General features: G+C 41.3%; 4 protein-coding genes across 6 annotated transcripts in view; 1 reads left to right on the plus strand and 3 right to left on the minus strand.

Moving 5' to 3' along the window:
• Window positions 1-7,590: 7,590 nt before the first annotated feature.
• On the plus strand, window positions 7,591-42,186 carry LOC134455264 (zinc finger protein 665-like). The gene is made up of 9 exons (XM_063206287.1): window positions 7,591-7,818; window positions 11,931-12,003; window positions 12,908-13,054; window positions 13,381-13,534; window positions 14,390-14,487; window positions 16,947-17,283; window positions 27,624-28,795; window positions 31,949-32,176; window positions 41,055-42,186. Exons 2-9 carry the CDS (start codon window positions 11,944-11,946, stop codon window positions 41,397-41,399), a joined length of 2,541 nt encoding a protein of 846 aa, XP_063062357.1. The 5' UTR covers window positions 7,591-7,818; window positions 11,931-11,943; the 3' UTR covers window positions 41,400-42,186.
• A 5,023-nt stretch (window positions 42,187-47,209) lies between these two features.
• On the minus strand, window positions 47,210-60,641 carry LOC134455284 (zinc finger protein OZF-like). Its single transcript, XM_063206307.1, has 5 exons — window positions 60,573-60,641; window positions 56,073-56,180; window positions 55,589-55,822; window positions 51,248-51,361; window positions 47,210-49,363 (listed from the first exon to the last, which is right to left on the minus strand). The coding sequence occupies exons 3-5, from the start codon at window positions 55,644-55,646 to the stop codon at window positions 48,003-48,005; spliced, it is 1,533 nt and encodes a 510-aa protein (XP_063062377.1). The 5' UTR covers window positions 55,647-55,822; window positions 56,073-56,180; window positions 60,573-60,641; the 3' UTR covers window positions 47,210-48,002.
• Window positions 60,642-62,762: 2,121 nt separating this feature from the next.
• On the minus strand, window positions 62,763-67,682 carry LOC134455347 (zinc finger protein 658B-like). Its single transcript, XM_063206371.1, has one exon. It carries the CDS (start codon window positions 65,475-65,477, stop codon window positions 64,287-64,289), a length of 1,191 nt encoding a protein of 396 aa, XP_063062441.1. The 5' UTR covers window positions 65,478-67,682; the 3' UTR covers window positions 62,763-64,286.
• Window positions 67,683-67,821: 139 nt separating this feature from the next.
• Window positions 67,822-70,048, minus strand: part of LOC134455293 (zinc finger protein 23-like) — an 11,858-nt gene continuing 9,631 nt past the window's right edge. For 2 of the 3 annotated variants that reach the window (XM_063206322.1, XM_063206328.1), the window contains exon 6: window positions 67,824-70,048. This exon is cut by the window's right edge and continues 12 nt beyond it. In XM_063206322.1, the coding sequence (XP_063062392.1) occupies window positions 69,240-70,048 (809 nt within the window). In that variant the 3' untranslated portion in view covers window positions 67,824-69,239. The other variant, XM_063206315.1, reaches the window with a different exon arrangement.

Consider the following 70,048-nt stretch of genomic DNA (forward strand, 5'->3'; position numbering starts at 1 on the left):
CCCTGCTCTAGAAAGGGCAGTTGCAAAGCAGGTCACCAACTTCCTAAACCAGAACGAATTACTGGACCCAAAACAATCTGGTTTCAGAAGTGGACATTCAACTGAAACTGCGTTACTCTCAGTGACTGAAGCTCTAAGGACTGCAAGCACGGAAGGACTATCCTCTGTCCTCATCCTACTAGACCACAAGATCCTCCTGAGGATGCTCACGGCCATGGGAATCACTGGCGTTGTCCACTCATGGTTCAACTCCTACCTCTCTGGACGCACCTTCAGTCTGTCATGGCAAGGGGAACTGTCTACGACTCACACCCTCTCCACAGGCGTACCCCAAGGATCAGTGCTGGGACCCCTTCTGTTTGCAATATACACCTCCTCCCTGGGACGTGTCATTCAAACATATGGGTTCTCCTACCACTGCTATGCTGATGACACCCAGATGTACCTGTCGTTCCGTCCAGAGGGCACCACGGTTTCAGAACGCATCTCTGCCTGCCTCACCGATTTGTCAACATGGATGAAGGACCACCACCTACAGCTGAACCTGGCCAAGACAGAGCTCCTGGTGATCCCAGCTAAAGAGTCGCTTAGTCACAACATCAACCTCAAGATAGGCTCCACCATCGTGACCCCAAACAAAGTCGCCAAAAACCTTGGCGTCATGATTGATGATGAGCTGTCATGCTCCAACTACATCAACTCAGTAACCCGGACCTGTCGATTCCAGATGTCCAACGTACGGAATATCAGACCTGTGCTGACACAATATTCTACACAACGACTGGTCCAGGCCACGGTCCTGTCCCGCATTGACTACTGCAACTCACTCATGACAGGTCTACCTGCTTGTGCGCTAAAACCTCTGCAGATGATCCAGAATGCGGCGGCACGGTTGATATTCAATCAACCCAAAAGGACCCATGTTACTCCTCTATTTATTGAGTTGCACTGGTTACCGATCGCCGCCCGGATCAAGCACAAGGCATTGACCCTTGCCTACAAAACCATCACAGGAACGGCCCCAGCTTATCTGAAGGACCTACTAACGCCTTATGTTACTGGAAGAGAACTGCGCTCATCCAGCACAAGCCGTCTGGCTCTGCCATCCAGTCGCTCTAGGTACTCCCAGTCGAGATTGTTCTCCGTTGTGGTACCCAAGTGGTGGAACGGTCTCCCAGAGGCAGCAAGACTAAGCACATCTCTTGCAGCTTTCAAGAAACAACTAAAGACCTTCCTCTTTCGAGAGATTCTACTAAACTAATGCTTGAGCTGGCCTTGCCCCAGGGCAGACTCTTGACATGATGTTTAGTTTAGTTTAGTTTGTGTGTGTGTGTTTGTATGTGTGTGTGTACTCGTTATTTACTCTTTATATATAAAAAAAACCTAACCCCTCTTTGCAACTGCACTCATTGTTCTGTATATCTCCTGTGCACTTTGTATTGGCTTGTGATGTTGGCTTGATCCTCTTTTGAAAATCGCTTTGGTTATAAAGCGTCTGCCAAATACAATGTAATGTAATGTAATGTAATGTAATGGATGTGCTGCAGCCATAAATTAGAGCAGTTGCCATAGATTACAACAGTTTTCTGCTCGCATTCATGTTATGCTGACCAAGTCTGAGACACAAAGGCCAACATTTTGCCAAACCTGGCTTTATACCTCATAGTGGGTTGCTTGGTTTTGCTGTTTGTTGCTGCCCAACACTTACCCATCAAGATAAGAGTGGGTGATATGCCAATTTCAGATATTAACTCTTTAACCCTCAAGCGACCGGCCTGTTTTTGCGACTAATCTGACCGAGCGGGGTCATTTATGACCCCAAGGAGTTTACATAGAAATACCACTATATAAATTAGTTTTTGGGGTTCATTCAAATTTATTTACATCTTGCACATACTTGTCCCTCATCTAAAGCAAAAAAAATTGAATTTGAACATTTTATTGTTTTGCTAAAAATTAGTCAAACTTACATACGTATATGCTAAATATGATGTATGCCCTCATTTGCATATGTAAACATCAAAATACAAAAACATCCAATACATTTTTTTCTTCTCTCATCATCAGTAATCAACTGAGAAAGTTTCATGGTGATATCTATCATTTACATTTTTTAGCCTATTCAGTAGTCTTACCATAATAATACAGTATATTTATGCTAATTATGGAAATTGCTCAAAGTGAAACTTTGGGAAACCAAGCTAAATTCTATCCATTAGGCCCATAGATGATATTTCTTCAATAAAAATGTAGGGTACTCAACATTTCTGGGTTCATGAAATCACAAGCTCAGAGAATATGGTAATTTACATAGACAAAACCATGTCTCAAACATATAACCTTATGCACACTCAAAATTTCTCTGAAACTTTTTCTGGACATTGTAGCTGTGAAAAGGTGTCTTCCATATGTATTAGAGCAAAGAAATGTTTCAACTGATGCTTCAGCCTTTGTATAGCCATATAATAAGGAAAATTCTAAAAACGCCATTGATTTCTACACTGATGACTTGTTTCCTCCCTCTTTGTTCATCAGGATGACTTCCATTTCATATTCACATCATTTGTCTAGGACCACCGTGCCATGATATCAACAAATATGGACCAATAACAGAAGAAATGCTACCTGGGTGCCCTCACAATATGCTTCGTTGGCTATCACAGGGGTGCCCTATTTATTTATATAATATATTATATTTTAATACTATAAATGTTTATATTATGAATATTTTAGGTCTGCTGACCATGGCCTGCCCCAAGACACAAAATACAAAAAAACAGAGTTTGAAAATTTCAACAACAATGGACATTATAATGTTGAGTATCTCATGGATCCTCTCGGGGTCATAAATGACCCCAGAGGTGTTTTGATTATAAATCCCATATAGATGGTCCAAATTTCACAAAAAATTCATTCACAACATGCACAACATATGTATTGACAAACTCCTAGAAGGACAAGCTTTTCTGATGAAAATTGCAGAAATGGTGTATGAAAATATGTGCCCGGGGTCATAAATGACCCCAGTCGGTCGCTTTAGGGTTAATGTTGGTTTCGCTGCAACCATAGCCCACAAGCTTTTGACCGCTTCATAACTGCACTATGATTGAGCATAGAGAATTCTGGGTGGTAGGCCTACCACATCAAAGTTGACAAAGTTTCCTTGTACCAAAGTACCAAAAACATATAGACAATTACATAACTAGCTGTTTTTCGAGCAGAAATGTGTAACATTTAGGCAAATTTCGGTGGTGTCAGCTCAAACATATACTGTACACAGAAAGGATTACTAACTAATAACTCAACACAGAATTGCAACAACATATCTTTCATAACATTTCATACATTGCTATTTACTCTTCCCATGTTATTGTAACACAAAATACAAAGCTGATAACTTGTTTGTCCACAAATAAGGAAATGTTCAGTACAGAATTTCAATGGTGGTCATATTAACATGGAAAGAGATACAATTCAAAACGCAACTCCACAAAATAACTGATGTATGCAGTATGGTCTCCTGACACGTCTCCACTGGCCACTAACACTCTACGAGGTCCCACTCAGCTGGAGAAACTGGTCAACGCCTATGCCAGGAAGTGACTTGGTCTTCCCAGATGCCTCAGTAGCGTTGGGCTTTATGGCAGAGGGATGCTGGAACTTCCCATCACTAGCCTGGCGGAGGAGTACAAGGCTCAATCTCAATTCACCAATTACCCCTTCCCCTCCTTTTTGCGTGTTCATGTGTAGGGGTAGGGGTATCCCAATAGTCGTTAAGGCAGGGGGGTGACAAGGTCAGACTGGAGATGACGCTCCATGACTCCTGTGACCCACTTGTGTCTCAAGCAGCACCCATCTTGGCCACTGGGAGGAAGAGGACCCCGCTGGCTGCAACAGAGCAGGCAAAGGCCGCACTCCGACACCGGGACATTGTGGGACATGTTCAGGAAGGGAGGAGTGGTCTTGGCCTTGGAACTTGCAGACCAACTTGGAGCAAGGCCAATCCAGCTCAGAGGCACAAGCTGGTGGTTCAAGAGGTACGATGGGAAGAGGAAGCAGCAAGGCGAACACAAGCCGTGGCAGTGGATAGCGTGGGAAGGAGTTGAGAAAAGAAAGCTCTCCTGGAAAGACCTATGGGAGATGGAGGCATTCAGGGCAAGCTTTACCATCAGAGCTGCATATGACATCTTAGCTTCACCTGCAAACCCATAGAGGTAGAAAATAACACTAGAGGTGACCCGCGCCCCTTTTTACGGCAATCTGTAGCGGAGAAATGGAAATTAACGGAGGAGGCGGCTCACCTCTGTCAAAAATGGCTTAATCATGTGAAAATGTCCATCAACACACTATACAAGGACAATAGTTGAAGTGTGTTGCTAACTATGTTCATAAAATATATTATTTGATTTTTAAATGTATTTTATCGACTCATATGATTTAAGTAGATATTTAGCCTGACATTTCAAATCTGGTCTTTGATTAAAGTGTTACTTCATATTTACACAGTTTTAGTTAATTTCTTGACAAGGGTGGGCGTGTTCTCCATTGACTTGCATTGCCTGAAGTTACCTACACTACCTACGGAAGTTGGGAAGCTCCAGCTGCCATTTCCCAGTGCTGTTGCAAATTGCTGTGTCCTCTCTAGTGTTATTTTCTACCTCTATGGATGGATCTACAACTTTGCCAATGGGGCACCTAAGTCACGCCCTCTACTTCCTGGTTCATGGGGCAGGGGGAGTCAGAAAAAAATAATGGGCTTGAAATGAGTGGTATTGCTGCAAGATCAGTGTATCTCCGCTTCTTCCGCTCAAAGGCTTCCTCTACGGCACCCTCCCAGGGTAGCCACGCTGCGCCCTCCTAGTGACGCAACACCTTCGGCGGAAGAAGCGGAGATACACTGATCTTGCAGCAGACGCCCAACAACAAGGATGGAACATGAAGGTACCGGTGGAAGTAGGCTGCAGGGGATTCATAGCCACCTCAACATCTAGGCTACTCAGGGAGATGGGGGTGCGAGGGAAGGCGTACAGGCAGGCCATCAAAGACCTCGTCAGGGCCGCTGAAAAGGGGAGCCAGTGGCTGTGGGCCAGAGGGAAGGACCTGGCCAGGAGCTCCAAGCAGTGTTCGAATTACGGGGGAGCCAAAGGGAGCTGAGCTCCCTTTCCCTCAGGCTCCCATGAAAGAGGAAAAACTTGATTTTCTGTCTATGTCTTCAATGTGTCATTTATACTACCTTAATAAGGAAAACAGCCCTAAATATCCATATTAAATATAAATATCTCCATATATAAATAAAAATGTTTCATTTTCCGATCACCATGCATTCAACCGTAGGCCGCCTATTGAACGTGTTTGAGGTAACACCAAATGTGTTTTGGACCGGACATGCATGGTGCGCCATCGACCTCTTTTCGTGGATGTGTGTTGCACTGCCAACAGTGTTTTTATGGTTGTTGTCCCCCCTGTTGTTTACCCATGCCCCTCCAAGAGATGTGCACCAGCAAGGGACCCCTGACATCTTGGCGTGTGTGTGTGTGTGTGTGTGTGTGTGTGTGTGTGTGTGCGCGGGCCATTATCTATCTCCCTCTACGAGCTAGCTCCTACCCTCTGTGTCAGGGATGTTGAGCGATGGCAAGCAAATCGATGACGTAATGAATTGCGTATCGTATCCAGACTACACATGCTGAAGGGTATACTTTCTTTCTTTCTTTTTTTTTTTTTTTTTTTTTTTTTTTTTTTAACAGGGGCTCCCTTAGGGTCAAATTTGTAATTCGAACCCTGGCTCCAAGTGAATGATGGGTGATGGGAGTGAACCTGGGACCCATCAGCGAAACACCCAAGATGGAGGGCGCCCACTTGATAACCCAAGGGATTCCATCACTCACTTGATCGCCACAGTAAGCCCGTACGACTTCGTTGCGAGCATCGATGTTGCAAAAGGCACGTGAGCGAGAACGTGTTGTCACGATGTGGGTGTTATTAAATACAGCGCATTTGCAGTCGGCCACAAATATGAACGAGACGATGAGCTCGCACCGGTTTGCTCTACTAACACACCACGTGTGAGGAGTGGGGGGACAGGCAGTGAGGAGGAGCTGAAGTGGGGACCTGCGCAAACTTGTGTAGAGGTGTGAGACAAGACCCATATACACACGTGAGTGAGTTGTTGACCAACCAGTTCATGGGCGCGTGACCTCGGAGGCAGTCCGTCGACGAGCGTTGAAGGGGATAAGCAACTGCAGAGGTTGCAAGATCTGACTGCAGCCGCATTCATCCCGCGATAGTTTTACACCATGTGACATGTCACCTCGTCAACGCAACGTCGACGAAATTTCGAAGTTTGACAGGAAATCTAACCGTCATGCAGCATTTTCCATCCAGGGTGCATTGCTGTCTAAATGTGCATGCATGCGTTGACACATCTCGAATGTACCTAATGTCTCGTCTGTGCCTTAGGTATCTATTGGGATAACAACATCTTGTCCTACTCAACAGATCAGATCGGAACAGACTACAAGAATGATGATTAGCATACATGAGGCTCCGATAGGTACAGCAGGACGCAAACTTCAGAACTGTGTGTATGTGGCTGATACACTGTTTAATTTCTTCATTCATCTTTAGAACAGCCAACAACTCCTGACCAACCTGACCAGTTACCCCTACACTCTGTTGCTCTTTTTTTTTTTTTTGGGGGGGGGGTTGGGTCTTTGTGGTAGCTATTTGAGGTGGCTAGTTGTGGTACGCTACCAATATGTGAATAAAGTTGCACGATCTCATAATGCACAGTTAATTGTGGGATTGCTGCTCTGAAAGGGTTAATTAGCAATTTGGTACATTTTGTAACATCATTCACAGTAATATTAGGTGTCTGTTGTTTTTTGTCACAATTTGCATCATAGGACAATAAAGGCTCAATATCTGGAAATGCTCAAGGGATATCACCGGGCACCCTCTGAAATCTTGAAGACCTACCAACAATCTCTAAGATAAAGCAAAAAAATAAACGTTATCAAAAAATTCTGGGTCCAACCCCACGGCTCCCGGACTAAAAATACAATGTTGAAAAATGCATCGCATTGTGGTGAAGAACAGTTCCCCAAAAGTTGTTGTGGCTATAGGCTGACAGTGGGGAAACTTCATTGTTTTCTCCATGGCGGCGGGGCGACAGCAAAACGTGAGGCCTCAAGCACAAGCCGAGGACGGGAGTCCACATATTGGCAATGCAACCACCGTTTTCAAGGCAGAAGCAAAAATCCTTATGCTGACTAAATCACTCATCAATTCAGAAACACATATGTCGGTGGTGGCTCAGGTGGTTCAGCAACCAGAAGGTTGCAGATTCGAGCCCCTGCTCTGCGTGACCCTCAGTGAGTACATTCCAATGTGGACTCCCTTCCTCCACTTGCTTGTGGCCTCACATTTGAGTAGCATCCAACTGCAGTGTGAAGGGGAGGGGCAGGTCTGGGTGACATCTCCCTCCTCCCCCCTGAGCACATCTGAGTAGCATCCAACTGCAGTGGTCATATCCCCTCCCAATAAAGCTGTGTGTGGGATGATCACCGAACCGCAAGAGGGCAGCAGTGTTGCATGGTTTTAGCTCGCATGCGCTTCCTCGCTCCTGCACTCCACTCGGATATTGGCTTGCACGTAAACATTTCTCACAATTTTTATTTGTGCAACGTTGGTCTCTGGCAGTATTTTTACTCCACAGCTATCGAACATTTCGTGAAAACAGCAGGTCGACACGACGGATACCATTAGGAGAAGGGCCTGAAGGTTACGGGTGGATAGAAGAAAGGAATACTGAAGGCGAAGGTACGATAACTGTTCATGGTGAGTTAGTTTATCACCAACCTTGTATGGCATGATATTACCAGTTGCCAGCGTTTCTTGAGACCACACGACATGGCTCCATGGTGATCCATATCCTTGGTCTGTTCAACATTTACAAATTTGCTTTAGATGGTGTCAAGCATGTGTGGTAACTCACTCACTTTTGTGGTGGGCATGTGAATGTTCAAACATTAATGGCTGTATTTAGATTTTTTTTCTACGTGAACAAGAGATTTAAGCAGTTATACATGTTAAAAGGTCACTAATCTCAAAGTTAAATGTCTTTAACCCTCTACTACAACGTTGCCCTCGGGCAACACAATGTTTTTTAAAGCCTCATACCCAGTGTGTGTCCCTTTAAATGATCAAAACTAATCAGAATGTTAGAAAAGACATGATAGAACAATTTAGAGTGGTTTGGGTGACACCACAGATTCTGTAAGAGATCTACGGGCTGTGGTGACACTATTTTGTAGTATTTCAAGGCGGGACTTCCTCTCTTGACAGACAGTCACTGGGCCACTTGGGGTGCCAAGGACACAAGGTGTGCATCCCAATATGTGACCTTGCCTCCTCCACTTGCCTCCTCCACTTGCTTCTCGTCATGATGACATCACTGACAACATCATTATATTTCAATGTCTTGCAAAAGCTCAATTGTAAAGTCTTTTTCTCATTTGCAATTGAGATGGTGAATGAAAAACAGTCCCTCAAAAGTTGTTGTGGCTAGGCTGACAGCTTGGAAACTTTATCGTTTTCTCCACGGAGGAGGGGCCAGGAGGCGGGACGAGGAGACAAGCACAAGTGGAGGAGGTAGGGGTGGGCGATATGGCAAAAATGTTGTATCACGATTCTTTAACATGAAATCACGATATTGATTTTTTTTATCACGATCTTCCATCCAAAAAATAAAAACAACAAAAAACAACTTTCATATACTTGCAATTTGTAATTTTCAGTCAATAAAATGTTAACACACTGATGATACTCTCATAAAGTGTACAAGTGGAATACAATAATGTAAAGAATAAAGTGAAGACAACAACACAAGTGAGAAAACGTCACTCTGATACTGATAATAAACATCTTCACTGCAAGACGATCTATACGATTTCTCCACTTTGGCAGATTCGAGACGATATTTTACTCAATATCGCGATTCACGATATAATATCGTCATATCGCCCACCCCTAGGAGGAGGCAAGGACACATATTGGGATGCACTCAAGATCTTTAGCATTATTAGAGTGCGTTTTAATATGCGACCTTGGGTGCATCCCAATATGCGACCTTGCTTCCTCCACTTGTGCTTGTGGCCTCGCCCCGCCTCCTGGCCCCTCCTCCGTGGAGAAAACAATAAAGTTTCCCAGCTGTCAGCCTAGTCACAACAACTTTTGAGGGACTGTTTTTCATTCACCATTCCAATTGCAAATGAGAAAAAGACTCTACAATTGAGCTTTTGCAAGATATTGAAAGATAATGCTGTTGTCAGTGATGCCATCATGACGAGAAGCAAGTGGAGGAGGCAAGTGGAGGAGGCAAGGTCGCCTATTGCAACGCACTCTTAGTGTAACAAAACATGATAAAATCATGAAATAAAAAATACCTTGATGTGCACAAGGCTGTATAGAAGATTCTTATCAGGTTTTATAAAGGGTTTCACTTTGTGATTGTTTGGAAATACACTTTTTCTTTGCGTTGCCTTAAGGCAACGTTGTGCGATAAAGGGGTACTTTTTTGGGGTGACTTTGTTATTATTGTTTTATTTGTGTGTGGTTGTGTTACCACATCATCACATGCATTTTATGGAGTAAAGACATAAACTAATGTATTGAAGTACTTTTTAAATTTGGAAATATATTATACATGTATATTATCTTCTAATTTATACACATTTTGACAAACAAAATGGACGTAAGAATGCTTTATGGATGAGCGCATCAGGATCTGCATGTTAGAGAAATTCCATCTGAAGTTAGGTAGGTCAAAAGTAGGCTAATGAGGACAGCAATGTTTGTAATTAACATCTAAATGTAGAAGAGAGGAACCCATAGCGGAGGAAGGAAAATAGGGTATGAACTACTGATCATTATTCCTCTAAATTTACGGGGGAGAATTGGCCTATCCAGCTTCAAACTCAGACCTCCTTTAGACCCCTATAATAGTGGTACTGGGTACCTAAAGAATCAGACTAATTGATGAAGTGATGGTCTATCTGGTCTATCTATTATAGTCTCTCTCTACAGGATGTTACTCAACTCTGCCTTCCTGCTTGGGAAGCAGATGTTTTGTGCTTTACACACTCACGGGGTTCCCCATGCAACTCTCACCATACTTAATGTATTCTAGGCTTTACACATAACTGCGGTTCTGAGTCCTAGAGATAAGGCCTATCCTTGTAGTTACTTGCATGGAATTATGGCTCACATGCAGTGGGGGTGTCTCCTATGGCGTATCTAAAAGCGACCCCCCCCTTCTGACACCAGCAAAAGGGATAACATTGCTTGTCCAGCTTCAAACACAAGTCCTTGGGGTGCCAAATGTGCTATATGACCACCACACCAAACAGCCAAACTCATTAACATGACATGTAGGGCACACACACAAACATAGTGATGATCATTCCATCACTGTGCCCCTGTGCTTTACATGAGGTCGTGTTTTGTTAAATTTTAAACTGAATAAAAAATAAGAATATTGGGCCTACAGGATAAATAATCCAGTGTCACAATGTCATAGTTTCATTTAAGTGTTATTCTATATAGTAGTAGGATATGTTTTTAAAAATGTAATACTATATTGCTTTGCAGAAATTGTGTATGGCTCTGACCATGGAAAATGTCTATATGATTTTGTACCATTATCGCACAACGTTGTCCTCAGGCAACAGAATAATATCTGGAAAGGGGGGGTCCAAACAAATAAAAATGTATATTTTATCAATGAAATGTCTCAAAATTAACTAAAACATCAACTGGAATCTTTTTTTTATCATGCATAGTCATATAGTGTGTAGTAGAGGGTTCTTTAATACTCTCCTATGAAAAGATATACTCACAAATCTGCAAAAATCTAAGGGGTGTACTCACTTACGTGACATACTGTAAGTGAAAGCCCAACTGGGAAACTCCAACTCCATTTTCATTGTGACACAGCACTCCACAGCACACAAGTGTTCACTGCACAGGGCCCACAACAAACTTGCATTTATGCCTCACCAGTGCAAAGGGGCAGCCCCCAACGGTGCCTGAAAGGGAGCAGTGCACCGGGACGGTACAATGCTCAGGATACCTCCGTTTCAACTGTATGTAAAACGTGTGGCCAGTCACATGAGAATCCCAGCAGAATAGAAAAGGAATGTCTGTCTAGCCAAAACACAAATCTGATCTTTCTTTGGTGCTACAGCGACTTGATCTAGGTTAAGACTCACCTATCTCTCCCTGGAGGACAAGCAATGTCTGGACTCTCTGCCTCCCTACAAATACCCCATGGACACCTGGGGTTGTTTTCTTTTGCTGGGGGAGGCCGTACCTAGAGACGGTTGAGGTGATCACAGAGGGGATAAGCTAGCCATTGCTTGAATCTTGAATCTTGAGGATGGGGGAGAGCACTGGGTAATTACTCCCCCCTACCCACCAACCTGGCGGGTCGTGAGTCGAACTCGCAACCTTTGGGCTTACAAGTGTGACACCCCAACCGGTTACCTGTGTGTGTGTGTGTGTGTGTGTGTGTGTGTGTGTGTGTGTGTGTGTGTGTGTGTGTGTGTGTGTGTGTGTGTGTGTGTGTGTGTGTGGTTGTGTGCGTGTGCGTGTGTGTGTGCGTGTGCGTGTGCGTGTGTGTGTGCGTGTGCGTGTGCGTGTGCGTGTGCGTGTGCGTGTGCGTGTGCGTGTGCGTGTGCGTGTGCGTGTGCGTGTGCGTGCGTGCGTGCGTGCGTGCGTGCGTGTGTGTGTGTGTACCCATGACTCGTTTGGAATGTGGGCCACTGGCTTGCAACTTTTGAACCAATTTAGCCCATCACTGTATGTAATATTGTAATAGAATTAATTGTAATGTAATATAATATAATGATGTCCACATGACGTCCCCCCCCCAGGTCAGATGAGGTCATGGGCTCCAACAAGAAAACCTGCGTCAACTGCTCTCAGGTCATGCCCTGCGCCAAAAAGGTCTGTTTATTTATTTATTTCTTATTAGTTTTTTATTCATGTATTTGTTCATTCATTTTATTACGGATCCCCATTAGTTTTGCCAAAAGGGTCTACTTATGTATTTGTTTATATTATCAAAAGATCCTCATTAGCTTGTGCCCTGGGGCAAAATGGTCTGTTTATTACCTCAGCCAAGGAGGTTATGTTCGGTCGCATTGGTTTGTCTGTCTGTTTGTCTGTCTGTCTGTCTGTCTGTCTGTCTGTCTGTCTGTCTGTATGATCACTCAAAAACGTATGAACGGATTTGGGTGAAACTTTGTGGAGTTATTGGAAATGTTATTAAATTCTGGGTGTGATGCAAAGGCAACATTAAACCAAATAACCACTCATTACAACCAAGGTATGCATAAGATAATCTTTAATTACACAGCACATCAAATCTTGACGCAAATGGCCTACAGGAGCAGAAAACCACATTTGGTGCCACTCCTGTCAGCTAAGAACAGGAAAATGAGGCAACAATTTGCACAGGCTCAACACAAACGACACAAGTATATTAGAAAAATGTTACCTGGTCTGATTAGTCTTGATATCTACAGCAACACTCAGGTGGAATGGTCAGATTTTTTGTCAACAACATGAAGACATGGATTGACCTTGCCTTACATTGTTTCAGGCGGGAGATGTAATGGCATAAGGATATTTTCTTAGCTCAATTTGGGCCAATTAGTAACAATTTATCTTTGTTGGAATGCCACAGCCTACCCGAGTATTGTTGCAGGCAGTTAAGGCAGTTCTGAAGGCAAAAGGGGGTCCACCCCAGCACTAGAGAGGTTTTCATAATAAAGTGTCTGGTGACTGAACTGTATGTATTATATTGATTTACAGTACATAATTGCTTCATTATTATATTATATTCTAGGTGTGCATGTCTTGTGGAACACTGCAGCCCCACAAGGCACGTCTGAAGCAGAAGATAGCCAAGTTAGACGGCAGCAATGGGGAGTGGGCCGCCAAGCTGAAGAGGCAATGCAGGGAATCCACCATACTGGACGATGTCAAAGTGATGGTAATGATAATAATAATGATAATAATAATAAAAATAATAATAGTAATAACTGTTTTTGTGTAGCACCGTGTGGTATGTCAATATTATGTATGTGCAATTCCCTGTTATTTATGGCCCCTCTTGTGTTTTGTTCATGCCTAATCACTGGCCGTTGTGCCCTGCTTGCAGCTTGAGAAGTTGCCAGCCCTGGGCTACAAGGCCCAAAATAATCAGAGTTTGTTTCCATGATGTTGTGGTTGTTGTGCACTGCTTGATTTGAATTGCTTTATTTATTACCATACAGTATGTAATATATTATCAATTCACATTTTAACACTACATTGCAGCTTGAGAAGTTGTCAGCTCTGGGTTACAAGGCCCTGCTCCTGCTCCACAAGCCAAAGAAGAAGACGGTTGCCATGACTCCCCGCTGCACGCTAGACCAGGACGCCTCCCTTAAAGTCAACAGTTTGAAAACGGTCTTTGAAGACATCTGCATGGGTGAGAAAAGTTTTTTTTTTTTTAAGTTTAAAGATGTTTTTTTTTTCTTCTGCTTTTTTGGCCTTTAATTTCGGACAGGACTGTGAAGATGCGACAAGAAACGAGTGTGGAGAAAGAGAGGGTATATGACCCAGCCGGATTCAGACCTGGTTGCCCCTGCAAGCCCATGTGGGGTTTTTTGTTTTGTTTGTGTGTTTGTTTGTTTGTTTGTTTTAAGGGATTTTGTGTCTTCATTGTTCATAGGACAGTAGAGTATGGCAGTAAGGAAGTGGGAAAGGGAGAGAAGGGGTTGGGCTGGCAATGGACCCAGGCTGGATTCGAACCTGGGTCGCCATGGCCATGCAAGCCCATATGTGGGTGGCTTTAATGTGCTCCACCGCTGTGCCTCCCCTCGATAATGTTGAGTGTCTTGAGCACAGTCCTTAGCATTGGGAGGGCAGAGTTTGAATCCTCTCTGTATTGAACCCTTTTTGACGATACCACAGAAACTGGAAGCTATGAGAATGAGCAATAGCTGGTGGTCAGGGGTGGTTCAGCAGTAGGAGGATGTGGAGGGGGGGGACTGGTTAATTACTAAAGTAGTGTAGTGCCTTACATTTTAAATATAGTACGTATGTAATATTGTAGCATAAGGGATTATTTTGAAAAGACGGCACCATGTAATCAGTAATGCATTACAGTTTTTGAGTAACTTGCTGCACTACAGCATCCCCAAATGCAATGTAATTACATGCCCTATAATGTAATGTAATGTAATGTAATGACATGTAATGACATGTAATGTAATGTAATCCTGTTTACATGTAATGTAATGTAATGTAATCTTGTTTACATGTAATGCTATATATTCAACAGGTTGGGGAGTGCCACAGCAGGGAGAGTACTGTGCTCCAGAGCGTCTCCTAGTGGACAGGCTGGGAGAGGACGAGGAGATGGTCACCCACACTCCTGAGGTTTTTATTTGTCTTTTTGCATCTTTATTAATCCATTTTAGCCTGATGCAGCGCATATGTTGTTTGACCTTTGCCGCTTATACGCTGCATTCAGGCTCTTAAAATTTGAGGGTTTTTTAAATTAAAAATGTGGGTATGTAAGAGCTGTATGTATGAACACATTCTAATACAAGATGAGGGTCCTAGTTTTTAAATGCAACTTATTTCAGATGTTTTGCTTATCCTTGAATGGTGATTAATTATGTAAACAACAATAATGGTTTGTATATGTAATTGTGTTCTTTAAGATCTGCCAGCCTGTCTGTTAACCTGATTTACATCATCTGGCTGCGTTCGGCTACGTCACGCGGGGGCGTTCCCATGCCTCACTACCCCAATGTAGATAGTCTGTTTAAAAAAAATCAGCAAAGATTCCAATTCTTTCTATGGTCGTCTGTGTTATGTCATAACTACTGTGTAATCAGTGATTCGGACATCTTCGGTACATTTTACACAAACACCAACACAATAAGCATGAAAATACACCCTATCATGACAGCAGATAGAAAATGTAACACTGCACCTCCCTGGTATACTTTACGCAAAATAATTTGCGGTTGAAAATTACCTCCACGATTGTAAGAGACACAATGTTTTAACATAAATCCTGCCTAATAGTACACCACAATACATAAGAACACCAAATAAGAAAGTGTACTCACGTTTCTGCACGCACACAATACATAAAATAACTAAACAACATGTGTGGATTATCTAAACCAGGGATTCTTAATCTTTTTGACGTTGTGGCCCGGGGCCCATCTAATATTGCCCATGCCCACACACATTATATGGTATAACATAAATTAAAAATAATATAGGCTAATAATAACATATTACATAATTACATATTATTATTTTTAATTTATTATTTTGTTTGTGTGTGTGTGTGTATGTCTGACTATCCTGTTTAAAAAATAGCTTATAGTAAAAAAAATAGGACTAGGCCTATTAATGCATTTTGTAGCCTAATGGAAAACCTGTAGGCCCTATTAAATGAGCTCACTCTTCTATATTCAATGATAAATAATCCTTCACAGTGCATCCAGAGCCAGAGCCATTCATACATTTGACATTTGTAACAGCTCTGTTTGCGATTTGTGATTAATCTGCTGAGGGTTGATTCAAGACGCTTTTACTTAGTGATGTGCAGATGCGACGCGAGAACAGAAACTTCTGGCAACCTGTCAAGAAACGGAAAGCTTTGTTGCACAATATCACGCAAATTTCATTAAATAAATGCATTTTGGGGGACACAAGGATAACTGTTTTGCTTTGTCAGTAACATAATCCGTTTAAGTAACGTTTCAATCGCTTATGTTATTTTGTAAGTAAATGTGAGGAGAGAAGGCTTCGGCAAATTACACTTCGCACCGGTTGGTAATTTCTCATTCTCCATTCGTGTACTGCGTGTATTGCCATCTTTGACGTCTTTTACTAGCCTATTAAACCAGCGGTGCGTGGTCATTTAAGCAGAACTGCGCTAGAGTAAAAAGGCGCACACTGTCTAGCATCTTTAATTGAAAATGCATGCAGTTGCACGGCCCATTGTGGCCCTGCGGTGCGAGGATGAAACTTTTCCGCGGTCCTTAAAGGAGAAGTCCAGTTTTTTGAACATTAAGGCCATTTTCTGAGTGGTCTGCAATGTTTTAGAGTCCCCCTCACCGTTTATTTCATGTTTGCTGCAGTCTCTGTTATTTGGCTGATTTGGATTTGATCTCAACCAGCCTTAGAATGGCCGTCTATGAGCACCTGCAACTCTGTTCTTAAAATCACCTTAAACATTTGTTTTCGAAAGTCTACAGCTCACAAAGTGGTTAGGGGTGTTCACTAGCAGTCCCTAACAAGTTTCAAGGCGAAATATGGCTTCTGTCATTTTTTATTTGCCATTTTGTGAAAGAAAGTGAAAGTGAAAGTGAAACTTAATTTACAAATTGCTACATAAAACACACATAAAACACGACAGATGCCATATTTCGCTACAAAAATTGCTAAGGAACACCAGTGAATACTGCTGAACACTTGCTGAGTTGCATATTCTTCAAAACAAATGTTAAAGGTGATTTTAAGAACAGAGTTGCAGGTGCCCATAGACGGCCATTCTAAAGCTGGTTGAGATCAAATCCAAAATCAGCCAAATAACAGAGACTGCAGCAAACATGAAATAAACGGTGAGGGGGGCTCTAAAACATTGCAGACCACTCAGAAAATGGCCTTAATGTTCAAAAAACTGGACTTGTCCTTTAAGTTTTTGAGCACGGCCCAGCTTTGGGCCGCGGCCCATAGTTTGAGAATCACTGCGCTATAGTATATTGTTAATTTTGCAAAAGAAAGTTCTCAGGGAAAAAAAACCAAAAACAAGCAAACAAAATGACAACAAAAAACGATACAAAAATAACAACTACTTTTGGGCATTTCAGGATTGCGGCATGTTCCTGCATTGTACCTCGGAAGACGACCCAGCCAATGATGATGGTCCAATGGGTGACGACCCAGCAGATGATGATGATGATCCAATGGGTGACGACCCAGTAGATGATGATCCAATGAGAGACGAGCCAGCAAATGACACACTGACATCAGCACAGAGGCCCGTGCTGTCAGTGAAGCTTCGAGACTGCGGTGACATGGTGGGGCCTGATGGAGTTTTGAAGATGGAGTCCAAAGAGGTGGAGAATGAGGAGGAGGATGAAGTGGACCTTTATTATGAGGGGGATGACAATGATAATAATGACGACAGTGATTACGTGCCAGAAGGTAAATGCACATGCAGGGTGAACGGTGAAACATTGTTATACGTCTGTTAATAATATTTGATGACAGCTGTAAGGTGATTCTTACTCATTATTACTATTATTATAATTTGTAAATGTTTTGTTTATAATTACTTCAAATGGACTGGGAATCAACTCCTGTGGGATGAGTTTCATGTGTGTTTGCCTGCCAGACACCTCTATATCCAGTAGAGGTGCTCCGATCGCTCGGCTGCCGATCATGATCGGCCGATAATGGCCTAAAATAGCCTGATCGGTGATCGGAAAAACATGCCGATCAAAAAAACGATCAAGAGATATTAAATTCCTCACGCAACCATTTTGGCTTTCCACCTGGCGCTGCATAGGCGCTGGCTCTGCACAGCTGCAGCTGCACTAAAAGATGGCATCTTTGCTTGTCTATAAATTTTCGGCATTCCCCCGTTCATTTTCACCATTCATAATCATATCTGCATCAACAATGATCTGATTGCGATTCATGCGCCGTTTACCTGACGCTTGTAATTTGCGAATGACTTGTCAGTCTCGCAATGTTCGATTTTGAGTTACAGCTTGTATGGAAGTTGCCTGTCAGCACGCAACAACTAAACGTTTCCAAAACAAACATATCAACGGTATTGTTTTTAAAGTTGTAGGCTAATTGACAGCCAGTTCATTAGTTTGTAGTCACTGCAACACCAAACAGCATCAGAGGGAGAGAGGGAGAGTGGACGGTGAAACTCAATGAGTCTGTGTGCAGGGAATTCTACAACCTATGACAGTGTTACAGAGAAAGAGGGGCTTTCCTCGCAGACACGCTGTGTTGTGCGTGTTGCATGTTCTTTCAAGTGAAGGTTTTTTTTCTTGTTTTGTGTATGTAAAATCTCCTAAATCAAGTGTTTCAATTTCAATGTAATTTGCGATTGACTACTCCTCGCCAGTTAGCCATTTTACGTTATAACCTGTGTAGTTGCCTCGGTCAACACGCGATAACTTCACGTTGTCAGCACAAACATGTCAACGTTATTGTTTTCAAAGTTGTAATTGACAGTCAGTCGATTAGTTTGATAGTCACTGAAACAGTTACGGCGACAGATGAGGTTACCTGTAGAGCTTGAGAGAGAGACGCTCAGACTCAGAACGGTAGCGGAGCACTGCAGCTGTGGACGGTGACGGAGAGGGGAGGGGCTCTCCTCACGACAGGGTTTTTTTCTCGTATGTAGAAGACTGTAATGTTTCAGTTTCAATTCAATCTTAAATAGTTTAGTAATTATATGCAATAACTTATAAATTGATTAATACTGTAGACTTAGGCTATATTACCAAAACTAGTCTGAAAGATGATCATAATAATAATAATAATAATAATAATAATAGCCCAATAATAGGCCTACATTGTGAAAGCGACATGTGCAAATTAAGATTGATTGGTTTATGGGCAGGGTAACACTTCCAAATAAGGGGCCATAATTAACAGCAAAGTAGCTTTAACCTAATACTTTAGTAAGGGTTAATAATCATTACTTAACGCCACATTAGTCACATATTAAGTAAGGGTTAACGTTCGGCGAGAAGGTCGCTACCGTGGAATAGCAGCACGACAGAGAGAATCTTTAGACCCCGACGCGGAGTGGAGGGGTCTTGTTCTCTCTGAAGTGCTGCTATTCCACAAAGCGACCGACTCGCCGAAAGTTAACCCGCTTATTATATGGATATACTTAAATGATTCACACATGGCGGGGACATTTTTTTAGGCCTAATGTTAAGATTGTTGCTGCGCAAAACAAAACAGTGCCGTTGTGGAACACCGCTAGGCAACAGCTAGGTAGCCAGGACAACAGGTGTAGTCTATCACAGCAGCTGATTAGAGTCTTGTTGAAAAGGCGCTATAGCAGTGAAAAGTCTTGTTGCCATTGACAGCGGTCTGTTATAGACCAACCCGTCCGTTATCGAAAAATAACAGACGTGCGAACGTTGGGGAGCCCCGTTGAAATGAATGGAGCATTCGACAGACGTCACAACCATATAATAATTGTTATTAATGCATATGTCAAACATTAGCAAGCAGTTACTTAACTATTTGATAACTATTACCTTGTGTTACAAGTTCATAGCATAAAAATTATTTAACTAATAGATAAGTAAGGATACAGTAATAGTTAAGTAGCTAGTAGGTCATACTTAACTAAGGACCAAAGTTAACACTTACTTAATACAAAAGTAAGGCATAACTAATGAATAAATAATACAGAAATATTGTCTGTAGATTGGGTACCCATCATGCACTGCACTTCTTGGAGCTAATATTTTCAGACATTAACTTAATTATCATAAAGGAATGGTTTAGTTTTGCTTCAATACTATTACTCTTCATAATGTTCTGCATTTATTGTAGGGTTTTTACCATTAAAACTAATAAGTGGTATATGAACAAATTACATCTCATCACCCCACCATCATTGAGAAGTGTACGTCCAATCCTTGCAATATAATGGCTCCTGTTGCCATTATTACAGTGATTTGAACAAGTGAACGCTAGACGTCACAGTAGACTAATTACTTAACTATTAGGTATGCGCAGCCAACTCTATTATAAGGGTCCCAAACACCAATATCTATGGATTAATTAACCATTAGTTATCTGCAGCCAACTCTAATATAAGGGTCCCAAACACCAATATCTATCCATTAATTAACCATTAGTTATCCTTAGCCAACTCTATTATAAGGGTCCCAACTCCCAATATTTATGTATTATTTATCCATTAGTTATGCCATACTTTTGTATTAAGTAAGTATTAATTTTGATCCTCAGTTAAGTATGACCTGATAGCTACTTAACTATTAACTGTGCCCTTACTTATCTATTAGTTAAATAATATGCTATTGTTATCTAATAGTTAAGTAACTGCTTACTAATGCTCAACATATGCATTAATAACAATTAATATGTGTCTAATATGACGTTATAATGATTATTAACCCTTACTTAAGTATTAGGTTATAGCTACTTTACTGTTAATTATGACCCCTTATTTGGAAGTGTTACCATGGGCAGAAATGGTATTCAATAAGGATAATTAATAGGCTATTAAAAAAATAGGAAATAATTTCTGTGATCGGCAATGATCGGTGATCGGCAGATAAAGATTTTTGGTGATCGGTATCGGTGATCGGGCCAAAAAATGGTGATCGGAGCATCTCTAATATCCAGGTTTCATCTTATTTGGTGTGCATTCCAGTATGCGGGCTCCCGTCCTCCACTAAAAATACATGTTTAAAAAAGAAGAGGAGTGTTGTCAGGAGTGGAAAAACAACATGTATCAGGGCGTGTTGAGAAATATTTTCAACATCTCGTACTTGATTATGGTTTGTGGTCGCCATTGGATATTTGATTCACATCTTGCTCATGTAGACTGCTAGTTCTCCCGCTTTAGCATGTTCATAGCAACATCATATTTATTTTGCCGTTTGACCCCGAATCATCAAATGTTTCATTCCTATAATGTGTTTTTCACATTTGCCGTAGAATGCGGAGGTTCGCTACTTGTGTGTTTTCACTCTGGCCTTTTTTTTAGACGGGTCCACAAAACGGCATTTAATGTTCCGAAACTCTGAATCGCTATGGAAGAATGAATGCAAACAACAAAAACTGCAAGCTTCTGGGTGACTTGCGAACTCTATTTCAGTTAAGAACTACTGAATCAGAGAAAACACATCAGGGCTGCATTTCTTTAAAAATTGCTAAATACATTTGCTACTTTGTTGGTTGCAATGCAATTTCCCATTCGAGGAGCGCACCTCAGAGTTAACACTGAGGTCTCTGTGTTGCATCCTGTTCAACAGTTGCGTTTGATGCTAGTCACATCATACTTTCATTCATAGCAATTTTCAAGTCAAGGTCAAATATATGTGAAATTGATGTTCATAGTCCCATATGAAATGGTTATGCTTGAAGGTGTGTGAATGCCTGTAGAATGCCAGCAGAATTGCCAGTAGACTATTTTCGGAGGCTATAGTGAATAACTTTGGACATAGCAGCTGTTGTACTCTAGTTCTACCTCTTGGACATAAATTGAAGCTCAGGAAGTTAGGCAGTTTTTTTTATTTACATTTGAGGGAGCAATGCATATCATAACAGTTGAAAATGATCAAATATGAAGACAATTTGTTAGGCAGACAAGCATTTTACAGGCTTTTTTTGGATATGTTGAAGATGATATTTGACAGAAGAAAAGCCCCAAGCCCTGAAACATTTTCAGGTTGAATCCCTTATGTGGCAAGATGACCCATGTAAATGTGCAGGGTTCTAGGACCATATTTGCAGTTGCAGTACCTTAATATTTACAGCTACATAATTTTGCCTGCAGGTTTTCCTTAAAAGTTACCCTGACACCAAACATGGCCGAGTTGGGAGTTGTCCCTATCAACTCGTTATGGCCCAGGGTATAGGCTAACAGGAAATCATAGTGAAAAAAAACATAGCAAAAAAACATCCTGAGGGGTGTAGCTGGCTCCTGGCCTATATGTTCCCACCATTGGCCCCAGTCAGAGCCCATTGGTCCAACTGCCCAATGGTCCCACAGCTAATTCCTGCTGCTCCATGTCCTCATATTTTGAAGAAATTATTCAAATATAGGCCCTTCCTATGTTCCAAATCTCCTTTGACAAACAGCTTCTGTAGACCTGTGAGTAAGTATCAAATGTGTTTCCAAGGCCAAATGTATCAGCTAAACTGCTGAAATGTAGTAATTTCCAAGAGTTTCTAAAACCGCCTGTCATAAAAAAATATGTTCAAACCCCTGTAAGTCCTTGGCAGTATATCACAACATCTTCCTGTGGATTCTACAGAGTCTCTACTTTCAAATGGTGCCAGCCACTTCATGATAGGTCAAAGTATGCAGGCATAGGAACCATTTAAGTAGACAATGTGCAAAACCTCAAAAAAAAAAAAAATAGCCCCTAAGGTTAACTCATTGGCTGCCTTTGGCGGCGAATGACGTCATTTCGAATAGTGACGCCCCCTGCCTTTGACGGCGTTCGCCGGTAATTGCGTGTTTTTACAGCCACGCCTTGAGGATGGTCTGACCTATGTTGTGTATAAATTTGAAGCCTCTAGGCATTTTCTAACTGTTCCTGTAGGTGGCAGAAGTGTCCTTAGGAACAGTCAAGGCAGGGCTTTTGCTCAGAGCAAGAGGAAATGTCAAGACAAAAACACCCCTTTTTACTATTATAATCTCAAAAGTAGCATAGCAAAATCATTTTTGAAAGTAAAGTTCCTGTGACAGAAATCTACTTTCTTGCCCTCTGATTTTAACACAGGTAGGCTACTGATTTTAGTGTCAGAGCCTGACAAAAAAACTTCCTCTCATGACCAAAATACAACCCCCTGTTGCTATCTAGCTAGAAGGCATTGTAGCTAGCTTGCCCAAAATACACCATGTTCAACTTGAGGTGATCTGTGTGGCAACCGTTTCATTTTGGATAATGTGATCAGCCTACATAACATCAGGATGATGCGTACAAAAGATCATCTAACAGGAAAATGCACGGGACTAGTGGTGAGGTGTCACCTCAGTTGGGAATGCTTGGCTATAAAGTTTGCTACGCTAGCTAGCTAGCACGAAATCGCTAACAACTTACAACTAAGCCTAAATAAAGGAGCCTTGGTAAGTCAACTATTTTTACTCATTCTACAGTTATTTTTTATGGATCTGTATAGTATGATCAGCTTACTGTATCATCAGAAAAGACAAGGGGGTTGCAGATTCTTGGAACAGTGTAGCCTTTGTGTCAGATGCATACAGCTCACATGAGAAAGCATTGCACATGGCCTCAGACCAGCTAGCATTCACCACTCCTATCGGCCTGTGAAAGGTTGGATATGTGATCAGTTCTGTATCAAAAGAAAATTCATTGATATATGACAAGATCACTATAGCAGAAACATGATGACCGTAATCATCAATCTGCAAATTGTCCGCTCTGCCAAAGAAACTGCAGTAAGCTAAGCTAAGCTGAGCTGCCTGCCTACCTGCCTCCCTCCCCCACAAACACACACACAACACGGTACTATTACTTACTGGAGGAAATAAACTAGCTGTGATTCGTTCTCCAACGAGGGGAGAGCACAGCCCGTATAGAGGGAGAGCACAATCAGAGGGAGGACGATGAGACGGTATTTCTGTGAGTTCCCGGAGTTACGGTAGGGACACATACACGCGAATTTGCGAACTTTGCCATTCATTCCTATGAGAGAGGCGAAGGCAAGCGATGGCGAGGCGAAGGCAAGCGATGGCAAGCGAACAGGAGCGAAGCGAAGCGAAATTATTAAAGAAAGTTTAATGTTATGCAAATGAGGAGCGAATTCGCCTGCCACGGCCCAATCAAATCAACAACATAACTGTTCCATTCCATTTGATTCGCCGCGACGACCTGATGACGGTTGGATTTCGCCTCTCTTCGCTTCGCCTTGCTTCGCCTCCTATGTGTCCCTACCGTTAGGGGCACCTGCTGTCATGATCCATGCAGCTAAAGCAAAACACCCTTGTTTTCGAGTCCACCCCGTTATATTTCAGTACATATTAGGTTGAAAAGATCATACAAACAATCTTTTGTTCAGGCTACAGATGACTGAAGACGCTGTAATAGCATCTGATAGGTTTAGAGTTGTTAGGACGATGCCATTATGGGCAAAAACGTTTGCAGTTATAGTTCTACTTCAAATGGCGTTTTCTCAGCTTTTTGGCTAGAAAGCAGCATTTTGGCGAATTCCACTTAATTTCAACAAATGATTATGAAAGAACGGAAAGGGGTAGAGAGACACCGTTTTTTTCTGATGACAGATGAGCGTCTAATCTGTGTTTTGATAGATATGGTGTTGACATAGACACAGAACTCAATTTTCTGTGAGCCTCCAAAAAACACCCAAAATGCTGAAACATCTCTGGCACTCTGGGTTACTCTTTTATGAAAATGGCTGGCAGCCAATGAGTTAAGGGGTTAGTGAAAACACAATTGACAAATGTAATATTAATGGAAAAATAACATATTAGCATGTTAGCATTGTTAGCCTATCTGCTAACCTAAGTGTCCTTGGGCTTGTTTTTGATGGAGCAGTGCTGCTTTTGCTCTGCAGCATGCATGCACACTTTGCCATTTCAATGTATGTTTGAAATGGCAAAGTGTGCATGCATGCTGCAGAGCAAAAGCAGCACTGCTCCATCAAAAACAAGCCCCTTAGTTAAAGTTCAATGACCTCTAGGGGTCAACAGAGGCCAGATAGAGCTTGGCATATCGCAGATTTGAATTCCGCACACCCAAATTGACAAAGTAAGACTATATGCCGACTTTGTCTCTCAAATACCTTGAACTGCTTAAATAAGCCCCCTTTCTTGTATTAGTCTAATTGCTTTTATTCTGCATTCTTTTGCACTTGTCATGTAACAAGTTCCATTGTAATGACGGTAGAAAAATCGTAAGGTCTGTTGGAAATGAAGATTCCCCAAAATGTGTGGCTGTGCAACATTCGCTTCGGTGTAGCGTTAACCGTTAACCACATTGAAATGAACAAGGGGGTGCACAGGGGAAAAAGTTTGCGTTCATCTGACAGGCAGCTGTTCACCGTTCAGAATTTACCTCAGTCGGGAGCTACTGGCCAATTTGGCTAGTGGGTCATTTTTTCTACTAGCCAAAATGAAATTTCACCCGCATTTTGCGGGTCTGCATAGAAGGCTCAATCTTTGGAGGGGATGATAATAACATTGCTTTTATTCTGCATCTTTGTGCCATTTCTAGGGCTGGGCAATGTTAACGCGTTAACGGTGCGTTAACTATTGAGGTCAATATCGCCCGACAGTTTTGTTAACGCTATAACGCTGCAGGGGGTTTTTTTGTGCCTTTTATGACCGTCGTTCGTGGCTTTTATTTTGAAAGCGTCAGTGTGCTTCTGTTGCTGCTTCCAGTGACTGCTGAGAGAAGAATAATGTCTAGAAAAGTAGGCAAAACAAAACAGGCATAGCCTACAGAAGGACGTCAACTTGAATGGACATTTTCGGTACACAGTCCTCCTTGCGCAACTCTCGAGCAGCATGTGGCTCGCCTTTGTAGCTCGTAAGGTTAGTCTATTGTACGGTCAGCATAAAAAGGTAGTCTACTGGCCGTCTATCAGCTGTCAATAACGCCACGCGGACTTACTAAAGCCCTGATCAAAAAGCGGACCGCGAGATATTACATTCCTTATGCAACGTTTTGGTTTCTACATGGCGCTGCGCGTGCATGGTAGGCTGCATCAACATGGTAGGCTATGATTTCGCGACATCGGCAACCTGCATTTAAGCATTTAAGATAGTTAGTCATGTCAACGTTATTGTTTTGAAAGATGTAATTGCTGTCAAAGCCAACAGACAGTCAATTAGTTTCTAGTCGCTGAAACACCTTAAATAATAGCGACAGATAAGAGAGAAGGTGGAAGTCTCTGACAGTGAGAGAAGGCAGGACATATCTCACAGACGCAAGCCTGCCTGTTGCCTGTTTTTTTAAGTGACGATTTTTTTCTTTTCTTGTAGGCCCATGTACACCATCCTAATTTGAGTTTCTAATATACAGTATATCACGAAAGTGAATACACCCCTCACAGTTTTGCAGATTTTTGAGTATATCTTTTCATAGGAAAGTATTACAGAAATGTAACTTTGACACAATGATTAGTGACCTTTTAACAACATATTTAACCGCTTAAATTTCTTGTTCACTCAGAAAAGAACAAAATACAGCCATTAATGTTTGAACATGTACTCACAAAAGTGAGTACACCCCAGATTAAAATCCGGTAGAGAAGGGGCTATGTTGGCTCGAATCGTCTCGAAATGAAACGAAATGAAAAGGGATGACAAGGGAGGTCATCAGTGTGCGTTTCAACCTTTCTTTGCATTGAACTTTTACATTTTGAGTCTGCATCTGGCTTAAATAGATTGGTGTGAGATTTGAATGCAATCCTATGGAGAATATCATGATCTGCTTCAGTAGTCACAGTGCATGTTGACATGCATGTTTCTTTTAGGTGTATTTCAGATTGCCAATGTTGACAGCATTCATGCATCCCCAAACCATGTCAGTCCCACTACCATGCTTGGCTTATGAGAGGATACACCTTTTTTGTAAAACTCACTTGTTTACCACCACACATGCTTGACACCATCTAAAGCAAATTTGTTTATCTTGGTCTCTTCAGATCACACAACATGGTTCCAGTGATCCATATCCTTGGTCTGTTCATCTCTCTTGAGACCAAGATAAACAAATTTGCTTTAGATGGTGTCAAGCATGTGTGGTGGTAAACAAGTGAGTTTTACAAAAAAGGTGTATCCTCTCATAAGCCAAGCATGGTAGTGGGACTGACATGGTTTGGGGATGCATGAATGCTGTCAACATTGGCAATCTGAAATACACCTAAAAGAAACATGCATGTCAACATGCACTGTGACTACTGAAGCAGATCATGATATTCTCCATAGGATTGCATTCAAATCTCACACCAATTTATTTAAGCCAGATGCAGACTCAAAATGTAAAAGTTCAATGCAAAGAAAGGTTGAAACGCACACTGATGACCTCCCTTGTCATCCCTTTTCATTTCGTTTCATTTCGAGACGATTCGAGCCAACATAGCCCCTTCTCTACCGGATTTTAATCTGGGGTGTACTCACTTTTGTGAGTACATGTTCAAACATTAATGGCTGTATTTTGTTTTTTTCTGAGTGAACAAGAAATTTAAGCGGTTAAATATGTTGTTAAAAGGTCACTAATCATTGTGTCAAAGTTACATTTCTGTAATGCTTTCCTATGAAAAGATATACTCAAAAATCTGCAAAACTGTGAGGGGTGTATTCACTTTCGTGATATACTGTATCAGTTTCAGTAGCCTACAATCTTAAATACCCCTAGTGTAATATTGTATGCAATCACTTGTTTCATTAGTAGGCCTAGGCCTACATTGGATAGACATATAGCCTACTGTATAATTTAGACTGATAGGTTGGCAAATAGCCTACATTTCCATTGTGGAATATTATATTAGGCCTACATAGGTTATCTACACAGTACATTATGCAAATTATTATTTTTATTTTTATTTTATTAATTTATAAAATATTTTTATTTAATTTATTATTTTATGTATTATTTATTATTATTATTTTTGGGTTTAACACGCTATGCGATTAATCACGATTAATCACAGAAAGTCATTGAGTTAATGCGATTAAAGATTTTCATGTTTGCCCACCCCTAGTAATTTCCTTTACAGCAGGGTTTACAGTAACAGTCTTTTTGTCTCTATTTTAGATGAAAGATTTGACCTCTGGTCTGAAGACAAGCTAGTGTTACCTGTGGCTGAAGAAAGGCAGCAGTCTGTTCACCAAAGAGTGTGTGCCACGAAAAAGCCCTTTGCTGCCACTCTACTTGCAAAAAACACATCCACAGACTGTACAAATGGAAACGTCTCCCCCAACTCACCAAACACTAGAGGCCGTCAGGAAGATGAAGATAATGATGATGATGATTATGATGAAGACCATGCTAATGCAGAACCTGAGCACTGCAACAAAAATCCCACTGCGCTCACAGGAGGAACACTCCGTTCTCTCACAAAGTCAAAGACTATGTCAAGGTCACATAAATGTGACTTGTGTAGCAAAGTGTTTTCCTCTGTGTTGAAATTACGCAGTCACAGAAAGAAGCACACGATGGGAGGAGGACCACACAAGTGCACAGCTTGTCCCAAAGCGTTTTTACGACCGCATCACTTGAAAGAGCACCTCAGAATACACACAGGAGAGAAACCCTTTACTTGCAACCAGTGCTCTATGTCATTCCGCACCACTGGGGCACGACATGCCCACAACCTAGTAGTTCATTCAAGCACTCCTTTCTCATGTGGGGAGTGTGATAAGAAGTTTGAGACGAAATCTGATCTGACTGCTCATGCCACGGTACACAGCGAAGACAGGCCGTTCTCCTGTACACAGTGTGACAAGGTCTTCAGACGTGAATGGAAGTTGAAATTACACCTCAAAGCACACACCCTTGAAAAGCACAAGACGGAAGAAAGACAGTACAAGTGCACAGCTTGCCCAAAGACGTTTTTACGACTGCATCACTTGAAAGAGCACCTCCGAATACACACAGGAGAGAAGCCCTATTCTTGCACAGAGTGTTCCATGTCCTTCCGCTACAATTCGCAGCGGTATTCTCACATCCAAGTAGTTCATAACGGAAAGAGCATGCCTTTCTCATGTGGGGTGTGTGATAAGAAGTTCAAGAACAAATATGGTCTGGCAAAGCACGCCACGATGCACACAGGAGAGAGACCATTTCCCTGCTCACAGTGTGACAAGGTCTTCAGACATAAATCGGTGTTAAAACAACACCTCCAAACGCACACCCAAGAAAAGCCCTACAAGTGCCCCATTTGCGATCTCAGATTTGCCCAGAAATCCTACGTCCGCATACACCAGGTATATTGTGCAACGGGCTAAAGATAGCACAAATTGCAAAAGTAATGATTTACACTTTTTATTGATACTATATCCACCCTACATTACATATGAAAAATCTACCTTCATCACTTAAGTGGAACATATTTTTTAAAGGTGCGAAGTAGCAGATTTCCAATGCAATTTGCCATTCAATGGGTGAAATCGGATACTTTTGACCTTGGTAAAAGTATGTTCCACTAAATATTGTTAATATGTGATGCAGAGGGGTTGAAGGATCAATGAACCCTTACATTTGCAATTTGTTTTATGTTTAGTCTGTTACCACAGATTTTATCACATATTTCAGTGCATGCGACTTCATTTGCATATTTAATCATTATATTTCAGAAAACTTGCAATACAAGAAATGTGTGCTTGCATGTGGGTAACCAACTGTGAAAGTCTCAAGTCATTATGTCATATTTTCAAATTTTACCCAATTCACCTAGTATCTCCCATATGCCTTTAATGACACCCTTTGGAACGATGAATGGGAAATCTCCAACTTTGACCTTGAAAAAAAGAATATTCCACTAAATATCAATTGGTTGATTTTTAATGTGAGATGCAAGGGGGTTTAAGGATCACTAAAAAGTCGGAACCATTACTATTGCAGTTTGTCCCATGATTTTGCCTTTTTTGAGCAAGATGGGCCACTGGGGAGTGCTATAATGAGCTCAATTATTTTTGGCCCATATCAGCCTCGTTTACACTGTGGGCCAATGGCTTAGGAAGTTGCTTACCAAAGAAGCACCCCACCTCTGCAGAAAGGTGTCAAGGTGCCTCTGGCAGCCATGTTGAAATTTTCCAAAGTCAGATCTTACTAGATTTTTAGTATGTCATTTACCAGGTGCAATAGTAGTAGAATCCTGCCTACAGGTGGTGCACACAGACGAGGACGAGGCACCCCACATGTGGTAAAGTGTTCCGCTTCGAGTGCACGCTGCAGGGGTGTAAATCACAGCCTTCATGGCAATTCGATTCAATATCAATTCCTTAGACCAACTATTCAAACCAGTGGTTCAGGAAAGGTGTCTTGTCATTTTCATCTATTTGTTTTAAATCATGAATCTGACTGTTAAGCACATTGAGCTGCATGTCTTGTATGAAATCCTGTACGCCTCCTGTACTTGTTAGATGCGTCCCACGCATCTCTATAAGAGGCTTTGGTGTCCGTCCGTCCGTCCGTCCGTCCGTCCGTCCTTCCGTCCGTCCGTCCGCCCTCCCGTGATGGGTTTCTGAATTGTGATTCCCTCTTGTGATTCCCTCTTGTGTCCACAAGGTGGCAGTCGCTCAGTTTTGGCCTGGAGCTCATGCGTGCAAACCAAAAGCTCTTTGCCAGTGAGAAAAACATGGCGGCACTTCCTGTTGATTTTCACATGAAAGTTTTGCTTAATTTAAAGTCCCTAAGCGACTATAAATGTTGTGGCTTCCATATATTGATGTAAAAGTGCCCCACAAAGTAATGAAGCACAACAAAGTTACTCCACATTACCATTTGACCACTCGTTTTTCTATGCTAACAGGGTAGCTAATGTAGCATTGTAAATGATCCAGGGAGAAAGGGGGAAATGTTGTGATTTCAGTCCGCCTGAGGCAACGATTTTCGTGGGGAAGATGACCTGCATCTCGGTGGCATTGAACCACGCCCCCGTGCCTTATTTGGCTCGCTCAGCACGTGCGTCCTCAGTCCAATCGCAATGCTTTATTTTCCCCAGACGTTTAATCGCATTTAAGTGAAAGTGCCATGTATACACATCGCAAAATAACTCTTAATCCGATCTATTTAAATCGCATTTATTAAATCGGACTTAAAAACATCACGTACACGTAGCCAATGTCTCATTGATTAGTTTATGGAACTTACGGTTTGTCTGTTACGGCCCACGAAGACAATATCCACGTGAAAACGCAAACGCCTGCAAACCACTGTTTTGACAGAAATACAGTTCACCTGTCGCCTACTCTGTTTTCTTCCCAAAGCGGCATTTAAAAGTATTCCATGAAATCCAACATCAACGTCACTTCAAATAGGTGACAGCATCATGCACACACATGAAATAACACTTCAGTGAGGGGGGGACATCACTGCTCTCATATTAAAGTGAAAAGAGAATTTCACATTTTAGTTTATTTAATGTAGGCCTATGCAAAATTGCAAATAGCCTATTCATTGAAATGTTTCATTGTAATTCATTGTAATGTTTGCCTGTTTTTTATGTTTGTAATTATTTATTTATTTTAAATAAAAAATCGTGATTAAAAAAAAATAGCCTAACAAAAATAGAGATTTTATGTTAAAAAAAAATGTGATATGGGATGGACCGATGGCCCCCCTAAGCTAAATTCGCCTTAGGTCCCCACATTGCTAAATGTAGTGTAAGGGATTATTTTGAAAAGACAGTAACATGTAATCAGCAATGCATTACAGTTTTTCAGTAAATTGCCCAACACTGTTGAAATCCTATGGTACTTTTTCAAATCCAGGCTTATACAGTACATGGTAGGCTTATTGATAAATTGCCTTGACAGGTTATGAGGAGGCCAAGGGGGCGTTTGGGCAAAAAAGGTTCAGAACGGGCATAGACGGACGCATCTGTTGTCCGCCTGTCGGACTTGTTATTGTTATGCACACTGATAAGGCGCCCCACATCTGTAGCACGTGTGGGCAAGTAGCCTGATAAACCAGCCCAAATGTGAGACTGGATGTGTAATTTAGCCTGGCCCCGATGAACGATACATCCTAAGATTGTTGATGAGAACAACCTGATGTTTTTCAAACTGTGCCTGTGCCTAATAGGCCGGCGCTCTGACCAATCAGCGATCTTCCTCGTTGAATGTGCTTTCCCAACGTTTGAAACCCCGCCCGCTTTGATTCAAAACAAATCTGTGATTGGTTTGCCAGATTCAGGGCACAGTGTTCAAAATGTTTTCAATCCGAGGCCAGACCCACTCACTAGCCAAAATGTTTTGGCGTCCAGCAGGTGGCGCTGGTTTACTAGGCACGTGGGCAAGCGTTCCGCTTCGAGTGCATGCTGTAGGGGTGTTAATCACAGCCTTCATGGAGAAGGGAACTCTGAAACTTGGGTGTTTTGTGTTGTGTTTTTTTTTTTTCTTCCTCTTCTTCACCAGGTGGTGCACACTGACAAGGCGCCCTACGTCTGCAACACGTGTGGGCAAGCGTTCCGCTTCGAGGGCACGCTACGGAAACACCAGAAGCGTCGGCACATGGGGGAGGAGCTACGGGCGCTTTGCTCCGTCTGTGGCAAGACGTTTGCTAGCCAGACTAACCTGACTGACCATTACATGGCAATCCACGCCGAGCGGAAAGAGTCGCACCCTTGCCTCCTCTGTGGAAAGGTATTCCCTTACAATTTAATAATACACACACACACGCATTATACACTCACTGGCCTCTACATTAGGAACACCTGTTACACCTGCACATTGGGGCAAATTTTTGATCACCCAATCACATGGTGGCAACTCAATGAATTTGTGCATGTGGATATGGTCGAGACAAGCATCATGGGGTAGAAAGGTTATTTAAATGACTTTGAACATGACATGGCTGTCAAGCCGAAAGGGCTTGATTTGATTTCAGAAAACACTGATGTACTGGGTTTTTTACCTACAACCATCTCTAGGGTTTACAAAGAATGGTACAACAAAGAAAAAAATGCAGTGAGCAGCGATTCTCTGGGCAAAAATGCCTTGTTGATGGCAGCAGTCAGAGGAAAATGGCCAGACTGGTTTGAACTGATAAAAAGGCAATATTTTAGTCAAATAACTACTCATTACAACCAAGGTATGCATAAGAGAGTCCCTGATTACAAGCACATTGAGCTGCATCAAATCTTGAGGCAAATGGGCTATAGCAGAAAACCACATTTGGTGCCACCCCTGTCAGCTAAGAGCAGGAAAATGAGGCAACAATTTGGACAGGCTCACCATGAACGAGACTAGAAGATTGGAAAAATGTTGGCTGGTCTGATGAGTCTTGGTATCTACTGCAACACTCAGGTGGAATGGTCAGAATTTGGCGTCAACAACATGAAAACATGGGTCTACCCTGCCTTACATCAACGTTTCAGGCTGGGGATATAATGGCATAAGGATTTATTTATTTTTTGGCATAAGGATATACAATTTGGGCCAATTTGTATCAATTTATAGTGGAGAGAGAGGGAGTCCGAGGAATGTGACCTTCTTCAGGGCTAATCAATTCAGGGCTTCAATTAGCCCTGAAGAAGGTCCGAATAGCGTCGGCTATCAGTGTCCATGTATCAATAAAGGACTATTAACACGTACTTCAGAGTGCCAATCCTCTCTCTCTCTCTACTACAAGTTTGCAACTTTGGATACCGATGAGTGCCTGAAGGTTTTTTCATACTACTACCCCACAGACGCAACTCATCTTTTCTCTTTTTCTCTAGTACCAATTTATCTTTGTTGGAATGCCACAGCCTAGCTAAGTATTGTTGCAGGCAGTTCTGAAGGCCAGTTCTGAAGGGGGTCCAACTCAGCATTAGAGAGGTGTTTATTAGAGAGGTGTTTATAATATACGTATATTCAATTCAATTCAATTCAAAGAGCTTTATTGGCATGACGAATATGAATACAGTCATGTTGCCAAGCAGTCATACAAATAATTGGAATCACAACAGATAAAGGTAAAAGGTATGGATATGGCTATACATACAGTATATCCAACTAACATTTATACATGCATCAAATTAACATTTCTATATGCATCCAACTAAGCTTAACATTTCTGAGGTTTGAGTTGACTAATCGTCCAAGACAGTGTTTCCCAACCTTTTTTGTGCCAAGGCACACTTTTCCCCTTGAAAAAATCTCGAAGCACACCACCAACCAAATATGATGAAATGATGAAAAACAAATTATTCTCTGATAAGAATGACTATATTGTTAATATAGGCGGCTACAAAGTGTCTTGAATAGCAATCAAATAAACACAAAACTGTATTTTTTAGTCATATTTTATATTTCCTCTTTCAAATAAAAAGTGCACTTAAAGTTCACTTCTTAAGGAAGCTACAAACTTCAAAGTAGGCCTACAATTTACAAATTGTTATTCTGTCCAAAAGCATTCTATTAGCAGGAATAAGCCTACATACAATAATGCTTATTCTGACAGTAATAATAATAATAATATAATACATTTTATTTTTGAGCGCCTTTCAAAATACCCAAGGACACTTTACAATCAAAAACAAATACATAACAGTAGAGAAAGTATAACAAAGCTTCAGTGAATTAACAATAGGAGAGTAATAAAAATGCAAGAATAAAATAGAAATAAAAGTAACTTACAATAAAATAAATGTTTTTTAAAATAAGAAAAAAGAAGTAGAATGCATTTGAAAATAAAATAAAAATGAGGGGGGAAAATAATATGTAAAGTAAAAAAAAATAGACTGATAATTAAAATAAGTGGAAGTGCCTGTCAGTGAAGTTAAAAAGCAGAAGAGAAAAGGTGTGTCTTTAGCTTAGATTTGAAAGTAGATAGTGTAGAGCATTGACGAAGTGAAAGTGGAAGAGAATTCCAAAGTTTGGGGCCAACAACACTAAATGCCCTGTCGCCCATGGTGCGCAGGTGTGTGGAGGGAACAGTAAGGAGGAGTGAGTCAGTGGATCGTAGTGTGCGGGTGGGATTGTATGGGGTGAGGAGACTTGTGATGTAGGAGGGTGCAAGGTTGTGCTGGGCCTTGTATACGAGGAGGAGAATTTTGAAATGGATACGTGAATGGATAGGAAGCCAGTGTAATTGATAGAGGATAGGGGTAATGTGATGCCAGGGTCTGGTGTGTGTAAGTAATCTAGCTGCTGAGTTTTGAATGTATTGTAGACGGTTAATCAATTTAGTGGGGAGACCAGTGAGTAGGGCATTGCAATAATCTAATCTGGAGGTTACAAAAGAGTGAATGAGGGTCTCAGCAGAGGTAGGGGTGAGAGAGGGGCGGAGTCTGGAGATGGTTTTAAGGTGGAAAAATGCAGTTTTGGTGAGGTGTTTAATATGGGATTCAAAGGAGAGCGAAGAGTCGATGATGACGCCCAGATTTTTTACTTCAGAGGAAGTGGAGGTAAAATAGTCAGGGATAGAGAACTGAGAAAGGTTTATCTTTCTAAGTAATGATGGGGTGGCGATGATGATGGCTTCGGTTTTGCTTTGATTAAGTTTAAGAAAATTTTGGGTCATCCAATTACTAATTTCATTGAGGCAAGTTGTTAAGTTAGCAAGGGGGAGTGGATGGGAGGGTTTAGTGTGTATGTAGATTTGGGTGTCATCTGCATAACAATGGAAATTTAGGCCATGTTTTCGGAGAATGTTACCAAGGGGAAGAATATAGATGATGAAGAGTAGGGGGCCTAAAACTGAGCCTTGTGGAACACCATGTGTGAGGAGTGAATTTGGAGACCGGAAATCACCAATAGAGACAAACTGCTCTCTTCCAGTTAGATAGGACCTGAACCATGAGAGTGCAGTACCATTGATGCCCAGTAGGGTTTCCAGCCTTGTGAGAAGGACGTTGTGGCAGACTGTGTCAAAAGCAGCTGTTAAATCAAGTAGCAGGAGGATACTGAAATGGCCTGAATCCGCAGCTAATAAAAGGTCGTTTACGACCTTGACTAGTGCAGTTTCAGTGCTATGCTTAGCCCTGAGCCCAGACTGCAGTTCCTCCCATAGGCTAAATGATGTCATGTGTTCTTGAAGCTGTAAGGCCACAGTACGCTCTAGCAGCTTGGAGATGAAGGGAAGGTTTGAGATGGGACGGTAGTTTTTAAAATCATCCGCTGCAGCTCCAGCTTTTTTGAGGATAGGCGTGATGGCTGCAATCTTTAGGGAGTTTGGAACTATGCCTGTCAGGAGAGAAGTGTTAATCATGTTGGTAAGGAGGGGACTAAGAACTGGTAGAGAGGCCTTGACAAGAGAGCCTGTAACAAGACAGTAGCAACGTTTGGGAAATATTTCACTGAAGATGCATATGTACAAATATCAATCTCTGTATATTTCACTCACTTAATCTTAATGTGAAACCTATGCGTCTTTCACCTTTGGCTGAGGCCCGCCCTAAAATGCTGTTTGACCACAATCACAGCGCTGCAAAAGGACAAGGTCGGTCAGAAGAAGTCGGACAGTTTGACAGCGCTCCATGAACTCAAAGCGGAAATCTCATGTTTTCAAATGCAAGATGTTACGGTCATATTATTATTAAAAACTGATTGGAAATTGTGCCTGGGGTGTTTGTGACAAAGGTGCAAGTTTCCCTGCGAGGTAACAGGAGGTAATCGCTTTCCCCTTTCCCTAAAACCAGGCTAATTATGCTTACCAGCAGTTGGATAGTCTGGCATCCTCACACTCGACTAGAAAGCAGGCGGATTAATAAACTACGTTGTGTGCTCAATCATGCCACCACCTCACTCGTTTAACTTTTCAGTAAGGTTGTAAGCAAATCTGTTTCAGGGTAGGATTTTGGTTTTCTGACCTAATTAATGAAGAAACAGCGCTAGCAAAGTTAACTATCAGTCACGTCAGGAGGATTGTTTTGACTAGCAGCTGATGGACGTTTTTTGGCTACTGAAGATACATCAATGCAATTCGCTACCTGCTGCCACTTAGTGATAAGGAATTATTTCATGCTTAGGACGACAGTCAACAGCAGACACTAGGCTACTAGAAAATGACATGGGCATTATTTGCTGATAACGATAAATTCACAAAAAAAAAAAAAAATCCACGGCACACCTGATGATCTCTCACGGCCGCGGCACAGTGGTTGGGAAACACTGGTTCAAGAGATGGTGACTAGCTGCAATAATACTTTGAAAGCGATTCTTTCGGGAGGTGGCATTGTGAAACGTACTTTGCTGCAAAAAGGGACAGAGGCCCCTCTCCTGACAGAATGGCCAGCTTTCTGTCAGTCTCAAGGGTACCAAACTCTGCCTTATATTTTCATATGTAGGGTATATACGTATATATATATACAGTGCCCCCCATAATTATTGGCACCCCTGGTTGAGATGTGTTAAAAGCCTTAAAATAAATTCAGTGTTTATTGCAGAAGAATACTGTCACACTGAAAATTGTAGGAAAATGTAGCCTTCAACTCAAATGAATTGTAAGAAAATAAAAAAATCCCTGACTAAAAAATAATTATTTTTCATTAAATCACCTGTTCCACAATTATTGGCACCCTTAACAATTCCCAGGAAATAAATGTAATTGAAGCATTTCTGTCATTTCTTCAGTAGTTTACAAAGTTTACCAGAGTATGTAGGAACATTTAATTAGTAATTCATCACTTCCTGTTTCCCTGGGGTATAAATATGACGTGACACCGAGGCCATTTCTCTTATCCACTCTTAAACATGGGAAAGACAAAGGAACACAGCATACAAGTGAGGCAGATGTGCGTCGACCTTCACAGGTCAGGCAGAGGCTACAAGAAGATTGCCACTCAACTGCAGCTGCCCATATCCACTGTGAGAGGAATAATTAAGAAGTTCAAAACAACTGGAACAGTGGTAAACAAGCCTGGACGAGGACCCAAGTTTATTTTGCCACCACGCACAGTGAGGAGGATGGTAAGAGACATCAAAAGATCTCTAAAGCTCACTGTTACAGAATTACAACAAATGGTAGCATCCTGGGGTCACAAAGTCTCCAAATCAACCATCAGGCGCTGTCTACACGCCAACAAGCTGTTTGGGAGGCATGCACGGAGAAAACCCTTCCTCACTCACAATCATAAACGCAAGCGTCTGGAGTTCGCCAAGCGGTATTGGGGCTTCAACTGGGACCGTGTGCTTTGGTCAGATGAGACCAAGATTGAGCTTTTTGGCAACAAACACTCTAAGTGGGTCTGGCGTAACAAGAAAGATGCGCATGCTGAAAAGCACCTCATACCCACTGTGAAGTATGGGGGTGGATCAGTGATGCTGTGGGGCTGTTTCGCTTCCAAAGGCCCTGGGAACCTTGTTAGGGTGCATGGCATCATGAATGCTTTGAAATACCAGGACATTTTAAATCAAAATCTGTTGCCCTCTGCCCGAAAGCTGAAGCTGGGTCGTCACTGGGTCTTTCAGCAAGACAATGACCCTAAACATATGGCCAAATCTACACAGAAATGGTTCACCAGACACAAAATCAAGCTCCTCCCATGGCCATCTCAGTCCCCTGACCTCAACCCCATTGAGAACCTGTGGGGTGAGCTGAAGAGGAGAGTACAGAGGAGAGGACCCAGGTCTCTGGATGATTTAGAGAGATTCTGCAAAGAGGAATGGCTGAAGATCCCTCTTTCTGTCTTTTCCCATCTTGTGCAACATTATAGGAGAAGATTAGGTGCTGTTTTGTTGGCAAAAGGGGGTTGTACAAAATATTAACACCAATAAACCACTAATAATTGTGACACATTATTTGATGTCAAATAATTATTTCTTTATGTGGGATTTTTTCCCCACTGAATAAATGCACTTGTATTGAAGGTTGGATTTTTCTCTTTTTTTTCCATTAAGGTCCCATATTATTTAGAAAAAAAATAAAATAATTGGAAGCTAAAAAACACATCTCAACCAGGGGTGCCAATAATTATGGAGGGCACTGTATGTATATATATATATATATATATATATATATATATATATATATATATATATATATATATATATATATATATAATGCCTACTTCTAAGCCTGAATAACCTGAGGCAGCATCACATGGGTAGAAAGTGGCGCACCCTTTCCCCATTTGTGGAAAGGTACTCAATTATACACACTCACCGGCTAATTAATTAGGAACACCTCACTAGTGCTGGGTTGGATCCCGTTTTGCCTTCAGAATTGCCTGAACTGCCTGCAACAATACTCTGGTAGAGTATTGCTAAGAAAAAAATCTTATGCCATTATGTAATGTAATGTAATCTCCAGCCTGAAATGTTGATGTTGTGAGGCAGGGTCGATCCATGTTGTGTGATGCAGGAAAAGGTGAACAACGAAGAAAATTCTGGGGACACCATACACAGCTTACTGTAGTTTTTTCTTACTTTATTTTTGGGAAACGAAAAAAAGTTTGAAGTTTCTTCATTTAAATAACCTTTCCTCTCCATTATGATGTATAGACTTGGCACCATGTGATTGGCTGATCAGGAGTTTGCCTCAGTGAACAGTTGTAAAGGTGTTCCTATTAAAGTGGCCAGTGAGTGTAATGTAATTTAAATATTATGCATACTGTATATTTAGATACATGCAGTACAGGCCAAAAGTTTGTACACATTTTTGTCATTCAATGCCTCATTATTTGTCTGGCTATTTTCAGTAAATTGTAGATTCTGGCAGAGGACATCAAAACACGTACAGTTGTGTGCATAAAAATAGCAGTGCCTTCACAAAGATGAGTAAATGTCAAAATTCTTCAAATAAATTGCACTTCAATGCCCCAAAATGCTTGAGGACACTTTGCATCCACTGCACATTGTATTTCAAAGAAGAAAATTGGGAGAAGTAATTAAATTTCAAAGTATTTCATAGAAAGTGGAGAAATGTCATGTTAAAAAAAATAGCTGTGTTGACTAGCCTAGAAATCTAGACGCCCCTAGCGACCGCAAATTGAATTTGCTCCCGGGGGCAGTCTAGCGGACCCCGGTCGTTTTGCGAGGCTGAAAGTTATCCGATGACAGGGCCAATCAAATCGCGAGGTGGGCCAGGCTACTTAGTAAACAGGAAACTTTCTAAGAAGAAGCATGGTGTCCGTCCGTGCTACGTACAGCACGAAAGTGTTCACTTAATTTAAAAAGCCTGGATGATAATACATTTCGTGTCTGACATGGATTGATGTAATAATACACCATGAACTTATCGGACACAAATCACAACACATTACCATTTGATCATTCGATGTTTTAAACTAGCTCGGTAAGCTAAGTTGAGCATTTTACAGAACCAGATCACACGCTATTATCAGACCACTACTGTAGGTGTAGAATGAAATTGCTGCCCCAATTTCTAATAAGACACAATCACATGCCATTAAAAACGAGACATTTGGGAGCTTTGAAAGTCTTTCAGTAGCTTACTAAATAGATGGGAATTACATAGTCTACCAAGCTAGTGGCTAGCTAACCTGTCGTCAGCCTTGTATTATATGCCTGCCCCAAATTCTAGTAAGATCCATGTCATTAAAAACGAGACATTTGGGAGCTTTGGAAGTCTGTAAGTCGCTTACTAAATAGATGGGAATGACACCTAGTCTACCGAGCTAGCGGCTAGCCAATCTGTCGTCAATTACACAGAGCTTGGTATCCGTGTATTAGTTATGGGTATACAGCTAGCTAGCTAACACCGAACATGCCATTGACAACAATCATAAATATAACCATTTAACAAGCCCAAATGGCTCAACATTTCGCTGGTTGATCAAGGAGGGCCATGTGGTTGAAAACGAGGCATTTTTGAACTGTATAAGTGAAAACACGATTTATTAGGACACTTTTGTGGCTGTGGTCATCACACGCAGATTCCCTGATTGTCGCTCACAACGCAGGACGTTCCCCGGCCGGCTGGGTATACAGCTAGCTAGCTAACACTGAACATGCCATGTTGACAACAATCATAAATATGACCATTTAACAAGCCCCAAATTGCTCAACATTTCGCTGGTTGATCAAGGAGGTCTGTGTGGTTGAAAACGAGGCATTTTTGAACTATGTAAGTGAAAACACGATTTATTGGGAAACTTGTTTGTGGCTGTGGTGATCACACGCATTCACTGCTACGACGCCTCGGAGTTGCCGCTTCACAAGACAGCTGTGACGTTACACAGAAGTGTGTGGGGATTGGTTGTTTGCCATCCAATTGCGTGGCGTTGAGTGCTGAAGCAACCGTTTATCCCGCCCACACTGCTGCCCAGCCCTCCTAGACCCTGGTACAGCTTTTTGCTGTACGGCGTCTAGATTTCTAGGCTAAGTGTTGACATCTGTCTTTGGAAACTCAGAGATGTTCTGTACAAACTAACAAATTCTTGTCAATTCACCTTTGCTGAGCATCCTAAACTAATATATCCTAACTAATCTATCCCCCCGACGTCAACATGGGAGAACTGATGCTTTCACACGTTAAAAAGCATCTGCCAAATGTAATGTAATGTAATGTAATGTCATTCATTCATTCATTCATTCATTCATTCATTCATTCATTCATTCATTCATTCATTCAAAGGTGTTCGACTGTGCAAACTACTTGCGCAAGCACCAGAGGACCCACACGCGTGAGAAACGATACGAGTGCAGCGTCTGCGGGGAGAAATTTGCCTACAACCGGAGCCTGCAAAATCACCTGGCGAAAATGCACAACATCATGCAGGGGCAGGACCACACGGTCCAGAAACGCTACCACTGCAGCGTCTGCGGGGAGAAATTCGCCTACAGCCGAAGCCGGAAGGAACACCAGGCGAAAATGCACAACAACATGCAGGGGCAGAGTCACCAGGTGAATGTGCACGACTTGGAGCAGAATCACCAGGCAACAGTGCAGGAATTGGGGCAGTTCAGTCCCACAAAGTGAACAGACGTAAGGTGTTGGTAGTCCAGACCTACGACATGATGTGAAGTCAGGGCTGGACTAGGTCAGAAATAGGGCCCGGGCACTTTTGGCTTAAAGGGGCCCCTCAAAATTCACGTCACAGAACTGACTCTGACCAGAAATGACTATTCCGAATATTTGACAGGTCCAGCTAATCTGAAGGACTACATCACATACTACATAAATGCCTCATTGCAATTGCTGTTATTTGAAAACCCATTGGACCACTCCAGACTCAACCATGATCAGCTGAATTCCAGTAGGCCCATGTGCGGCTCCAACAGAACACAGTAGAGTGATTACCATGATATGGCATGAAACACACACACATAACTATGTAAGGCATTACTAGGTGTTTGATTTTAGCCATTCTACTCCAAGCTTTATAAAACCGTTTAAAAATCTTTTTTCAAACGTTCTATGTGTTGTCTAGAATCCAGCATGTTCTTTTTAAAGAGTCAGAGAGCATGGTGTCCAATTCTTGATTTTAACGGGTTTATTTATCCAAAGCATCTGACCTAAAGCATTTTGAATTCTGGCCTCCTGAGACCTTACCCTAACAGCAACAACAGAAAAAAATCCTGTGTTTCCATAGTTTATCTCCTTTTTGTAGTTGAAACTGACCACCCCCCATCTGTCTCCAAGGTGTGGGGGTTTCCATTGTTACCAGGTGAATCGTTGGCTCATTTCATTCCACTGGCACCATTGGCCAGACCTCCTGAGGTGTTTCTTGCCTAGTGTTCTTGAAAGTCCACAGAATAGACTAATAAAACATTTGCAAAGTATACAGAATATGATTATGACTTTTTATTAAATATGTCCTCTCATCGTTATTTCCTTAATGCTGCTGTGTTCCCCATTGTATTGAATGCGTTATGCGTTGGTCCTGTAAAAAAAACAAAACAAAAAACCTTGTGGTTGCTTTGTTTCAAGCCGTTTTTGCAAGTTAGCAAGGTGCTTGTGCACAAACGAGAGGGTTTTCCGGGTTTCTCGTGGATATCCATCTCTGATTGGCTCCCACCACTATTAAGCCTTGCATGTGAGTTCAACTTGGGGTGACCGTCCGTTTTTCAAAAGGAGTGAGTAAAACATTTTTTTTTATCGGAAGTTGGCCTTTAAACATTCTCAATGCCAATTTTTGCATTTATGTCAATATATTTTCATAGGTTTTGCCAAGTGTTTTAATGCCATACACTCATCGTAGATGGTCTTTCACACTCATAGGCTACAAACAGACACACACACACACACACATCACTACTACATCAGTACTACATCAGTTAAGTGTGTCATTACCATGTTGTTACACACATCACTACAGCAGTATTGTAAGCATAACATTTCTAACGGGCTGTATGCAGGGTTCTAAATTAACATCAAATGGTTTGTAGCTATTACTAGCCCAGTCAGCACACACTCACTAATGGGTCAAAGTGAAAATTGTCTTGTAAAATAATTGTAGCCCAGCTATGATTAGTAGCCCGGCACACTCACTAATGGGTCAAAGTGGTTAGGCTCTAGTTCATTTTTCTACCAGCCAAACTGAAATTTCACCAGCATTTGGCTGGTGTTGAGGTCTGGCTGTATGACGTTCTCATGTTGTGACTTATGAAGTAAACATTTTACACACTTCATGGCCGCAGCAGTGCATTACCTGTTGGCTTAGCCATAGTGTGAAATGGCTCATTCTAGTTGCCTGGCTTTCGATTCTGTCTGCGCAGCAATCCAACTATTATGAGATAGCCATCGCATTTAAAACCCATCAAGTGTTCAGAATGAGCTACTCACAGTAGTAAATCATGGGAGGCATGCATCATGCATTTGATTTCCCAAGTAGCCTAACCTGTCCAACACTGGATGAATGAAAAGTTGTTTAGCCGCATACGTAAATCAAACTCAGATACTATGCTACATGTCTTTGCTACTATGCTACATGTCATTGTCTGGGCAGCCATGGCCTAACGGTTAGGGAGTTGGTCTTTCAATCTGGGGGTTGTAGGTTTGAATCCCACCTGACCTCTCCCTACACCTGCATCCATGGCTAAAGTGACCTTGAGCAGTGCACTCAACCCCACATTGCTCCAGGGACTGTAACCAATACCCTGAGAAATAGTAATTGAAAGTCGCTCTGGATAAAAGCGTCAGCTAAATGTATTGTAATATAAAATGTTCATTTGTCTGCTAGCCTACTGGCCATTAGAATTTCCCAAAGACACCTACATTTTGACACAGCAACGTTTCTCACTATTGACTGGATAGTGCAGGGGTGGGGAACCTTTTTCATTCGAAGGGCCACTTCAAATTCATTCAAGGGTCGTAGAAGTCATCCAAGGACTGTACTATGAAGACAAACCGGCATGTCCCCCAGCAATTTAGACCTATATTGATGGCAGCCAGCTTTAAAACAGATACCACCTTCTCTAGGTCCCCTGAATATACAGTAACTGAGTTGTATTGCAAATACATTTTCTAAGATTCCTTTATGAAATATGTCCTATTTCATGCATAAAATTTCATGTGAAGCTGCATAAAATTACATCAGGGGTCGGATAAAACTGCCTCAAGGGCAGTAAACGGCCCTCGAGACATAGGTTCCCCACCCCTGGGATAGTGTCTGGCAAATCTCCCTTGGCACTTAGCAACCTCCATCCCACAGATGCCTACGACCCTTTATACTAGCAGTACCTGTATACAAAAAGGCAGTTCAGATGTGTGGCCTATGACTGGTCTGGGGGTGGGGGTGGGGGTGACGGGGGTTGAGGGGCACTCAAGAAGATATGTGCTGTGTATCAGGTGTTTGTGTGTAGGACAGTGTTGCACAGCGCTAACAGGTGACTGTGACCGTGATGATTATGGGTAGCAGCTGACTACAGCTAAATGCAGGCAGACAGTTGGGGCTGTAGTGATAACAGGTAGAGAGTTGTGGTTTGTGGTGATAACGGCAGCTTCTGAGGGTGGGTTGATGAAGTGGAGAGAGGAGGAGAGTTTACCGTAAGCCAGATACACATGGAGGGTAAAGCTGGTAGAGATTGCAGCTCCTGTTGATGTGTTCAAAGGCAGACAGACGGTCTGTAACTAACTACTGTAAAGTAGACAGTAAATATGGCCATGTAGTGGAAGGGAGAGGAGGGTTTACCGTAACATGACCCAGGAACACTAAGAAAGCAGGTAGAGAGTTAACTACAGTGCCCTCCATAATTATTGGCACCCCTGGTTGAGATGTGTTAAAAGCCTTAAAATAAATTCAGTGTTTATTGCAGAAGAATACTGTCACACTGAAAATTGTAGGAAAATGTAGCCTTCAACTCAAATGAATTGTAAGAAAATAAAAAAATCCCTGACTAAAAAATAATTATTTTTCATTAAATCACCTGTTCCACAATTATTGGCACCCTTAACAATTCCCAGGAAATAAATATAATTGAAGCATTTCTGTCATTTCTACAGTAGTTTACAAAGTTTACCAGAGTATGTAGGAACATTTAATTAGTAATTCATCACTTCCTGTTTCCCTGGGGTATAAATATGACGTGACACCGAGGCCATTTCTCTTATCCACTCTTAAACATGGGAAAGACCAAGGAACACAGCATACAAGTGAGGCAGATGTGCGTCAACCTTCACAGGTCAGGCAGAGGCTACAAGAAGATTGCCACTCAACTGCAGCTGCCCATATCCACTGTGAGAGGAATAATTAAGAAGTTCAAAACGACTGGAACAGTGGTAAATAAGCCTGGACGAGGACCCAAGTTTGTTTTGCCACCACGCACAGTGAGGAGGATGGTAAGAGAAATCAAAAGATCTCCAAAGCTCACTGTTACAGAATTAGAACAAATGGTAGCATCCTGGGGTCACAAAGTCTCCAAATCAACCATCAGGCGCTGTCTACACGCCAACAAGCTGTTTGGGAGGCATGCACGGAGAAAACCTTTCCTCACTCACAATCATAAACGCAAGCGTCTGGAGTTCGCCAAGCGGTATTGGGGCTTCAACTGGGACCGTGTGCTTTGGTCAGATGAGACCAAGATTGAGCTTTTTGGCAACAAACACTCTAAGTGGGTCTGGCGTACCACGAAAGATGCGCATGCTGAAAAGCACCTCATACCCACTGTGAAGTATGGGGGTGGGTCAGTGATGCTGTGGGGCTGTTTCGCTTCCAAAGGCCCTGGGAACCTTGTTAGGGTGCATGGCATCATGAATGCTTTGAAATACCAGGACATTTTAAATCAAAATCTGTTGCCCGAAAGCTGAAGCTGGGTCGTCACTGGGTCTTTCAGCAAGACAATGACCCTAAACATATGGCCAAATCTACACAGAAATGGTTCACCAGACACAAAATCAAGCTCCTCCCATGGCCATCTCAGTCCCCTGACCTCAACCCCATTGAGAACCTGTGGGGTGAGCTGAAGAGGAGAGTACAGAGGAGAGGACCCAGGTCTCTGGATGATTTAGAGAGATTCTGCAAAGAGGAATGGCTGAAGATCCCTCTTTCTGTCTTTTCCCATCTTGTGAAACATTATAGGAGAAGATTAGGTGCTGTTTTGTTGGCAAAAGGGGGTTGTACAAAATATTAACACCAGACATTATTTGATGTCAAATAATTATTTCTTTATGTGGGATTTTTTCCCCACTGAATAAATGCACTTGTATTGAAGGTTGGATTTTTCTCTTTTTTTCCATTAAGGTCCCATATTATTTAGAAAAAAAATAAAATAATTGGAAGCTAAAAAAACACATCTCAACCAGGGGTGCCAATAATTATGGAGGGCACTGTATGTGGAGGAAGGAAGTGTTTACTCTGGTCTTAGACAGTTAATTATCCAATTTTAAGCATTCTTCTTTTGTTCATCCGCATCCATATACTCCATTTTGAGTATCAAGAACCAGATATTTTTAGCTGCAAAACTTACTGTACTTAAGTAGTGGTAAATATTAGTTTCTATCCATCCTTCTCTTTGGCCATTTAAATTTCATAAGAAAAGTAAACAGGCCTACACAAGAGACTGTCAATATAGGAGAAGACGTAAAACTTCAGGAGGCGTCAATTCATTATGCCAATATGGCGCATGCTTGCACATATTCCACCTGTCCAGCAACAAGAGCCAATTGTTTGCTGATCTCCGCAATCATTTATCCAATCATCTCGCCGTCTCACCGCGTAAGCTTTTACGACTGCTCAAACCCAATTGGTAGGCTATGCCCTCGGAATCTACTTTCTCCGATCCTTTGCAGATGACATGTGCGACTCACATCGGGTAGCTACTCACTTGGGGTTACTACAGAGTCTGCGCACTTCATCTCACAGACTGCAGACCAGAATGTGTTGTTATGAAATGCTTTGCATGTGCAGTTCAACACATGAAAAATGAACTTTGATGGTGCAGTTAGTTTAGAAACAGGGTCATTTTACAGGCTGCACCACAGCCAGTTGAAAAACAGCTTCTCCACTCACCACTTTTCCGGGTGGTACTGCATTCTAGGGCCGCCAAGGGAGGAGTGCAGACTCCATTCGGAATGAATAGGCTACGCACTTTAGACAGCGCCCCTAAGTGAACTGCAGGCATGGATCAACTAGTTAGTAGGGAGGCTATTTTTCAACCGTCATCATAAGCCCCTCTCAGCTGTATCCTCCTCAATGCCCCTTTAGGGCTTGCCAATGCCTCTTGTATCGCTCCTGTTGAGAAACACTAGACTAATAGAAGCAGAAACACATACAGTGAATTAATAACTCATCGAAACAGAAAAACTCACCAATGCATAGAATAATTTGATGAAAAATAGTTTATTTTAACAACAATATAACATATTTCTTGTCTTCAACATAGCTGTTGGCAAGATCATCCAGCACTTTTGAACAGACAAGTCAGACAAGTATTCATACCCCTTGAAATGTTTAATATTTTGAACTTGGGCACATTCAGACATAACTTTGCCTTGCATAAACATTCATACACCTTGACATTTGTAATATTTTGAACTGGCATTAAGTCATAAAACCTATTTTACAGGGATATCAAACAAAACTACATCTTTTAAGTATTGCAAAGCAGTGTTTCTCAGCGCCCTTTTCACATCACCTAAATTTCCAGTTTAGTTCGTTCATCAGCAAACTAATGGCAAGACTTTATATTAGAGCACGCAGCACATTTCAACCCACACATTTACACATGACCGTCATTGGCCCCAAATATCGGCTTAAGGAAATCGGCAGTCCATCTCCGCCATTGGCCAAGGGTGATGGAGCAAAATCGGCATTGGCCATTGAAAAACCTACATCGGTTGACCCTTACTACAAAGGCCTTTCTACTGTACATGTGGTCAGGGTGCGATTTGTAGGGGGGGATGGGGGGGATGGGGGGGATTGTCCCCCCTTCTGGTCTTAATACCGTCAATTTTTCTACATGATTTTATCACAGTTCAATGTATTTCCATTGATATTGCTTACAATCTGAAACACATCCCCCCCCTTCTGGTTTTCCGACAAATCGCACCCTGCATGTGGTACACTGGTAAGGCCATTCCCCAGTATGGATTCTCTGATGGAGATTAAGATCATTCTAATGTGTCAAATTCTCTGATGGCAGTTTAAATGCCACTTGTCTCCAAATGCCTTTCCACATGTGGTACACTGGTAAGGCTTTTCCCCTGTATGGGTGTTCTGATGGAGACTAAGATGATTTCCCCCGGCATGTCTTCTCTGATGAATCTTAACTTCTTAAAATCTCCAAAGGCCTTTGACTGGAATGGATGTTCTCTCATATGGGTTCTCTGATGGCGGATTTGACCAGACTTGTTTACAAAGGCTTTTCCACATGTGTTACACTGGTAAGGCTTTTCTCCAGTATGGCATCTCTGATGAACCTTCAAGTTTCCTGAATGTGCAAAGCTCTTTCCACATGTAGTACACTGGTATGTTTTTTTTCCAGTATGAGTTCTCTGATGAACCTTTTCTTTAGGCTTTTCTTTAGAATGGATCCTCTGGTGACTTTCGAGACCATCTTTCTTTGAAAAGGCCATCCCACATATGGTGCACTGGTAAGGTCTTTCTCCGGTATGAGTTCTCTGATGAACCTTCAAGTTTCCTGAATGTGCAAAGCTCTTTCCACATGTAGTACACTGGTATGGTTTTTTCCCAGTATGAGTTCTCTGATGAACCTTCAAGTTTCCAGACTGTGCAAAGCTCTTTCCACATATAGTACACTGGTAAGGCTTTTTTCCAGTATGGGTTCTCTGATGATAATGGAGACCACTGCTTTGTAGAAAAGCCTTTCCGCACACATTACAATGATAAGGCTTTTCTCCAGTATGGATTCTTTGGTGACTTGTAAGTTTACCTCTTGCTGAAAATGCCTTCCCACATGTAGCACACTGGTAAGGCTTTTCTCCAGTATGAATTCTCTGGTGTTCATTAAGGTGATCTTTCTTTGCAAAGCCCTTACCACATACGTTACAGTGGTAAGGCTTTTCCCCTGTATGGTATCGTTGATGTCTGTCTAGATGACTTTTGGGTGTATAACCTTTTCCACATGTGGTGCACTGGTAAGGCTTAACTCCTGGATCGGTTCTCTGGTGCATTTTGAGTTTCCAGCGGCATGAAAAGGATTCTCCACATGTAGTACACTGACTTCTCTGGTGTATTTTGAGATTCCGTCTGCATGAAAAGACCTCTCCACATGTAGTACACTGATATGACGTGAAACCACTTGTCAGAGGCTCAAAAGGCTTCTTCACAATGTGAGTTTTGTGGTGCATTCTTAAATTATTTATGTGTTTGAATGCCATCCCACATTTTGTACAGCTAAAAGGTCCGTCAGCTCTCTGGTGTACTTTGATACATTGCCTCTCAGTAAAGGTCTCTCCACACTCAGAATAATCATAGGGCGGTTTTCCTCTTCTTTTCTCCAAAGTTTTGCACATTGTCCTAAATTGCTTCCTTTGTGGATCCCCTGCAAAAACAAAACAATACAATTACCAAAACAGCTCTGTTTGAGGGATTCATCATATTTCTATGCAATTCTTTATGACACAAAACAAAAGTAAAACAGCAAAAAAATGTATCGCGATACTTGCTTTCTCAATATACTGCATCGATTCATGAAAATCAATTATTTACAATAACATTTTATTTCTCACTGAATCATTTTGTTCAGTAGAAAGTATGTAATATTTCTGTTGTAAAATGCTTAATGAAATGAATCGACTTATGAATGCTGCACAGCTACTGACCAATAAGCTGTGTTTTTGTACATGAAACGCAATGCATCTTGATATAATTGCATCGTCGCATGTGTATCATAATGTGCATCAAATCGTGAAGCCTTTGTCAATACCCACCTCTAGTTGGATAAATAAATTTAAAGTGATGCCATTTTTGGAAATAAGTTCAGTTAAATGTTAAATGTTTGAGTTGTACCTTTTTGTAATTTAATCCATTCACTGAGTATGGAAGCGCAAATTCTACATCCAAGCTAGCAATTAACATTGAATACTATGAGACCAGCTAATTGTTTGCTGGTCTCATAGAATTCAATGTTAATTGCTAGCTTGGAGGTTAAGTTTGCACTGCCAGACTCAGAGAACGACTGCAAATACAAAAGAAAGGTACAACGCAATCATTTAACTCAACGGGAGGAGTAAAATGAACTGATTTCTAAAAATGGCACAATATCACTTTAAGATTTAAATTGTTTGAGCATACAGGAAGGAAAATTACAATCAGCTTAAACACCTACATGTATAAGGAGCATGACAATCAGACAACACCATAGAGACTGATCTCATATAGGTCAATGGTAAGGTAAGGTTGCACCCTACGATCTTCATTGATTCTGTACCAAATTTCACAGTAGGCACAAGACACTGTCGTTAACAACCCTCTCTAAGGCTCCATGATCCATAATCGTGCAGCCCTACCTGCAACTCAATCAACTTCACAGTAAAACATTGTCAGTGATGCATGAAGTAAAGTAGGCCTTCTTCCACAGGAATGAATAAATTCAGTATATTTATATGAATAAAGTCAGATTATTAAAAGTTTAGCAAGGAACAAATGAGCTTCTGAGAAACGCAGTCTCCATGAGTAACAAGAACATCTCATTATATTACCTATAGCAGACACGTTTGACCAAAATGACTTACAAGGAGGCCATTCAAGCAAGTACAGGGTGTGTGGTCAGTGCAGTGTATAGCAGTATACAAGCAGCGAAGAACATACGAATGGAGAGCAAAAAAATAGTGGAGGACCCATGAAGTGTAGTGCAGGTCCGTACTGATGATTAGAGGTGAGTAGAGTTAGTCATGTTATGCAGGGAAGCTCTCTCAGAACAGAAGAGTCTTCACTAGCTTCTTAAGGGTTGAGAGGGATGACCCTGATTTTGTAGCAACGGGTAACTTACTCCACTATTTAGGGACAATGACAGCAAACTGTTTGGATAGGGATTGCCCTGTGTGAGAGTAGATTAGAAGGTAAGGCTAAATGGTTGGTACTGGAGGAACACAACAGCCTGGAAGGAGCATATGGCTTTAGCGTAGCCTTCATGTAAGCCTGCAGTAGCTTTGTAGACAAGGGTCAGGGCATTGTGTTTCATTCGACACCGTTAGCCAATGCAAATTCACAAAAAATGATGTGACATGCGCTGTTTTAGGTTGGGTGAACACCAGACGTGTCTGTTCAAATTCAAATTTTCAATTTATTTGTTTAGGGGGATAGCCCCTTGAGATAGCATATCTCGTTTTCGAGGGGGTCCCCAAATTACTTTCTTACTCTCTCTACATTAGAGTAGAGGTGATGATATAACAATTTCTGAAGATTTTAAACTTTTAAAACGTACCTGTACAAGTAGAGACATGTTCTTCTTCTTCTTCCTCTTCCTCTTCTTCTTCTTCTTCTTCTTCTTCTTCTTCTTCTTCTTCTTCTTCTTCTAACATTACAGAGATCTCTGCTGCTGGAGAAAAGAGATCGAGTCAAACTTGAGCAGAGCTCAGACTATTCTGAATAATTGAAGGTGGTCGGGCAGGATAAGAGTTAAGACATTTCACCACTTTCTTGTTAGTACCCCTTGAATTTGATTTGGTTGGGTCCCACAAAACATAATATTATATGAAAAATTGGCAGTTATTCTTTCCCTGTAAAGCAGTATGTGACATAATGTTCGGGACTTGAGATTCTACAACCTACAGCGTGGTGTCAGCACAGCGCATAGACAGGCCTGTGAGTGGGATCCTGAACAGGTGTAGGTTTCAACTTGAAAATAGAACTCCAGTCTATTGTCTGCACAGGTGTGTGCATGTTGTGACCGGGCTCCTTATTGGAATGTATGGATTGGAAAAGCTGGGACAGGAGGGATGCAGATTCCCGTACATAAAACGTGCAAGCGGACCGTCCAGTGTGAAAAGGACAACTGAACAGCCTGTGAACCTCTAGCGCTCGCACTGCCCCCGTCCCTGTGCAGGAATGTGAATGAGACGTCAGGGTAGAATGTAGTCAGAGCCAACTGTATACACTGAGGAATGGCACTGCTCGATGATGTCATGCTGCTGTGATTCTCATCTAATATACACTGAGGAATGGCACTGCTTGATGATGTCATGCTGCTGTGATTCTCAGGGGCCCACTAGTTTGACGCCCTCTCTGTACTTACTTGGTACGTCACATGGTAATCAAACATTTCAAACAAGCGATTTAAGGTTAGGGTTAAGTTTAGGGTTAAGGTTAGGGTTAGGGTTAAGGTTAGGGTTAAGGTTAAGGTTAGGGTTAGGGTTAGGGTTAAGGTTAGGGTTAGGTTTAGGGTTAGGGTCGTATGACGTAAGCGGTAAGTACCGAAAGGGCGTCGAATTAGTGAGTCCCGTGATTCTCATCTAATATACACTGAGGAATGGCACTGCTTGATGAGGTCATGCTGCTGTGATTCTCATCTAATATACACTGAGGAATGGCACTGCTCGATGATGTCATACTGCTGTGATTCTCATCTACACTACCTTTGTATCTCTGTGTGAATGTGTGATTCTGCTGCAACACATGATAGCTGCTACTATGTCTTATGTAAACTTCCAGAGGGGAGTACTAAGAAGCTGGTTCAGGAGTAAACCAGGTGAAATTATTAGTAGGTTAAGAGGTTTTTTCTATGTACATACAGTTGTGCTCATATGTTTACATACCCCAGCAGAATAAACGCTTTCTTCGCGATTTCTCACAAAATATGAAGGATTACACAAAACCTTTTTTTTCACTCATTGCCAGTGACTAGCTTAAGATATTTATTAGCAGTATTCGGTGTTTACTTTTTCAAAAGCATGATCACAACCCAAACTACCCAAATGACCCTGTTCAAAAGTTTACATACCCTAGTTGCTAATGCTGAATATGGCCCTGTTTAACATCAGGGACCGCTCTAAATTGTTTGTGGTAGTTGTGGATAAGGCTCTTAATGTTCTCAGATGACAAAACAGCACATTCTTCCTGGCAGAATGGTTGTTTCCTATAATATCTTTGGGTGTCTTGCTGGAACCTCACATTTGAGGTTTCCCCTGAGTGGCTCAATGATGTTGAGATCAGGAGAGTGAGATGGTCGCTCAAAAACCTTCATTTTATTCTTTCTGAAGCTAATGACGGGTTGATTTGGCTTTCTGTGTCGAAATATTGTCATGTTGGCACCGTTGGAATTTCAATTCAGAAATGCAATATGAGGAGTTTGGTTGGAATCAAGCCAATGGGCAAGGGAATCATTGCATTGCAATGATCATTGTGAGGGAAATTGTTCAGGAGGCATAGGACAACCAAAAAATAACTTCAGGTGAAATATAGGACAACATGAAAAAATGTTGGCACTTGAGGAAAGATGGGCTGTTGGGGGTTGCCAGGAGAAAGCCATTACCACAAAAATGCAAACATGTTATTTTGCATATGATACACCAAAGCACAGTGAGAAGCATCAAAATGCCTGTGACAAAGTCATTTGGAAAAATGAGATCAATATGGAACTTTTTAGGCCACTATTAACAGTACCATTTGGAGAACAGTCAATGGAGCCTATGATGAAAGTTACACCATACCCTTCTGTGAAACATGGTCATGGACCACTGATTTCATGGGGACATTTGAGTTACAAATGCATTATACTTTTGATCCATACTCGCAGAAAGATGAATACATTGCCCTGTGAAAAATACGGGAGGAAACTTGATACACATCAGCCTTGAAACTGCACATGGTCCATTGTTTGGACATGCCAACATGACAATATTTCAACACAGAAAGCCAAATCAACCCGTCACTAGCTTCAGAAAGAATAAAATGAAGTTTTTGAGCGACCGTCTCACTCTCCTGATCTCAACATCATTGAGCCATTCAGGGGAAACCTCAAATGTGAGGTTCCAGCAAGACACCCAAAAATATTATAGGAAACAACCATTCTGCCAGGAAGAACGTGCTGTTCTGTCATCTGAGAACATTAAGAGCCTTATCCACAACTACCACAAACAATTTAGAGCGGTCCCTGATGTTAAACAGGGCCATATTCAGCATTAGCAACTAGGGTATGTAAACTTTTGAACAGGGTCATTTGGGTAGTTTGGGTTGTGATCATGCTTTTGAAAGAGTAAACACAGAATATTGCTAATAAATATCTTAAGCTACTCACTAGCAATGAGTGAAAAAAAAGGTTTTGTGTAATCCTTCATATTTTGTGAGAAATCGCGAAGAAAGCGTTTATTCTGCTGGGGTATGTAAACATATGAGCACAACTGTATGTGCGACTGTCCCCCTTGCTCATGAGTTCTCTGCTTCATCTATTTACACAGCTGCAATCACGTTTTGCACTTCCCTACGTGATGGAAGTTTAATCGGTATTTTCCACCACTATCCTCGGGTCGGATCGGACCGGGCTGCCCAGGTGTAATCAAGCTTTTTTTTTTTTTTAAACTATTAGCTTAGGGCCTTATTGGTCCGGGCAAAATCATGTAATAATTAGACAAAATATTCTAAACACTATTCTTTATGTGAAGACTACAAAGTTGCACAAGTCAGACTACGAAATTGCAAAAGGCAGCATGCACAGTTTTCCTCCACTGGCAAGCCTAATACCGCTGGTGGTGATGGTGCATTTCTCAAAACCAAATTTGCTTACTACATTAGCTACTTTGTTGTTTTCAATGCATTTTCCCATTGGCATTCCAATTTCTTTGGGCCCGATCTAAGCTCTACTATAGCCTAGATGGCGTGGGCTTTGAGAATGCTAATGCAGAAACCCCAGTGATGTGAATAATAAATCCACAGCTTTGCTCTTTTGGCGTTCAGCCCTCTCCATTTTGAAGGGGCTTTTCTAATGTTCATGCCAGCGATTTATTTGCCTGTCCAAACCCCTCTTTCATCTCAATTAGCTCATCATTTATCTGCAGTCCCATTCGTTGTTTTCGCTGGTTATGCCAGCATGACATTTTTCAGCAAGCTGCTGCTTAGTTAGCCAAGGAGGGGGAAGGAGTCTCGTTCTGCTCCCATGTCGCGTGAGAATTCTAGAGCAAAACAAGCTGCACGGCTTGAACGGGCAAAGTCTCAAGTGCTGTTTCGGGCTAGGGCCACCAGATGGAGTTAGAAATATGGCTGTTTTCACCAGAACTGGCCTGCTGAGCAAAACCTTGATTTCCAAGCCGTTTCATGATTATGAAAAAGTTGCATAGGCTATCTTTAAAGGTGCACTGTGTAGAATGGTGTCCAGACTAGGTATTGCAACCATGCTGTTAATTGAAACTGTTGTCTTCTGCTAAATGTGTTCTTTTCATGAATATTTACTAAATAATGAACTAATAATGAACTAACTACAAGTATGATCAAAGTATGGTAGGTTTTGCAGCTAAAAATAAATAAATAAATAAAATATATTACAAAGTGCACCTTTAAATATTGGGGCGCAGCAGAGATGCTTACACAACTCCATGCACCTAATTCTATTAAACCCACCACAGCATGTAAATGGGCAGTATGCACATGTGCCTTTCTTCTTCTATTGCTCTGTTGTATCTGGTGGGACCGTCTCACAGCACACAGAGAGGTATGGCATGTGTATTGCATCGTCTTCAGCAAGCGTTGCATTGCCAACACAATATACCAACAATACAGCCCAGTGAAATCTTGAAATGGTTTTTAAATGTGACTTCCTGTAAAATCCAAGTACCTGTAGAATCCATAGGGAGAATGTCTGTGTCTTCTTCTTTGGTGTCCTTCACAGACATGGCCCAATGGGGTGCTGCATAGCAGTGTTCCAGAAGAATAAAAGCTCCTTCCCCATGGTCCAGAACACTGGACTCTTCTCCCCCATGTTCCAGAACGCTGGACTCTCCTTCTAGTTTGATGTGGTCCGCAACACTAGGTTCTCCTCCCTGTTCTTCTTTCACTTCCTGTTTCAACTCTACAAACCAAGCAAACAAGAACTTTTATACTCCATGCTCTAGAACTGTTATAAAGGGTGAATCTCCATGCTCTAGAACTGTTATGAAGGGTGAATTTCCATGCTCTAGAACCGTTACAAGGTTTGACAAGGTAGACTAATGAAAATGTCAGCAACATTATAATTTATATATAAGTTTAGTCTCGACTTACAAGTTACAACTTAGCAATACATGTGGAATTGTAAACAATAATGTGCTGTGGTCTTTTACCTGTAGAGTCTTCCTGTTTGATGTCATGAGGCTCTTCTTCCCTTTTTACTTCCTGTCTTGGACAAATATCCTCTTCAAATTCTTCTTCCTTCAAGACACAATTCAAATCTACAAAACAAATATCTTTACAATGAGTGAACACACAGGGAGAAAATGCCTTTGCATCATATCAACTACGAAAGCAGTGTTGTCATTCAACATAATGTTGAAACGGAATCAAAATTAGTCCAAATTCAGACTACACCAAATGACTAAACCATCATCACTAAATGACCACTACTTACGTTCTTTGCAAAGACTCTATTTAGGAGAAAATATGATATAATATTAATGGCTCATTGAAATGGCTGGACTTTGAAAACATCAGACCACTCCAGACTTACCCATAGTCAGCTGGGTTCCAATATGTTTAGTTGCACATAGAGAGAGAGAGAGAGAGAGAGAAAGAGAGAGAGAGAGAGAGAGAGAGAGAGAGAGAGAGAGAGAGAGAGAGAGAGATATTACAATGAAGTAAAGTTACACACAGCATGGTTATTACAGTGAAGTAACGATAAACACACAGAGACAGACACACAGACACACACAAACACACGGAAATAAGTACGTAAAGTATTCTCTTCATTGCTGTGTATGAATACCTTAATGGATAGTGACTTGGGGAAACCACTAGGCCGGTGGCACACACACACACACACACACACACACACACACACACACACACACACACACACACACACACACACACACACACACACACACACAAGCATGTCATCGACATGATCATGTTGTGTGAAATAAAGACGTCAGGACCACAGCAGTTCTAGACATTACTTGTGGGCGATAGAGTGACATTTTTGTATAGTAATGTAACAAGGTGATTTAAATACTGTTGACACTTCTGGCCGAACATCTCGAAGATGATTCGAACTCGGCAGAAAGGACCCAGTGCATGGCGAGGCATTCCCAACTTGGAAAGTTTAACACCACTTCACGTTCAAAGAAAAGGGACAGTGGGCCAAAATCATACTACTGCGGAGGGCTAACGCATTGAAAGATACAACATATTCAGAATAAGCTACTCAACAGATATCCCACAAGCTGGGATGGGATGCATTTGTAAGTAACCTTGCGCTTGTCTAGTCTAGTCGCCCGTGTTACACATGTCTAGTGTGATAACAATAACAGCTCTGTTTTGACAATACACGCCTTAAAGAGACTCGTGTCTTTTCAGCCATCGATGTGCGCAGCTATTCTGGACTTTACGGTCCCATTCACTTCAATTCATTTTTTTGGCGTTTTACATATTTCGGACCGTGCGGACGCCGCTGTACTCGTGCGAGGAAAACAACAATAGTCTCGGGTGCTAAACATGGTCATGGAACGGCTTGCTTAACCAGAATGGTGTGTGTTGTGTCATTTCGAAGATAATTAAAGAAAATCTTATTACAATGGGATTTCTCATAGGCATGGTTTTGCATGTCTCTTATCTCTTTTCATGTTGACTGAGCTATCACCGTTACAAGTTTACAAGGTGCACAGCGCACATATGTATGCATACAAAAAGGAAGAATACATTTCACAGTGTAATTCTGCAAATAATTCACTTCAAAGTTAAGTGTTATTACATAGGCACCATGGTCATCAATATGTGTGTAAGAACAAGTGAAAAAACAAATCGGTCAGTTTGTCAAAGAGGAGATGGTAGATATGCGCAACATAGTACAAAGTATGCATCACACCATGCTTCTGAATGATATGAAGGAAAAATACTGACGGCACATAGCCTACGTCTCTTTCCTCAATAATGCACATGCCACATATCACTCAAGCAACATTATCTTCATTAGCTAATGTGGCCACAGGGGGGCGATATTGTAGGGCACGCTGAGACATTCGGATTCAATTTAACTCACTATTAGGCTATATAACAAAGGTTGCATTATAGGCTAGGCCAGTGATTCCCAACCTATGGGTCGCCAAAGATCCACAGGGGGTCGCGAAGCCCTCTTGAGTTTAAGGGGTTTCATTTTAATACCATATGTAGCCCATGTTGAATAAATGACAAATGCATAGAAGCAACAAAATTTAAGTGCTACATTAAACATTTATTCTGTTTTTGAACAAAGACGAATTGAGGAATAAAATGATGACTAAAATGAGTTTTCGTAGGAGACAGAGCGTATCGAGTGACTTCCTCTCATGCGGGCGCTGGGTCACCAAACCTTACAATAGTAAAAACATGGGTCCCTGAAGAAAAAGGTTGGGAACCACTGGGCTAGGCTACTACATATAGTCATTAATTGGCAAACAATTCATGTTGTTTCTATTGTAATGGGATTGCTACATTCAAGAAGTTTCCAATGTCTTTCATCTCCTCTGTCTTTTCCATGTTTGTAGGTTAAGAATTAACAAACAAAATCTTAAAGGGACAGTTTGGTCAATTTCAACATGCAGTTGTATTGCTCACGCTACCCTTGACTTGTCAGTACCTGGTGATGCCACATTTTTCGGCTCAGCCCTTTCCGAGATATGAGCAATTCTAATGGGGGCAGCGTTTGTTTACATTTTAAAAAAATAAAACATAGGCCAACTCCAAATATTTTCCCAAAAGGTACTCCTGCTTGCTAGTTGTCTGCTGATGTTTTATAACCTTTTGGATGTTTTTGGGAATAAATAAAAATGTTTTTTTTGAAATGTAAACAAAGAGCTGCCCCCATTACAATGACCAGGATCGGCTGAAGAAAGAAAAAAAAATCTCAGGCACTGACAAGTCCAGGGTAGTGTGAGCATTACAACTGCATGTTGAAATTGACCAAACTGTCCCTTTAACATTGTACTGCATGTTTTAGATGGGCCCATGTACAAAGTACTTCAAGTCTGTCTGTAGGGCACATCAAGGGTCTGTGAGAAAAGGGTGCTTGCGCTGCTGACAATGTGTAAATGCTTCCATTACATCCTATAGGCCTACATATGATGGCTACAAGAATTTCTGCAATGTGTTGTGTTGTTTTGAAGAAAATTGAATAAAATCTTATTATAGTGGGATGTCATTTGCATGATTGGACAGGTTTCATATCTCTTAGCATGTTCACTGCGTCATCACCATTTCATCTTACAATGTGCAGAATGATCAGAACTTTCTGTAATTCTGAAAATAAGTAACTCTGAAGTTAACAGATCATACCACATATGTAATAAGTAGGCCTAGTGCAAATTGAGAATGATTAATTTCTCAAAGCAGACACTGTGGATGATATGTAGCATAATACACAGTATGTGTCGCTATGTGCTCCTGAAAGATATGCTGAAGACATACTGAAGGCACAAATATTTATTTTCCCAATAAGCCTTATAATGTAGGCCTATATCAGGAGTGAGGTTACATACACGTGAGTAAAAGTTGAATGCTGAGTGGCCTTGAACCCACAACTTATGGTATGGACAGCATGACTTCATCCACTAAGCTACCACAGTTTCATAAGAAATGTTAAGACCAGAAAGATATGTCGTCGTTGTGCATTTTAACACAATAAATCATATAAAATATATTTTCCCTGCACCATTACCTCATTGTCTGAAGTATGATGAAGAAATGATTGTAGGCCTATATGATTTTTTAGTGCTGTGATAATGTGCACAACAAGAAGTTTTCTGGTCAAACAAATTCTACTGAAACTGTGGTAGCTTAGTGGATGGAGTCATGCCTACCATTCCACAGGTTGTGGGTTCAAGGCCCATCAAAGGACAATTTTTACACTCGTGTATGTTACCTCACTTCTGATAGGCCATGATTAGTCTAATTCAGTAAATAGATATTTGTGCGTACAGTATTTCTTCAGCATACAACTCATGAGCATATTTCGATGAATACTGTGTATTATGGTGCATATCTACCGTCTCCTCTTTGACAAACTGACCGATTTGTTTTTTCACTTGTTCTTACACACATATTGATGACCATGGTGCCTATGTAATAACACTTAACTTTGAAGTGAATTATTTGCAGAATTACACTGTGAAATGTATTCTTCCTTTTTGTATGCATACATATGTGCGCTGGGCACCTTGTAAACTTGTAACGGTGATCGCTCAGTCAACATGAAAAGAGATAAGAGACATGCAAAACCATGCCTATGAGAAATCCCATTGTAATAAGATTTTCTTTAATTATCTTCGAAATAACACAACACACACCATTCTGGTTAAGGAAGCCGTTCCATGACCATGTTTAGCACCCGAGACAATTGTTGTTTTCCTCGCACGAGTACAGCGGCGTCCGCACGGTCCGAAATATGTAAAACGCCAAAAAAATGAATTGAAGTGAATGGGACCGTAAAGTCCAGAATAGCTGCGCACATCGATGGCTGAAAAGACACGAGTCTTAAAGAGACTACCGCTCTGGTCTATTAGCCTACAGTAGGCTATGCTGGCCATTAGAATTTCCCAAAGTCACCCTGAGTCCAGAAATCACACGATACATCACATCTTTACACTAAATACCACAACTGCTCAGCTCACTGCAGCAAACTCCAGCATTCTTCTCCTGCCGATGTTGTTGACAACCAAGCGAATCCCACAATGCAATGCACAGTGTCGAGCCCAGCACAACACACTTTAACCCTCGCGTTACCAGACAAAATGAAATAGGACTTTGGCATTGGAGAGCTAATAGGCCCAGGCTATTTTACTTTGGCGTGAACCTCGTCTGTGATTCCACTTGGTGTCAGTCTTACTTACTCCAACCAAATAAATGCCCACAAATTAAATGCAATATCAAAATTAAAAGGTAGGCCTAGGCCTACACTGTGCAGGAAATGGTCAAAAAAGGTATGCTGCTCATTGACTGGGCTGCCTTGCCAAATTCAATCTTTACATGAAAGTTTAAGTAATAAACAAATGTTTTCTTGTGCCAAGTAGAGTCATTTTTGCAGCTAAAAATGGCTATTTTTGGAAATTCAAAATGGGGGACCATGGAGAAGATCCCCATTTTCATGTATGAAAAGTGCATTTTTTTTCCAGTCATACTGAATACTTAGAATTTGGTGGTGGTGGTATTCATGAAAACGGTAACATTAGTGAATGGGCAGCATGAATTCTGGAAATAAACAACGAAAAATCTCACACAGTGTCCCTTTAAGGGTAGGCTATGTATGAGTGTACACTTTATCCATTTGATGACAGCTTTAGATCTCTATGTGTATAATGGCATTTATCATCATAAGTAAGTGTCGTATACATACATGTATGAGTCTACAAGTGTATTAGATACTAAAACTTCAACATAAAAGTAGACTGTAAATCTCATTGCGTATACTGGCAATGAAGGCTTTCTGGGCAGTCATGGGTAAGCGGTTAGGGCGTCAGACTTGTGGCCCAAAGTTTGCTGGTTCGACTCCCGACCCGTCAGGTCAGGTTGGTGGGGGGAGTAATCAACCAGTGCTCTCCCCCATCTTCCTCTACGACTAAGGTACCCTGAGCTGCTCCCTAGGGGCGCCATTGAGGGCTGCCCCATTACACAGGTTAGGCATACAAGCAATTTCGTTGCGTGCAGTGTGCAGTGCACTTGTGTGCTGTGGAGTGCTGTGTCACAATGACAGTTGGAGTTTCCCAATGGGCTTTCACTTTCTTTCACTTCACTTTCTATTCTGTTCTACATGAATTTGATATTGTATTTTTTTGTCCCAAATATGTCTACATTTACATTTCAAAATTACAACAAAAGTTAGTACACTGACTAACAATACAAGTGAATACTGTTGCTATTACTGCAATGCTAACACATTTATGGAAAACTAGCAACGGCCTTCAACCTTTACCATGGCAATAACCACATTCAGAAATGAAATTCTTCCAAACAAGAATATTTATTAACTTGACTTTGGTTTGAATTAGTTATTCAAAAATCCACATAGTTTTTGCTACTTGTCTTGTGAGAACCAATTGTTTTAAAATGACCTTTCCCATCAATTACATCAAGGCAGCAGCCAGGCAGTGGTCTAGTTGGAAGTTAGAAGCAGAAACACATACAGTGACACAACATTTGATCATTTTTAGAACTTCCAGACATTACACTTACAGTTGACAGGCATATTATCAAAACAATATATTTAATATACAGGTATATATTTTATCATTCCAAATCATGTTCGTTGGTGGCTTTTTCACATCACCCACATGTCTGCAGTTTAGATTTCCATCATTAGCAAAGTAATGGCAAAACTTTGATAATCCAGAACAGTGGTTCCCAAACTTTTCCAGCAGGGACCCCCTTTTGGACTCGCAAGACCCCCACCACCACCTACGATAGCCTTAGTTTAGCAATGGATTTCTAGCGATATTAGACAAACTATTAATTAATAATTTAGCAGTTAATGGGTAAAGAAATTCCCTAAGGCCTAGGCTAATAATGTAGCTAGACATCTATTCTGCCCTACAAAGCAAAAAGGCAGTAACTGCGCAGAGCTCAAAACTGAGTCAGTTGACTTTAAAATGATACTGTAATCCAGTACAGGTAGTTTTTGGGAGATTACTGACATGTGACAGTTTTGTTACTTTATATTACCACCTTCTTTTCAGATCAATCATTTTATTTAACTTTAGACTTTGATATATATGGCATTAAAGTCATAGCACTCATTTAAACAGCAATGCAGTTACTGCCTTTTTGCTTTGTAGGGCAGTATAATTGCTAGACTATGGTGGGTGGGTGTTGCGAAAACAGCCTGAAGTCCAAATGGGGATCCCCACTGAAAATGTAAGGAAACCACAACCTCATTTGAGGTGACACAGAGAGCAGTTACATGGCATCTAATGGGTAAAAAGGAGATAATTACAAAGTAATTAAGTAATAACTGGTTTCCGAAAAGGCAACAGAATCTGAACACAGCCATGCATATAACTTTGGACTCAGATGTTTTAAAGGGTGCATGTGTAATTAAATTGGCAAGTGTATGTAAAACTAATATACACGTGTATATATACAATTCCTTACTTTATTTTACATGAGAGAGTATGTGGGAATGAATAAGACTTCAGCATCTCTGGTGTTTCATGTCTCCAGTTTAGAGTTCAGCATTCTATTCTATTCTATTCTATTCTATTCTATTCTATTCTATTCTATTCTATTCTATGGGAGACTGTATGTGAGTGTGAGTTCTCTGTTGTGTTCTCAACTTTAAGATTCTTGGAGGTAGAACATGTCCAAAAACATCGTAGGGCTGGGGATATGGACAATCAGCTTTTAAGAAGAGAGGCCTTTTGGATTCATCATTTGGGGACTTTGGCCCCAAGAGGACTCATTGAGGACTTTGATATTAGACCTTTTTTGTAAATACATGTGCACTATGAATAGGATCCCAATACAATAATAAATGCTCTCCAACTTTTCATAGTGTTTAATTTGTAAATAGTTGTGTCTTATACACAAAGTTGATACACAAGGTTTCACTTGAAAAAAAAATCCAAGTGTTTGTTTTTTATGTTTTGTTTTCAAAAATTGTGTAATTAATTTGGCTCTAGTCACACCACAGGCGTACATCCGGGACCTGCAAGGGTTAAAGTTGACTCTACCCCATCAGACAGGTGTTGTAGATAATGAGTGCCTCTTAATATGCGACCTTGCCTCCTCCACTCACTTCTCATCATGATGACATCACTGACAGCAGCATTATATTTCAATATCTTGCAAAAGCTCAATTGTAGAGTCTTTTTATCATTTGCAATTGGGATGGTGAATGAAAAACAGTCCCTTAAAAGTTGTTGTGGCTAGGCTGAGAGGTGGGAAACTTTATGGTTTTCTCCACGGAGGAGGGGCCAGGAGGCGGGACGAGGAGACAAGCGCAAGTGGAGGAGGCAAGGTCCCATATTAAGACACACTCAATGTGTCAAACCCGTGTTTATCAGTGAATCTGAGGAAGACCGAGAGGTCAAAACGTCATCATGCTTGCCAGTGAATGAATACAAAGAAAATAATAACTTAAAGAAGAAAAAATTCAAAGGAGTGTGCGAACTTTTGTTTCCCACAAAATGTTACTTTTTTTGTTCAGCACCAGGGATTGTGCCCAAGTAACTCTACAAGTGTGTGTTCTCTGGCGCCTTTTGAAATCTCCACTTTTTTTGAAGCCCTTTCCATGTGTACTACACTGGTAAGGCCTTTCTCAGGTGGTAATTGAGATCACAGCTTTGTCCAAAGGCCTTTCCACACATATTACAATGTTATGTATTTTCTCCAGTATGTATTCTCTGGTGCCTTGTGAGTTTACCCCTCTCTGCAAAGGCCTTTCCACATGTGCTACACTGGTAAGGCTTTTCCCCAGTATGGGTTCTCTGATGGCGAACTAGATGGGTTTGTTGCGAAAAGCTATTTCCACATGTGGTACATTGGTAAGGCTTTTCTCCTGTATGAGTTCGCTGGTGAATTCTGAGAGTAGCTCTATCCGCAAAGCCCTTTCCACATGTGCTACACTGGTAAGGTTTTTCACCTGTATGGGTTCTCTGATGGCGTTCTAGATGATTTATGTGTATAAAGGAATTTCCACATGTTCTGCACTGGTAAGGCTTTTCCTCAGTGTGGGATCTCTGGTGACTTTTGAGATGACTATTGTTTGAAAAGGCCTTTCCACATGTGGTGCACTGGTAAGGCTTTTCTCCAGTATGGGTTCTCAGATGGCGGTTTAGACTTGTTTGGTGTACGAAGGCCTTTCCACATGTACTACAGGGGTAAGGTTTTGCTTCAGTGTGGATTATTTGGTGATCTTTGAGATGACTTGACTTTGCAAAGCCCTTTCCACATGTACTGCACTGGTAAGGCTTTTCCCCTGTATGGATTCGCTGGTGAATTTTGAGAGTAGCTCTGTCTGCAAAGGCCTTTCCACATGTGATACACTGATAAGGTCTTTCCCCAGTATGGGTTCTCTGATGGCGATTTAGATGACTTTTGTCTACAAAGACCATTTCACATATGCTACACTGGTAAGGCTTTTCTCCAGTATGGGTTCGCAGATGCTTTTGGAGACCAAGTATAACTGTAAAGGCTTTTCCACATAAGCTGCACAGGTAAGGCTTTTCTGCAGCATGAATTCTCTGGTGAATTTTGAGGGTCCATCTACATGCAAATGACTTTCTACATGTAGTACACTGACATGGCTTGAAACCATGTGCTCCAATGGCCTTTCTACTTGTCATAGAATCAAAGGGATTTTTAACAATGTGAGTATTTTGGTGTGCCATTAAATTACATTTATATTTAAACGCTGTCCAACATTTCATGCACTTGAAAGGTTTGACCCTTCTCTGATGTGCTTTGATAGGCTGCATTTCAATAAAAGTCCTTCCATATTCAGAATAATCATACAACAGTTTTCCTCTTCTTTTCTGCAAAATGTTGCATGTTTTGTTTGATGGCATCCTTTGTAGACCCCCTGTAACGACAAGTTATACAGTTACTAGTTACTTAAACCATTGATAACACAAATTCCTCTGCTGATTATTTATTTTCAATTGTTTACCACCAGAAATGCTTTTCCACAGTGCAGTTCCCAAATATGATGGAAAATCGATTACAACTCCCAAAGCATACATAGTTTCCAAGTTCTAGAACCCCAAAATGGCAAGACTTTTCATCACGCTTTTCACAAATTCAGTTTTCAAGCGTTAATGTAGCCACAAATAATCAAGGTATGATATTTGTAAGTACATCATATGATAGACAGGGTGATAAAGAGGGGGCATGGAGATTTGTAGGCCTGTATCTTCCTTCAAACTAAAACTAGGTGTCAAAATCTGCTCATAAATTTTGTGTGCAATTCACAGGCTTGAAAAGTAGGTGTGGCACCCACACTTTGGAGGGCTTCATCTCCACAACCGTTGGGCGTAGGATGCTAATACTTTGGATTCTTGCAATTGACATCAACAAGTACTTGTATGTGATTTATCAGACAAATCAGTGAGGGTCAGCTGGGGATATTCTAGGGACTCGTGTGAATTGACATGGAATGACCCAGCAACAATTTTAGTTGTTTTTTTTTTTTTTAGTTGTTAACAAATTTACAAGAACTGATGAGCAGTCTTTCACATTGCTGAGGATGATTTTTTTGCCAACTCTTCTTTGCATAACTGTTTTAAAATCAGCTACAGTGGAGGACTCCCATGCATGAACACAAATGAATGGCTGGACATTATCCATTATATTATACGAGGCAATCAACACCTCTAGTTGGTTAGATGTTGTTCTGTGTTCCTTTCTGAACCTGGATCCACTGTCACTATGTTCTTAGAAATGTTCACCACTACATCATGCTTTCTCCATTTGTGGGTAATGGCTCTGACCATGGTTTGCAGATGCCCCAATGATTTAGAAATGGCTTTGTAACCTTTTGCAGTTTGAGACATGACAATTATTTTCATTACCTCAGCCAAGGAGGTAATGTTTTCGGTCGCGTTGATTTGTCTGTCTGTTTGTTTGTCTGTTTGTCTATCTGTTTGTTTGTCAGCAGCATAACTGAAAAACTAATCAACATTTTTGGACGAAACTTTGTGGGTTTGTTGATAATGACCCAAGGAACAATTGATTAACAATTGATTAAATTCTGGTGGTGATGCGGATCACGAACCGGAACCAGAACTTTTTAAAAGATTCTGTCAGCAGGATAACTCAAAAACGAATCAACTGATTTGAACGAAACTTTGTGGAGCTGTTAGTGATGACCCAAGGAACAAGTGATTAAATTCTGGTGATCTGGATCACCAACCGGAACCAGGACTTTTCAAAAGATTCTTCACTATCTAGACGCCCTCCAGTGACCAGAAATTGAATTGCGGGGAACAGCACTAAAACAAGGCAGAAAGACTTAGGGCATAGCAGGGGTGGCCAACAAGTCAGAGACCAAGAGCCACATTTTATAATGTGTTACAGCAAAGAGCCACCTCGGCACACAAACATCAAGCGGGCATATAAACATGCACACACCCACCAACATGGGCATCACCCATCCTTCTCGCACCACAGACCAGCATACACAACAACACATGGGTACGAACATCAACCATCTCTTCCTTTCACACACACACACACACACACGCACAGTGTCAGATTGATGTTACACTCCAACTTAATGGCCTGACTACAAGACAATCCTGAATATGAGATGACCCCCCCCCTTCTTTTTTACTGCTTCAATTTTTTGGAGGAAAAGGTTTTTTCATGATAAAAATGTTGTTTGACATAAGGCAAGCGTACACAGGTCAAAATTCTGTTCATAAATTCTTTCACATTTCACAGCATAATTTCCCTGAGCACTCTTTATAACAGAGCACGAGTAATGCAGCACAAAAAAAATCCGCCTCTCATGCAGGGGTTAGGTGCACACAGGCACCACTTTCTTGCGCACAGATGATCATTGGATGTCTGACGACGACACCATCCAAAACTCAACAAGGCGGTTTGTCAAATCGCCGTTCATTTTCCACATTAATGTTTCAGCAGGTGCTGACAGGGGGCCAGGGGGAAAACAAAATGTTTTTTTTTTAGACTAAACTGAGCGCGGACAAGCGACAAGTCGATTGAAATTGTCTCCCACCCTCCACGCTGTCTGGCTGCGCCGCTTTGACAATGGCTGATAGATCACGGCCGACATTCACAGCGAAAACCAGGATAGAACATTATTTTTGGCGCTATTTTGTCTATAGAAATATAATAAGACGATTTTAAACCAAAAACATAATTTCATATTCGGGTCAATAGCCATGAACACTCCTTCTAACAGAGAGATGGCTATGCAGAACATAGATTCTCGGCGCATCTGCTCCAGACAGACGCGTCTCTCTTGAGCAGATAATCATTTGCACATTTATTACCGCCATATCCTAGCGATAGAATCTACAAATATGGACAGTACATTTTCTTGACCTTATTGACAGTTGTATTGTCTTGAGGAGTGATGGCCAAATCTTTCAGGTTGAAACATTTTTTGCCGCTATTTTGTCTAGTCAGCGAAAGACACGGTCACTTTTTAAAGCGCTATTTTTAGACCTAGGCTTAAATCACGTCTTGTATTTGGGCCAATGCAGTAACAATTGTCACACACCAAAGTTATCATTCAGGACACATCTAGGCAAGGCCTACTACAGTACCAAGACCACAGGGCTCTTATTTGCCATATGTTTTAATCAACTTCGTGCGCAATTCCAATGCATATTGCCTATGGGACATAAACACAAACTTGGACATGAACGCAAGAGCCGCACGACACCAGGCAAAGAGCCGCGGGTTAGCCACCTATGACTTAGGGTGCAAAATGGTCAAATGTATCAAGTAGCTTCCTTGGCCGAGGTCTGCGCTATCTGAATTCTTCTAGTTATAATCTGTTCCTGAATGTTGATGGATCACAAGTCTGATGTCATGGGTTCAATATGACCTGCTACACAGGTTCTATTCAAATGATCTCTTGATTTTAAAGGCAGTGTACAATACATAGTAGGCTATATATACAGTAGTTGGCCTATATACTTTTTCTTTAGCCTTTTTTTAAAACTCTGACTTCATTACTTTCTAGGGGTCGACCAATACAGGTTTTTTAATGGCCGATGCGATACAGATTTTAGTTCATCACCCTTGGCCGATACCCAATTTCCGATACCCGATATTTGGGGCCGATATGGGTTAAAAAAAGGTTAAAAAATGACAAATATTCCAGGTCTTAAAAATAAACATTCCTTTAACATTATCAAATTGAGGTAGAACTTGTAACATTTAAACACCCACTCTAACAATCAAGTAATGTCTAACGATCAAGTAATAAAAAAGTGTCTTGGTGCATTTAAAAAAAAACAAATGACATAAAATAATAAATATTGCGTATCGGCCGATACGATACATTTTTAAAAAATGCAAATATCGGCCTGATACCGATATATACTGTATATATCGGTCTAGCTTTATTACTTTCATAATCAGTGAATCAGATCAAACACACACACACAGCCAAACACTACAAAACCTCACATTACCACACCATAATTCAAATCTCACAGTATAAACCTGAACTTCATACAAACACAGCATGCCTCCAACACACAGTCAAACACCAAATACCATGGACCATGTGCAGAAGAAAGGGGAGAAGAAGGAAAAGGTACATGTGCAAAGGCCTGTCCACATGTGTTACACTGTTAAGGCTTTTCTCCAATATGGGTCTTCTGATGGCGAGCTAGAGGGCTTTTGAATGCAAAGGCCTGTCCACATGTGCTACACTGGTAAGGCTTTTCTCTTGCCTGGGTTCCCATATGACTTTTGAGATGACTATTGTTTCTAAAGCCCTTTCCACGTGTAGTACACTGATAAGGCCTTTCTCCAGTATGGAGTCTCAGTTGACTTTTGAGATGATTTCTTCTTGTAAAACCCTTTCCACATGTGCTACATTGGAATGGTCTTTCTCCAGTATGGAGTCTCTGGTGAACATTGAGATTACTTTTGTATGTAAAGCTCATTCCACATGTGCTACAATGGTAAGGCCTTTCCCCAGTATGTGTTCTCTGGTGTTTTCTGAGCTGACCATTCTCTGTAAAGCTTTTTCCACATGTGCCACAGCGATAAGGCTTTTCCCAAGTATGGGTTTTCTGGCTTTTGTGTGTAGAAGCCTTTACTCTAGGATGGGTTCTCTGGTGCACGTTGAGTTTCCACCTGCATGAAAAGGCTTCTCCACACGTAGTACACAGACTTCTCTGGTGAATTTGGAGATTGCATCTGGATGAAAAGACCTCTCCACATGTAGTACACTGATATGTCCAGAAACCATCTGTTCCAATGACCATTGCAAAAGGCTTCTCAAAATTCTTTACAATGTGAGTTTTGTGGTGCATTCTTAAATCATTTATGTGTTTGAATGCCATCTCACATTTTATACAGTTAAAAGGTTTGTCAGTTGTCAGTTTTCCTCTTCTTTTCTCCAAAGTTTTGCACATTGTCCTTAAGTACTTCT

This window comes from Engraulis encrasicolus, chromosome 1 (assembly GCF_034702125.1).
Source record: "Engraulis encrasicolus isolate BLACKSEA-1 chromosome 1, IST_EnEncr_1.0, whole genome shotgun sequence".
NCBI classification, from domain to species: domain Eukaryota; kingdom Metazoa; phylum Chordata; class Actinopteri; order Clupeiformes; family Engraulidae; genus Engraulis; species Engraulis encrasicolus.

Bases quoted from the DNA above. Each gene is read 5' to 3' on its own strand.
- LOC134455264 (XM_063206287.1), top strand. From the start codon at position 11,944: ATGGGCTCCAACAAGAAAACCTGCGTCAACTGCTCTCAGGTCATGCCC. The intron at 13,055-13,380 runs GTAATGATAATA...ACTACATTGCAG, and splicing joins TGGACGATGTCAAAGTGATG to CTTGAGAAGTTGTCAGCTCT. The intron at 14,488-16,946 runs GTTTTTATTTGT...TGGGCATTTCAG, and splicing joins TGGTCACCCACACTCCTGAG to GATTGCGGCATGTTCCTGCA.
- LOC134455284 (XM_063206307.1), bottom strand. From the start codon at position 55,646: ATGTCTGTGAAGGACACCAAAGAAGAAGACACAGACATTCTCCCTATG. The intron at 51,362-55,588 runs GTACTTGGATTT...TCTTTTCTCCAG, and splicing joins TCTCCCTATGGATTCTACAG to CAGCAGAGATCTCTGTAATG. The intron at 49,364-51,247 runs GTACGTTTTAAA...TTGTTTTTGCAG, and splicing joins ACATGTCTCTACTTGTACAG to GGGATCCACAAAGGAAGCAA.
- LOC134455347 (XM_063206371.1), bottom strand. From the start codon at position 65,477: ATGCCATCAAACAAAACATGCAACATTTTGCAGAAAAGAAGAGGAAAA.